Source organism: Vanessa atalanta, chromosome 24 (genome assembly GCF_905147765.1).
Source record: "Vanessa atalanta chromosome 24, ilVanAtal1.2, whole genome shotgun sequence".
NCBI lineage: Eukaryota > Metazoa > Arthropoda > Insecta > Lepidoptera > Nymphalidae > Vanessa > Vanessa atalanta.
In genome coordinates this window covers 2,474,639-2,535,586 of record NC_061894.1, presented here as the reverse complement: position 1 = coordinate 2,535,586, position 60,948 = coordinate 2,474,639, and the positions used below count along the sequence as shown (strand labels likewise).

Below are 60,948 nucleotides of genomic sequence, written 5' to 3'. Positions count from 1 at the left end.
TTGCAATAGTTCGCAATTGCTATATTTAAATGAACAAAACTTTATGTTCGTCTTTTCAAATCATTGTTACCCGGTTGTGAGATACGGTTTTGTTTAGTTCTAAAACAGGAACTAAAAGTCGATTTCCTAGCCCATAAATTACAACATCGTGCGTATATAATGGACAATAATCAACACGCTATTATAAATACCTATGTATAAGCGCCTTTAATTCCACTCTATATTATAGAATTTATAAAATTAAGTGCTTAAATATATATACAAATATGAATTAAAAATAGTAGCATAAGTATTAGTAGGAAACTTTATTTACATAGGAATTATTAACATTGAGGCCTCGATTATATACAAAAAAAATAAAAATAGTTACTGCATAAATCTTGACCGCGTGGAATGGTGGCAAGAATGCTAGCAGCATTTCCCCGTTTGAATCGCAATTCTAATCCTCTAGGCAAAAAATGAACAGATCCTCTTGTCATCAGTGGAGGCAAAGCGAGGTTATACTTTATTAATATACATGTATGTCATATTTTAGTTTTATTTTTTTCATAAAAATGTCGACGACTAAATACATTTTTATTTGTATTTTCTGTTAAATAATGTTTAATCATTACAGGTCTCATTACGTCAGTAAACAGTACAGGGGGAAGGTTTTTATGCAGTCTAAGAGCACAGCGAACCACAGAAGAATAAATTCGAAAATTCCAATATGGGAAGAACGCGGTTATCGCATAATTGTTAAATTGTTTTGTTAATTGATATATTATATAATTTATACTGAAAATAGTTTTAGTTTAATATTGGGACTAGCTCAAGCTTAAATTTTGCGTATACGTATTACGTATGTATTATTAATGAGTTGTTGTTTTGTAATTAATGAAATTAAATGATGAAATAAAATAAGTTTTATTCTTTTTGATGTGGCCAGACCACAAAGTTTGGTAAGTTTAATACGGACATAATGCTTTTTCGTTACGTGACGATTTTTGCCAGTTTACTCATTGTAAACCGCGTAAAAGAACATCGTTCCAAAATTAAATAATCTTCTAATGAACTAAAATAGTCAATAATGCACAAACATTATTTAAGTTAACGAAAAGTTAAATTTTAATGAGTATTTTATTTCTTACGTTAGAAATAATTGATTCCTCATAAAAACTTCCTACCCTTAATTATACCTATATATCTTATATAAGGGATAATTTTCGTGATAAAACTAAGCTATGTCCTTCCCGGGGACGCAACTATCCCCATACTAAATTTCATTTAAATCGGCTCAGCGGTTTAAGCGTGAAGATGTTTCTTTCTTATTTATAATATTAGTAAGAATAACTTTATTCAGAACATAAGTACAAAATGTTAATAAATATTGGCCAGTAACTTTGAATAAATTAAACAATAAGTTCGGTAAAATCAATTTATTTCATGCAATAGTCAGCAGGGGCATTAGCCACGATCCAGGCAAGGAGCGAGGTGACGCGCGTGTTGACGCCGGGATCTCGAGAGGCGCAGAATCTGCCGTAGCTTATGATACCCGCGTTGTACATCAATCCGCTCTGAGGGTCGGTGTAGAGCACGGGGCCGCCTGAGTCGTCCTGGGTACAAATATTTAGGTTACGTTAAGCATATATTCTAGCGAACAAGGAATAAAATACTCTACAGTCTCTTTTTTTACAAGTAATTTGCTAAACAACGAGGTTATGTTTGGGAAATACGCCTAAGATGTCCAAAACTAGATTAAGAGTAGTTGTGGCGAAAAGTAGCTACCGTACTATGTATGTTTATGGCGAAATTAATGACATATTTGTTGTTAAAATTATGCTTCTATGCAACTTTGCTTCACTTAGGTGAGGAAAAAACTACGAAGAATAAGTGCAGAAAGCTAAAATGTGTGAAAAACTTTACATTTTATTGTACTCCCAATGAAAACAAAATAAATAAACATAACGATAAAAGCCTATCAGTATGTATTTTCAATAGTTTTATGGTATTCATTATGTAAATTAAAATTTTGTAGCATAAAGAACTATACCCATATACCATATATAACCACCCATTAACCCGTTTTCTTTTGTAAATAATGATGTAACTACAGGTACAATACGAACATCTCAATTAACCTGGCTCTTCATCAACACGTATGCAACTTTATTTCCTGAATATCAGAAAAATATTTGATTACCTGGCAAGCGTCCTTCCCTGCGGTATACGTGCACATCTGACGTGGTGTTAGATCAGGGAAACTTCGCCTACAAGTTGCCTGACTGATGACATCCAGATTCACTTTCCTCAGCACATTGGATGTTTGGCCTCCAACGAATAGTGTGCCCCAACCTGTTTGGTTACATAGAAATTTAAGAAATTAAATACGAAGGAGAATATTTTAATTTTGTTAAATTTCTAAATAGCCCAAGGCTTAGAACATGTCGTCAGGGTAGCATGCAAAAGCAATCCCATAACGACCCCGAAGAGACGGAGTCGGTGCCGCTGACTTTTTAAGTGGATATTCTTATTATCGTCCTGGGTACCGGCGAGTTGATCATACCCCTACTTGATGTTCGAAAAACGGATAATGCATTTTTACAGTAATAACAAAAAACTTTACTTCTAGAAGTTTTTTAACTCGTGTACGTACCTGCCATGGTAACCTTAGCCCCGTTGAAGTCGTCGTTGCTGTATTTAAATGGCAGACAGACTGGAGCGACGTAGTCAGTGTACCTCATCACCCCGTCGATTTTAACAATCGCAATATCGTAGTCGTAATTTGATCTGAAAAAATATATATTGTCAAAATAAAAAATATACTTTATTCAAGTATATTTTTTTACAAGCACTTTTGCATCGTCATTTTACAGAACCGTAGTAAACGTAAGCGTTCGGAATGTAGATTCTACCTGCAAGCAAGCTGCAAGAAACTCTGTACATTACATACACTAGCAGCCCGTAAATGTCCCACTGCTGGGATAAAGGCCTCCTCTCCCTTTGAGGAGAAGGTTTGGAGCATATTCCACCACGCAGCTCCAATGCGGGTTGGCGGAATACACATGTGGCTGAATTTCGTTGAAATTGGACACATGCAGGTTTCCTCACGATGTTTTCCTTCACCGCCGAGCACGAGATGAATTATAAACACAAATTAAGCACATGAAATTTCAGTGGTGCCTGCCTGGGTTTGAACCCGAAATCATCGGTTAAGATGCACGCGTTCTAACCACTGGGCCATCTCTTTCATCTCATCTGTACTTAATCTTTTTGCAACATTTGCAGCAACGCTTAAATAATTACAATTATTTACAATATGTCCCGCCTGAAAGTCAACGCTATTGTTGACTTTCGCTCGTTTTCATCATCATCCATATAATCTTGAGTTAAATAATATGCTTTATTTTCTAATATTTTTTAACAAACGATTTGAATTTATGAATCGTCAAAGTTAAAAATATCTGCGGATTTTTTTTATGGAAACGAATACTTTGCAGAAAGAAGGACTAATTGACTTTGCGGAGTCGAAACCTGACGTTATAAGCTTATCCTTTCTCTCGTGTTCATAAAACGACCATAAGCCTGATTCTATCAAAGTGATTAATGTTGCTGGGAAAATAAATAGTAAATGTGCGGAATATCTAATGATACAAAAAATATGGTATGTAGGTATGGAAATAATGACAATAGCATTTTCTATGTTATTAATAAATCTATATAGATGGCAAAATAATTTTAAAATGAAAATTATTACAATATTCACACTAACTATGTGAAAATTTAGTGTATGACGGATTGATTCGACGGAAACCGAATATCATTGGAATTACAAAGGTTACTTGAATGGATATAACTTACGCTGTGTATTGAGGATGAACTATTACTGAGGCGACTCTGAAGCCTTGCGTCTCCGATTCACCTGAAGAAAGAAAACGGATAGTTACCGAGGGTGCGTGTATGGACACACCAAGTGTTATAATTGTACGCGTAAGTAATGCTTGACTACTCGGAAATGTCATGTGACGTGCATCTATAAACGGGACTAATACCTAATTCTACAAACTTAAAAGTAGTATTAAAAAAGTATTAACCTATTGGCAAAGGATTACTAATATTTCTATTTTCTATCGCTAATTATAAACCCACGCCGTTTCGATGGTATATTGTACAGTTACTAACAATTATAAAATTCTAACTGGCTATTCCATTTTGGAACATAATTAAACTCGATTACAGCCCAAACGACAACCTTAAACAAAAATGATACCATACGAAAATTATAACAAAGTAAAGTTATTATGTATCAAATAATTACATTTATATTACTTACTTACTGACTTATGTATTAGGGATGACGGATACTGAATTTAATACAAAACTTAAATAATTATTATGGACAATGTCGATATACTATAAATAAAAGTATTGTCATTAAGTTACGGATGAAGACAAAACAAAATGCTCATCACTTACTTCCAGTACTTGTATCCACTTCGCCAACAATCACCGCCAAATTCGAGATCGCCTCATTGACCACGCAATGAGCCGCAGTGAGGACGTACTTCTTGTCGATGATAACAGCTCCACATTTAATCGCACCTTGGTCAGCATACACGATACCAGCCATCATTGGAAACTCTTTGGGTCTCGCTTCTTCGCCACCGACGATTCTGTCCTATAAGAAATGTTAAAAATCTGCATCGCAACATAAATATCGCAATACTTGGCAAAATGTTCGTTTCCTGTTAAGGATAAAAGATTTGGGTTCGATCCATTACGAATTGTTGAAATTACAAGTGACATAACTCCATCCTACATACGCACGACACGTCACGTAACTAATAGTACACATGTAAGCGCCAAATTTAAAAATTATATATTGTTATTGTATGCTTAACTATTATATTGAATATTATTTTATATTGTCACAGCCCGTCACAACCACATAGGGTATCATTGAAAATCAGCGTTGGGTTCTTGAACCCAACTTGGAAGCTGAAGGGTACACCTTTAGACACGTTAACGGTCATTGTTTTGTTTTGTTGTTGATTTTTTTTTATAGATTAAGTTAGTAGTTATAATTAGTTAATATGTTTTCTATTTTTGTTGTTTTTCTTTTTTTTTTAATTTTTATACTTTTTATAATTGTGTCGTGTCCTGATTAACAATAAACATTTAAACAAAGACCTGTGTGGAGAGTGGAGCTGTCCAGGTTGGACTATCCAGATCTTCGGTTGAGATCCACTATTTTCATAATAGAAGTAGGCAGTCAAGTCAAAGGCAATATGTGCATATTTAGTTATAATGTTAATAATCAATTTATATAGGGGCCATAAAACATCCCTGACCCAAATGTATCTGGGAATTCCAGCTAATTATTTGCGATTTACAATATTTCCCACATTATTAATAATTTCTTATCATCTTCCGAATGTCAGTCAGCTTGGTGACCTCATATTTAATTATCTGCCGTCTACATACGAAACTATTCCAGTATTTAATAAGTTACATGATAATAAAACGGAAATAAATTGTCCTCTCTTAAAAAAATCTGCCACGGCCGCCATTCTTGACTAGCCAGTAAGCCAAAGCAATCTATATAAATCAGTGCACAAGTGTGTGCATTGGTGCACTCTTTATATCTTTATTCTCATAATCCTGTGGTATTGAAATCCGTCGCAACGCGTAAAGGTAAAGACGCAAGACCAGATTTCCGAGACACAGGAGTTTACACACTTCTAACTTCCAGACTATATACTATATTGGCAAATATCCAAAAACTATTTATGGGTTCGACCTAATGTTTAAACCTAGAACCTCGGGATATGCCGCCTTACATCTTATCTTATACCAACGACGCAGTCAGCCATTCAGTCAGTCACTTTAAAAATGATGACCGTAATTTCGCAAGTTTAATCGTAAATCTGTAAGAGTAATGCTCGTGCCGTTTGAAATTTAGTACAGTTTTATTCCTCATTACAGTTTGGTGAATAATAGGACTGAGTTATTGCTTTAGAATGTTACTTACCAATCTTCGATATCCACAAGAGCAAGTTGTGATACGCTGTGCTCTTAGTTCGCACATAAACCTTCCTCCAGTAGTACGTGTTGAGGTTATGAGAGCTGTAAGAATTACACAATTTAATAGAAAATGTAAATGCCAAAAAGTATATCTTCTTTTTCTTTAAACATATATATTCGATTCGAATATTTTTTGTTTTGTTTTAAAAGCTAATAATACAGCGGTGGTTAAAATTAAAAAAAAAAAGTGAATACCCTAAAGAACAATTAAAAACTCGAAAAATTGAAGTGGTAATCACATTAATATTGAATACTACTCCGTCAAATCGAACGAGGACATAGTAAACATGTAAATAATCGCAGCGATATATTCAAATCAAATCAAATCAAGTTTATTCAAGTAAACTTCACAACGAAGCGTTTTTGCGTATTGTAGCTCAGATGGGTCTTTAGTCAGCTGTAACGAGATGATTTGGCGCATTTATTTACGATTCACGAAATATACCTTACAGTAGTTTATTACAACTGGAAAAACTCAAACAAACGAGAGAGCGCATTGGAAAGAGCGCAACATTAGTGTCTAGTAGTTTATTTGGCAGCCCATTTGGTAAACTTCAAACAAACGAGAGAACGCAGTGAAAAGAGCGGAACGACTACCATCGAAAACAAGCTTCTTCTCATAGTCAAATAGATGCTTTTACTCGAACTTTGCTGTATGCTGAATTAATACACGTATCATCAATATGTTCACCGTCTCGTTTAGTTACACATATAGGTCTTCTCACTCTCGAAGACGAGTCCGTCCAATAGTTGATACTATCAATGTTCAGAATAGTTTTGTTCCGGTTTGTAAGGGTTAGCCTCACCTATCTTCATACCTATCACCTAATTTCGGTGTTCCTGCCCAGAGGTGTGAGAAGCGCCATGCAAGGCCGAATATGCGTTGTCTTTTTAAGGCGAAGGGTCGATATGAGATACCGTCTCGTCTTGCTTGTCTCGTATTGCTTTATAAATGCAAATGACTTTATAGCTTTACTAAACAATCGAGGGCGGAACTGAACGAGGCTCCAAACATCGGCGCAAAAATATTCCGATAGTAGCTGTGGCAGCAAGAGTTATGTTCTCAAAATGTATAAATACGAAATGGTGACTGTTTAACGGTTAACGCGCAAACTTGTATCTTTTTAGGATTGAATTTGATACTACAATATACTAGATTTCAATTTCAGAGATTCAATTTCAGTTTGCTAATGCTGCTGGTCGACGTTTTCCCGAGAAATATTAGGATGACCGGTGTGGTAAGCGTGAGCTTACCCGCATGATCGATGGTGAGTAAACAATTCGACGTAGCATAGGTTATATAAAGATTACTAAACAGTAATCTTGGTGTAACCGATGCTACGCCGAATCTTCGCATCCGTTGTCGAGCGACCTATCATAAAACCAATCCACAGCTATTCTTGAAACAAGTTTATCTACCATTACAACTATTTTATGTGTATATTTTTAAGAATATTTACCATTCCAATTGTAAGGAATTATTACTAATAGTCGTATTAACCTCTTCAATTAAGATTTGTGCTAGGAAATAATAATAACCCAAGGAAATCAGGATCAGTCAGGATCGAACCTGTGCCTTTTTAAATACGACTATCAATGTTTCAAATATTTACATGATGTTTCATTTCCGCCAACATGGCCAATGAAATTTGACTTGAAAAACGGACAGTTCTTATTTTTGCTCAATACTTTTACACGACCTTAAAATAGAATAGTGAGTAAGTAAGTATGTAGGAAGCACATTGTGTAGAAGCCTTACCTACGCTAATCCTTTGACCAGTGGACACCGCACTAACTGTTCCGCGTCCACAATAATACTCAGCATTCGTTAATTGAGGGTCTCCAGACTTCGATATGAGGAGACGGTCCATGGAACATGATGGAGTCTGAAAGATTAATGTATTCATGTACTGCTTGTGAAACTACTCGTAAAAATTTAATAACGTTTATTTAAACAAAAATACATTGTAATATTTTTTAAGAGTAAATTTTTAATAGAAGTCCTTCATCGTACCACAAGGAGATTTACGCTCATTTTACCCAATACCACACAAAGTATTGATGTTATCGGTACAGTACTATGGAAAGACCACCACGACTAAATATATTATATTCAATTTTAAATTGTTATATCACTAATACATATGAATATGTTACATTACCTGTGGTATATTAACGTCATTACAATCCAGCCTACAATTGTACCCGGCCGGGCACCGAGCCTGCCACCTGCACTGAATGCCTGGGCGATAGAATTGCGGGTAGTTTGGACTGTATACATAATACGTGGTCCCAACTGCGACCTAAAAAATAGACAAATCTATATAAAAAACATAAAGTGTTCGTCAATGTTTGACAATACACCGCGCATACGGAAATTTCGCTTACGAAAAAGCCTAATAATATCTTTATTAAAGTTATAAGCCCCATACGAAATATAAGAAGTAATACAATTAAAAACACTTAAGAGTAACTCCACTATGTCAAAAGATAAAATAAAACAAGAAAATAAAATTATCAATAAAATGATTGGCAAGTGTAGTCACCCTTAAAACCTACCCGAGCGTAGGTTTAAAGGGTGACTACCTTCTATTTTAGTCCTGAACCACAGTTAGGCAATGTTTTAATAAGGATCAGTCCAGACTTTAAACTTGTTACTAGGTTACGCACTGGGTGACATTTTGTTTATGGCACTCGTGATGCACCAGGTAGACCTTACCGGGATTCCGGATATTGATGAAAAAATACTAGGTAAGTTTTATTTTTAGGTAAAACTCTCTATTATTTGTTTTGTATCAATATCCGGAATCATCTTGAGTGATGTGTTTGTTATCACCTGATGTCATTGTCACAATATCGTCGTTTTTTCACGCCGTCATAAGTCAGCTATTTAAAATTTATATATAATATACTTTACTATATTAAATTAAGTATTTAAGCTGTGAAAAGCCTCTCCGTTAAAATGGAAAATGAAAATATGAAAATGAAATAATAGCCGTCGAAGATTATACAAACCAAAACATAGTTGTGTTCTATAAAGAGTTCAGACAGCGAAAAGAATTGTACATACATATATTGTCAGTGATGTCATCCCGTAAAAAAGACGTAGATCGAGAAAGAATTCAGTAACCGTGAGCAATGCACATTTCGAATTTTTTATCCCAACAGGTTCCTTATTTGATAAACCTTATCATAAATAACAGTAATAATATAAAAGTTACTAACGAAAACTTAACCCATAAGTCCGATGAAATGATCTAAGTTTACGCTGACCAAAAGAAAGCAACATAAAAAAAAGTAACCAATAATCTGAAAAGTACTGTCAAATATACTATATATTCGAAATCTAATCATAAATGTACAAGAATTTGATTGTGATGATTTATTAATTTTTAACAGCCCTCGGTTTTGTGGAATTAAAGATACTACGTAAAATTTTTAGTTTATAGAAAAACTGATTATACTGTTATATCTGTAAGATTAGTGCCTGTCTCATTTGAAAGATTTCTTGATTCTCTGAAACCAGACATTAGATATTTTTGGACAAAACCCTATGACGAGAGAGAAAAACGTCCTCCTCGACTGTCCTATCATAACTGAAATAGACATGTCAACTATAGTATTAAACAAAAATAACGATTACACAATTGTTTTAATAATAAGTCTCAGGAATGTTTTTTGTATAATTTACGGGAGTTGTCTAAATATTGATAGTTTGGAACAATATGGATCCACTAAGACAAATATGCAAATTATTGAATGATACACGCATTCCATTCATTCTAAAACTGTTAATACTTATTCCTAATTTCAAATTTATGTAAAAATATTGAACGAAAACTTCAGTCAATGTGTAAAATAATACAAAATATTGAAAACTCTGTAATCGAAAAGACAAAACGGAGTCCCACTTTCATTTCTACCTTCTTTTTGATGTCAAATATAGACGACTCTTTCTAACTAGACTAATATTTAATTGAAACAACTGAACAGATTCGTAGACTAAATCATTTCTTCTATTCAGTTTCTGGGCTACCACTATTTTAGGTCTAGAATGGATGACAAAACTGGTCTTAACTCAAACCTACATTCATGTATCTGTCGCTAGCACCATTACAGATTCCTAATGTTCATTTCTTATCACAATTTTCATTAGTATCAGCTTTTTCAGATGACTTGCCTACCATTCGGCACATCGTCAGAACCAAAAAACGTTTGCTTCATAACCAACCGGGTTACAAAACTGCTGTGACAGTATCAGGTGCATAGTTCATCCAGATTTTCTCATAGCAAGCCAGTCCAAATACTAATTGCAAGAAAATATATAGCGTAAACGATAATAGTCATACAACTACAAGACTAGTCAATGAATTACAGTAAATCAGTGGTGATACCAACGCAATGCATTGGGTTTTGCGACAATGTAAAAAAAATAAATAACGCTAAGTCCTCGTCGATGCTGAAGTGTCTAACGCTACGCAATGCACTTCAAAAAATTATTTTTTATTTGGTTATTCAATTACAGCAAATAAGTGCTGATATCGATATCATGCCTCGTTTTCCTCGACAAAATGTGACGACGACGGCAGCTTCTAAAATGCAAGGGGTCCCTCAAACAGTATCAAACGCTAATGACATTGAACTTTTTGCAACATTCGTGATGAGGTCAGCTTCACTGTCGAGTACTGCAATTTTTCACTCGACAGCTGCCACAGAATGATCTTAACTGTCAAGTAAATATTCTCCTGTCTGTTCAAGAGACAATAAAATGGTGGTAAGTGAATGAAAGGAATTCGATATTATTTACATGATGATTACCAAGATATACAGGCTCGCCATTAACGGAGAGGAAGTAGGAAAGGCTGATTTAAGGCAGAAAGATCGGTGCTTGATTCAAGATGGATTCCGGATATTGATGAAAAATAATAGGTAAGTTTTATTTTTAGGTAAAACTCTCTATTTTATATAGGTTACTAATATTTTCTTCTAACGGTTCTTTCACTTATAATATTGTATTAAGTTTCATATAAAACAAACTTACATTTGTCGAGAAGTCGCAGTTAGCGTCTCTCGCAGCCGCATATCCGATCAGCAATGCTGAGACTATTGCGGCTAAACACATCTGAAAATTATATAAAATAATAATAATAAAAATAAAAAAATAAAACTCTTTATTTTACACCAGTAAACACATAGTTTAGTCACGTTTAAGAAAAGATGCGCAAGACGCGGCCTTATCGCTAAAACAGCGATCTCTTCCATACAACCTTAAAGTAGAGGAAAGAAACAGAGATAAAAAGAGGTAGGAGTGTACAAAGCAGATACAAACATAATATATAAATAAATTACAGTGAAGTAATAATATTTTTAAATAAAGTAGTATACCGTACAGTACAGTACTTGATATCTAACATACATACACATATGTGTCTAATTAGATATAAATCATATATAACATTAAATTAAATCCTTTACACAGAATCAAACAGCATTAAAGTGCAAGATGGTATTGTATCAAGGTGGTTTTAAATGAAACAAGTGATCGTGCACGTCTAACTTCAATAGGAAGAGAGCTCCATCGACGAACAGCCTGTACAGTAAATTTGTATAGAATGAAGTCGAATGAGAAGGAATTGCTAAAAGTAAATTATCTTCAGAACGAAGAGTTCGGCCATGAGTGGAACATAAAAAATTAAAACGCTCCTTTAAATAAAGCGGAGTTGAAGGATGAAAAGTATTGAGTAATGTTGATGGATAATATGAGTATTCCTGCGATAGCGAATTGGGAGCCACTTGAGCTTTTTGCGAAAATCGGAGATGTGATCATATTTACGAAGACCAAATATAAAACAAATGCATAGATTTTGAAGACGCTCAAGCTTGTTTAGTTGCTTTCCTTTTAAGTCAACATAGCATCGAGAATTGGTAATAGGAGGCTTTGTGCAAGCAAGCTGGGGCGATCCTACAGCAGAAAACATTTTTACTTATGTTACTTATCTGTGGTTCCCACGATAAATTTTGATCAAAAATAACCCCCAAATTTCATACAATTTGTAAAACATATCGAAAGAGGAAATGTCTCTTTGTTGACGTATGAACTTGATGTTTGCGGTTTCACCACGCTCCTTCAATGCGGGTCGATGAAAAAACATATCTTCACAATGTTATCCTTTGACGAGTGACCTATACACGAAATGAATTATAAACAATAATTAAGCATTTGATTCTCTGTTATTGAACCCGTCATATTTGTTATGATTCATGTGTTCTAACTACGAGGCAACACTAAGCTTCATTTGTATAACCTTTAGTGCCTTATTTAAAAGTAAATAGATAAAAAAATAGGACAACAACCGAAATATTTTGAAACATTTATAAATAAATTATTTTATAACTTGTAATCTTAATTTTCACATACTAGAAATATATTTTTATTTAGTTTTAGATTTTTAGCAATAGCATTAGCAGCCCGTAAATGTCCCACTGCTGGGATAAAGGCCTCCTCTCCCTTTGAGGAGAAGGTTTGGAGCATATTCCACCACGCTGCTCTAATGCGGGTTGGCGGAATACACATGTGGCAGAATTTCGTTGAAATTAGACACATGCAGGTTTCCTCACGATGTTTTCCTTCACCGCCAAGCACGAGATGAATTATAAACACAAATTAAGCACATGAAATTTCAGTGGTGCCTGCCTGGGTTTGAACCCGAAATCATCGGTTAAGATGCACGCGTTCTAACCACTGGGCCATCTCGGCTCAGTTTTAGATAATAATTTTAAATTCTTGCATTCAATATAATCGAGGTCTTCGTGTTATGTTTTCCTTTCTACCTTTCTCTCAATCTCATTTTATTCTTTCTTACTTCTTCTTCTTTCCACTTACCGTACAGACACCTAGACACGAATATACTTAAGACTCTTCTTTGAATATGTCACTCATGCCATTACATGTCCATCTCGATAAGTGGTTTCCTTTATTTCAAATAGGCAGCCATACTATCAAGTGAGGTTTATGGTTTATGGTTATCATCGCTCTTAGACATTGAAAGAAATATTGATTAACCCTTACAGTCAATGCGTCTGGGCTAAGGCCTCCTCTCCCTTTGAGGAGAAGGTTTGGAGCATATTCCACCACGCTGCTCCAATGCGGGATGAATACACATGTGGCAGAATTTCGTTGTAATTAGACACAAGCTGGTTTCCTCACGATGTTCTCTTTCACGAGATGAATTATAAACACAAATTGATGAATTATAAAAGCACATGAAAATTCAATGGAGGCACCATGCACCGCCTGGGCTTGAATCCGAAATCATCGGTTAACATGCACGTGCTCTAACCACTGGGCCATCTCGGCTCTTAGTTACACTAGCAGTTGGCTATTGATCTTAATAATAAATTATTTGAGTTTAATAAATTTTTTTCGATTACAAATTTATCGCCGGTAACAGTTATTGATCAATGAGTATTTATTCTGTGAATTATTGATACCGTTTGATAATATTATCTCATATCTTTTAATACTTATATTGTATCGACTCAATTAATATAGATATATAAATTACTCGTACCAATCTGATAGTTTTATCTGAAAATTAGTAAAAAACTATTGTTGATTTTTTAATGAGCTGTGATTTCCGGTCTTATCATTTATATTATAAATAATTTAAAAAAAAAAAATCAGCACTTCATTTTTTATTTTTTGGCATTGGCACTGTAAGAAATATTAACCACTCCTTCAATCGTCGGCGAACCAGCAACCTTGGAATCTAAGATGTTATGTCCCTTGTGCCTATTGTTACTCCCGGTCACTCACCATATCCGGAATACCTCAATACTAAACTCAACTCAAACTTAAATTGAGAAAAGGACACACCCTGACCTGAGCCGGCGAAAGAAACTCAGCCGGTCTTTTTTCGGATCCTGTTGTTAAACCGTATACATTGCCCCACAAGAGTTTCTGACTCTATGCAGTCGAGTAACAGGAGTAACATGTTTATGTTTGTTCCTTGTACCGATGCTATGAGAATCACATTTTCTCATAAAATCATTAATATTTTTCGTGATCGTGAATAAAATGTGTAAAGCCTGAAATAACTTAATAAATTCAATTTCAAAGGGTATTAAAATACTAAGACTGTAGAGGATTTTAAATGGTATATGAAATAAGGAGACCGATAAAGTGTCGGCAAATCACAGAAATATTTTTCCGTCTTCGTTATTGAAAATGGATAAATTAACGTTACAACTCAAGACTGAGAATTTAACCATAATAAAAATGTCAGCTGACTTCGTTTCCGAATATATATATATTTTTTTATTACATTGGTTGGCGGACGAGCATATGGGCCACCTGATGGTAAGTGGTCACCACCGCCCATAGACAAAGGCGCTGTAAGAAATATTAACCATTCCTTACATTACCTATGCGCCACCAACCTTGGGAACTAAAGTTATGTCCCTTGTGCCTGTGATTACACTGGCTAACTCACCCTTCTAACCGGAACACAACAATACAGTGTACTGTTATTTGGCGGTAGAATATCTGATGAGTGGGTGGTACCTACCCAGACGGGCTTGCACAAAACCCTACCACCAAGTAAATTATTAAGTAAATATTTATTGGTCTGGTGTCTTTTCTTAAAAATATTTTAATATAAATTTAAGGTGAGACTATAAAATACAATTGCAATATCATGAAATTTTCTAATACTGTTGAGTATCGTTCAAATGACGAACACAGCGTGCTTATAATATTTAAATTAATATTTACTCTTCTACTAAAAATGAACATTATTAATAAAATTAGTAATGGTGTATAACGTTTAAATTATTCAATAAATTGTGCTATAAAACGTTTTTGCATTGCGCACTATGATTTCACAAAAGCAAATTCATTCAAAATAGTTATACTACTATTTTATCATACATTTTGAATATTCAATATTTTAATCTGTCTGCAATAAAATTTATTACAATCACTTAAATATAAAATAAGCAGAATATAATTATAATGTCAATAAATCATAAAACGAATTAATAATTTTCATCGTAGCCTAATTCTTACTTAAATAAAAAAAGACATTACATTAATTACGCAAAGACAAATATGATATGGGTACTCAGATTCATTTATAGATTAAAAATTATACTTACGATTTTCAGAGCCAATTACACACTGGCTGATTTTCAGAGACACTTTTGAATATAATAATTATCGACAACAAGTATTATACATAGGTATGTATATATAAAGAATGAAATGTTATCTACGTAAATTATTAACATGACAATATAAAAGGATCTCTTTCACACCTCTGTAGACAGTTAATACTGAACATATATAATTATACTCACCCTGGAATTTAAATACCGTTTTTATTCTTCCTAAATTTCTTCAGACATATCCTGAGACAATTTTCGTTTATTCAAATTCACGTCACAACTTAAATCGTAATTTTTTCAACGATTAATATTTTCATTAAATACTTTATTCACGAAGTAATTGTGAAACGAAGGCTTAAAAATAAACCTTTTGTAAAAAAAAAAAAAGTAAAAAGTAAATTAAAAAATCAAAACGTCACATTTCCCGCCACCGTTGACAGGTTGAGAGGAGCGTAATAAATTATTATAAATGCATCATTAACACAACAACGGGTGATATAAAAGAGTTGAGTACAAATCGCTGTAATGGTTCGCATAGATAACAGGCACGATTTCAGTGTTGACATACTTGCGATAAGTTTTAGGCATTAATATCTTTATATATTGTTATGTTTCATTTTCCTGTAAAAAATTATGTCATAAATCAATGCAGTAAGACATCAAATTATTTTTTTACAAAATGTTACATATCACCTTTATCTACTCATACTTCAATTGTTTTGACTAAATGTAACCATTATAAATAAAAACGTCTTAAAAATTAGTAGTTGTTCGTGTTTTCTTTTAAGTACATTTTTATTTTTAATAAGGTCCCAAGGAAATGTGACAAGAATTCTAGCAGTATTACCCCGTTTAATCGCTGATCCTGATGATTCGATTTAAAAGAAAGGGTGGTCCTTCGAGCAGGATACGAAGATGAAAGGTGAACATAATATATGTCCCGCGGGTTGTTGGATAAAGACAACACATATTGAGCTCAAAGTTTACACAGTAAATACATTTATTAAATAAAAGTAATTTAAATTACAAATTATTTTTATAATTACAACCTTTATTGTATTTGATCACCTGACAAAATAATAAAAAAAATCGGTATTATTGAAGCTGAGGTAGTAAACATACTTACTTTACTTTTAATTTCATTACATTGTAATTTACTTGACAAATATTTTAGTAGCAACAATTACAGCAATAAAAACATAAATATGTTTTGATTCTAGAAATTTAAATCAGAGCATTATGAGCCTTATACGATAAAGGACATTGATGACATTAGGTCAAAGCAAAATGAAGGTGCAGCTTATTTTTCCTTTACCTTTAGATGCACGATTAACTTGGTGGTAGGGCTCTGTTTAGGCCCATCTGGATAGGTACCACCCACTGATCTGATTCTACCAAACAATAATAAAAATGTCAAACAGTAATGCTAATATTTTGTGTTCATATTTAAAGGTTAAGTGAGCCAGTGTAACTATAGAAACAAGAAATATCTTAGTTCCCATGGTCAGTGGCGCATTGGTAATAAGGTATGGTTAATATTTATTGTGCTTGTGATAGTCTATGGGCGGTGGTGACCACTTACCATCACGTGGTTTTTTTGGACGTCCGCCAACCTATATCATAAAAAAGTACTCTGTTGTATGGTCTCTCCGTCTCAATGAAAAAGTCTCTGATTTGTTTACATTTCAAAATTCATTATACTAGTACCAGTGGATACAAGTATTTAAGATTGTCTTTTGATATTAATGCCTATTATATTATAGTCATGATAAAGCTATTTGGTGACCTTGAAAACATTTATATATCTATTGATTACGTTTTAGTACACGGTAAAATAGTAAAAATACACAATAAACATCTGAGAAAATTATTAAAAGTACTATGTTTTTATATTACATAGTAGTTTTTAATGGCTTCCTTGTCTAGTAGTAATCATAATTCTAAGTTTGACCAATAATTTGTGTATTCTTTGAAGATTTATAAAAATGAACAAAGATTAAAAATGAAATTCTTTGTCTCAACGGGCACTGCGTATTATTTATTTATTTATTTATTTAGAACTACCAACAAAAGATACAATATTTCGTGTACAGCAGTAATTTTTAATAATACATTTCAATTGTTCTTTTACTTACAGGTAATTACAGCATGCAATTTGTTATAGGTAATCATCGACTAACAGTGTTACATTAATAAAAATAACAGATATTCAATTGCGTAAAAAAAAAAAAAACATGTTTACAAAATACAGGATTTTTCTAAATTTATGTAAAAAATAAAAATTGTATTTTTAAAGGAGTAGATACTATCATGCAAGATGTCTAGTTCATTGATACCAGTCGATAACTCGTTATACGTCCTAGCTAGTCTGTTTATTGGTGAATTTTTTCCTAGGTTGGTTTTTTGTTTAGTTGTTACAAATAACGGTGACTTGTATCTAGGTATTCTGAAAGGCACGTTAAAACCAATCATAGAGAGGATTTGTGGGCAATCAATTTTATTATTTAATAATTTGTGAAGAAACGTTAGATCTAAAAGTTTTCTTCGACAATTCAAGGACAGTAAGTGGTAGTTATTAAGTTGGTCCTGGTACTGTTCGCTCCGCAAACTATTAAATCTATAATATAAAAATTTTAAAAACTTCTTTTGCACTCTCTCGATTGTATTAATATGAATTTTATATTGAGGGCTCCAGACAACAGAACAATATTCCAGTTTACTTCTAACCAAGGAGTTGTAAAGAGTTATGATTGTATTTGACCTATGTAGCTCCTTAGAATTTCTCAAAATGAATCCCAAAGACTTGAATGCGGATGTTGTAATGTGTTCGACGTGAGTATTAAATTGAAGCTTCGAGTCCAAAATAACTCCTAAATCTCGAATAGTTTGCACCTTGTTTATAGTAATACCAGATATATTGTACGCACTTTCTATAGTATTTCTTTTTCGTGTAAACTGAATATGGTAGCACTTCTTGATGTTTAATTTCATTTTATGTAATTTGCACCAGTTTTCAAGGCGATTAATATCTTCCTGTACTATTGTCACGTCATTGTGCGTTTGAATAGTCTTTGTTATTTTTAAATCATCAGCATACAAGTAGGCTCTAACGTGTTTAAATATTAAGGGTAACTCGTTTATAAATATATTAAAAAATATTGGACCTAGATTTGATCCCTGTGGTACTCCTGAATGTGCAATGTATGGAACTGACTGATATCCATCAATAGCTACTGTAGATGGGCGTGCATTAATATAAGAGGTGCACCACTTTAGTAAGGTGTCAGTTATACCGAACGATCTCAATCTCTCCAATAATATAGAGTGATTAACCGTATCAAAAGCCTTCGAAAAATCTGTATAAATTGCATCAATTTGTTCACCCTCATCTACAGCTCTAACTGTTTCTGTAACAAAGGTGACAAGGTTGGTATTAGTAGATCTTCCTGATACGAATCCGTGCTGATTACTATTTATATGGGATTTAAGATAATCTGCTAAATCATAATGTACAAGACTTTCGAAGACCTTTGCCACAGCTGACAAGATTGATATCGGACGATAATTTTCGACGGAAGCGGGATCATTGCTTTTAAACACAGGTACAATTCTCGCCTCCTTCCAAACTTGTGGAAATATTCCTGTATTTAAAGATGTATTAAAAATGAGATACAATGGAAAAGATAAAGTAGACGCACACACACTTATTAAAAACTTAAAACCAATTACTGGTTACAGCGATGTGATATTAACTTAAAATCTATTTGATTATATGATTTTTTTCCCTGAATCGGGCTTACTTCTATTAGTAATTGTATTAAAGTAAAAATTAAGATAAATTGTCGATATGTAAGTTCTGTAATAAATGTACGTTCATTTATTAGTGAATAAACTTTTACGAAGACTACGCACAACGTTCAATGGCCCTAGACGCCTGAAAATGAAAAAAAGAAAAAAACAATCACTTATTATTTTATGAATATCATTTTTAACAAACAACATAAAAAACGACCATAAATCCATAAACACACATCAGCAAGGACTCTAGACATAAGCCGTAAAACACGACATTCGATAGTTATATTTTACTCTGTTTACATGGAATTTAGAATGAATTCATTATAATAATTGTAGGAAATAGGCATCAATAAAGCTTATCGACAAATTCTTACAATGCACATCTTTATTCCGTTCGAAGTTTTAAGTTTGACTCCAAAAAAATATACATTTAAAATGTAGCTACGTAAAACTGTTTTCTTGTTTAAATTTTCAATTCGCAAGAAAGAACTGTATTAAAAGTTTGATCGTGTTGATATTACGTATAGTGTAGGATGTCAAAAGAGGCCAGCCAACGACCATGAACCTCTTTTGTTTTTCTCTTTGCTACTATTTTTACTGTGTTATCCATCGTCATGTATGATGTAATTTATGTATGTCAGTTTGATATATCGGTGTGATCTGTAAATATATTTTTTTTTATTTTTATCTATACAAGTAAAATAGAGTCAGAAAAATGGATTGTTAAATAAAATTTATTTCATTTTAGTATACGACGACAATGAAATATTTTAATTGTTAATAAATTCAAAACCTATTTATTGAATCATTCATCATTGCTTGAATCACAGTCGCGAACCATCTTACATGATCATTTTTTAAAGGATGACGCACAGGTAACGATAAAAAAAATTAGAGTAACTGCCTGTAAACGTCTCACTACTGAGTCTATTCTCCCATTGAGGAGAAGATTTGGAACTAATTCCATGACGCTGCCCCAATGCGAGTTATTGGATACACATTTAGCATAATTACATTGAAATTAGACACATGCGTGACACTGTGATATAAAATCGAATGTCCCTATTTTTGTGAACTGGATTGATGTGAATCCGTTCTTAGAAATGATTATTGAAAACATAATGTATCGCAAAATAATGACAAAAAGTCTGTCCCTGCATTCCAGATAACAAATTAAAAAAAATAACGTGCGGGCGAAGGGCGTCTTTATACACTCTCTGCAGTACAGTATGCAAATTGCATTCTACTATTTAAATAATAATCTCATAGCAATTGTTCGTCTAAGGCTGAAACGTCAAATACACTAATGTTGACAGTAATTAAGTTCAATAATTAATTTGCTTGGAATTCAGGGTAATTTAAAACGAACGTGTATTTTATTTTACTGAGAATTCGTCGTTTAGATTAAATTATGAGTGCATTCATCTCCCTTGTCAATAAGTCAACTTTTATAGTGATCATTGTAGCTTATTTCGTGAATAAATGCAAATTTATTAAGGACTAGGCATAATCATAATTAATTTGAAACCATAAATTGACAATTTCTACAAGACCTAACGTGACACGGACTCCTTTAACAAAGTTTGTAATGTAAAAAAATCACTTGGTCTGCGTGTTTGTTGCACTAAACTATTTACAGATCATACGGTTCTGAGTTAAGTTTGATATGACTAATTACTAATTGACTTCTTTATCTCAATAAGATTCTAAAAAAAAGTAAGGTAGAATTTTGACAGTGATTAGGAAAACCGTGTATGAGCCGTGAGTTCAGCACCTCGTTTAACTTACGTCGTATCAGATTATCATTTCAAAACCCAATAGGTTCCCTCGACGCTCGAGTAAATCCCTGTTTATGACTTGTATATGTATACTGTAGACTTATATTATTATTTTTTTTTGTTGCTTCATTTAGCCGTTACAATTTAATAAGGTATAATTTAAAAATTATATATATTATATAATTAACTATAGTATCAATAACCCTGCAATATATTAAATTATAGACATTAATTGATTTTTCCTTTTAAAATCACCATGTATATATTCTTATTTAACATGACAAAGTACGTTCACAAAACTCGCTCATCATTAGTACGTAAGACCGTCACGATCAACTATCCTTTATCTCAACGATTTAACTACAAATACATTTTATTTGTTCCTACATAGTGGTGCCCTTGACTCATTTAAATATAAAACCTTCATAAAGGTTACTTTGTGTATATTTATATTCAACTGATAACAATTAAATAAAACAAACAAATTAGTTCGAAAGTTTAATTTCAACTACTTATAAAATACATTTATTTACTAAATTTTATAACGGAAAAAACATGGTCAACGATATTATAATTTGTTGAACGTATAATAAAAAGAAATAACATTCTAATTTCAAAATGCATAGTATTTAAATAGTAGATAATATATTTATCGACGAAAACAAATTAAAGCCCTTGCAACACATAGGTACATGTTGCTTGAATATACTTAATAGAAACGGTTCTCTCAAATTCGACTCTGGTATTGTAAAAAGTGGCTGGGATGGCTCAGTAGCTTGAACAATTTATTGCGGACTCAAACCTGGTCAAGGATCACTTAATTACTCAGCAGCAAAGGAAATCATCGTGAGGAAAACAACATACGTCGGTTAAAATTCTGCCAAATATCTATCTACTAAACCGCATTAAAGTATGTTATGTTATCTAGTCCAAATCTTCTACATCAATACAGGCACATTCATTTAAATATTTACATGTTTTTTTATAGTTTGCAGAATAAAAGATCGATTAGCCTGGAGTATTTTTATAAAAAAATATTAATATGTATAGATAGTACCAACATAAGAATTTAACGTGACCAAAGACATACGAAAAAACAACGATAGAAATGGCTTCGACTAGAATCGAATGCATTTGCCCAAGCCGTAACAGGAAGCTTATCTAGTAAACGCTGCTGAGAAATATAAAAGAAAAAAACTGTTATACAGTATACATACTCAAAAAAAAAAACATCACAAATACTCATTCTAATCGCTGAAAGCAATTTCTACCAGATACATAAAAGGAGAAAAGATTGCTACATTAATAAATAAAATACATTTGACATACATTTCTATAACATGAAATATTAATTTGTCTATATATTAACACATATACTTACCATTTCGGCAGACAATCTTTTTATATAAATTCCTTACAATATTCAATTAAATTATAGACTACGATAATACATACGTATACAGATATCTGTATACGTATGTATATTATATACATTATATATATATACATATATATTATATTATATATATATATATATATATATATATTATATACATATATATGTATATATCTACTTCATCAAGCGAGAAGATAAAAGTTTATGATGAATTACTTTTAATAAGTATAAGTGAATGTTACAAGTTTTCAAGTAGTAGGAAAAAACATGATTAAAATCAAAATATAATATTTAATCTTTTTGAATTGATCAGAACGAAGTTGCAAATCATTATACAATTTATCTGATTATTGATATAATTCATTCGATCAAAAATAATAAAAAGAAACAGCAAACTCGATAAAAAAGTTTCAAGGGTTTCAAGTTGACGCGTAATGGAAATTATATATATATATATAGTCGCGTCTACATTACGAAATCGGACCTAAAGTTAACGGATATCTCATGATGAGTCCGTCGTATTCTACCTTTATAATAAAGATTATGATTATATAAAATACTATGTATATAGTAACTTGTAGTTACTATAAGCAATTGAAACGGGATATTTACCATGTTTTTTTATTTTAATTTAGTGGAGCTCCACCAAATAAAAATAAAAAACATGGTAAATATCCCGTTTCAATTGCTTATAGTAATAAAAATAACCATGTTAATTTAAAATCATGTAGTTACTAGTTGTATCGAGTAATTTTGACCATGTTGAATTTTATTATTTCTGTTACAGATAGCTTAAGAAACAATGCCATTCAAAACAGACAATTGAAAAGCAAATTCATGGAATTAATAATATTTTTATTTTACTCTCCAGTTAAGGTGAATTGTTTTTAGAAGATCGTGATCTCGTCCAAAGTGTAAATCTACAAATGGGAACGAGTAACTCAAAGGGTCATCAAATCTGTGACTTATACATCGATAGAAAAATTCGCGCTTTTCAAGATTATTTGACATCTTTGGAATATGCCCAATTAGTTAATAAATATAATAATTGTCCATGGTATAATGAAAGTATTTCGTCTCATAGTTACTTATCAAATTTTCTATCTTTTTAAATAATATTCTATAACGTATGAACTGACAATTCACTCATATCGAAGTGCCGCCATAAGAATACAATTTCAATTTAATTGTACGGAATCCGAAATATCGTCGACAAAGATTTTTTTTTTGTAAATAAACATTTATATGTATATCTAATAATCAAAATGGAAATTCACAATTCGATAATAAGATAGTATAATTGATTACATTTTTTAAGACTAGTATTTTGGAATTATTTTTAGAGGAATTTGTTTTTTTTTTTTTATGTAATAGGTAGGTTATGTGGTCATTACTACCCATAGACATTGGCGCTGTCAGAAATATTAACCATCCCTTACTTCGCCAATACGCCACCAACATTAGGAACTAAGATGTTATGTTCCTTTTGCCTAAGATGTTATGCGAGTGTACACCGTACCTACCTAGACGGGTTTGCACAAAGCCCTACCACCAAGAATGTCATTTTTCCTCATTGACTTAAATGTACACTATTAGACGCGCTGTCCGGTACTGAGACTTTACGCACTAAGTTACGGTCAATTCACCACAACTCATTTAGTGGAATGCGAGAAAGCAAGAGAAACAGACGGTTGTTGAAAGCAGCGATTTATTTTTATTCTAATAAATTAGGACATTTTTAACTGTGCTGCGCTGTTAACCAAATTTAATAATTTTTAATTATTTATTTTTCTTCATTTCGCTCACTCTTTACTAGATTTATATAGAGGGAGCAGTACAACGGATATCATGAGTTGGTAAATGTAAATATTTCTTATAAAGGGACGACTTTTTCGGACTTTTACCATTCCAACTTAACCTAGCCTAACATGTAAATTCTAAGATTTACCAAGTGAATGATGGCAAAAGTTCGAATCCCAAAGTTTTATGGACATTTACCATTCATAATCGGTAAATCTTAGGTTTTATTTTAAAATCTTCAGATTTACCGTAGTTCGAGCTTTTACAGTAACATATATATATATTTAAGTCAATGTTTTTCCTATATAACTTCTTCTACTTAAAAAAAATCTAACAATGATTGAAATAGCAAATATTGTCTTATATAACGTAAGACTAAATGATGATATGAAAGAAGTTTAGTCTTTTTTTAGTTAGAAGTATAAAAAAATGTGTTTGGGTTTTAAGTTTATAAATAGTTGTAGCAGCGTTTTATAAAGAAATAATCCCAAACAGTTTAATCGAGGATGAAAATGTATATGGAAGTTCATCTTAATTCGAAACGCGAAAGCTAAGTGTCCTTTTTGTCGTTTCAGAGAGCTAAATTGTTGTTAAATCAGTAAGAGTCTTAAAGATCTAGTTGTGGCCTATAATATAACACCTGTGAACTGCTATACCTTAAAATTGGCCACTTAGATCATAATATATTATTAAATACTTTGTATCGTAATTCGTAAAAAAAAACATATCTTAACAATGAACAACGCGCATCTCCCTCACTATTCTACAGCCAAAAGTAGTACGCAATATTTTTTGGAAGAAACTCCGTGTTTGGACTCTAAGGTCTGTCTGAAGAGATTGTAATACCTACGAAGTATGTAGCACCAAGATACAAATACTCAGTATTGTTTACCGGTTTTTATGATTAATTGTACCTAGTAGGCTATTTGACTGGTTTTTAAAATCCATTTTATATTATTTAGTAGATGTTAAGGAACCCAGTAAAAGTTGTTTTTTTTTTAATTCTAGTACATATTTGCTGAAAAATATCAAATTAAAAATTCCATATTCAAAAAGCGCGCGAAAACGCTACTTTGACAATATGACGCTGCAATGGGGTCGGTGACGTCACTTGCCTGTATTATAATCTGTGGAACATATAATCCACATACAGTAGGCAAACGAGGTTAACAAGCAAGTGACGTCATCAGAAGCGTTGTGTCACGTGATAAATGTTTAAAAAAAATGCATTTTTATTTATGGATTATGGAAAAATGCATTTTTGAATAAATTAATTAAGTTTTACAACTTTCGTTAATAAATAACCATTTTTAAACTCATCATATATATTGATTACAATAATTGACAGTATATTTGCATTGTCTAATAGCCTTTTTTCTCTTTGCAATATCAGACCTAAGGGACAATACTTCTCAGCTCTTCAAGACAGCTCAGCACGAATTCCAACCAAGGAGTAAACAAATAGCTGTATGATAACGAAGGCAATGTTACATAAGAAAGTATTCTATAAACTAAGGTTTCAAAACGTATGACGTACACATGACGTATGTCAGAAAACTATTTCTTTTGTTTAAAGTTCAGACTTTGTAATATCTGATATAATGTATCTTTTATCTGGACACGGTATATTACTTTCTAGTTATCTTATCTCTATTTTTATTTGATTTTGTTTATAAAGTAGTTTGGAAGAAAAATTCACAACGTTACATAGTAGTAAATTATGAGTAATGAAATTTTATTAGTAAAAAGTTGTAAAATTGTCTATGTCTTAATCTTGTTGTCTTTGACTGGAATATACAGTGTTCAACAGTACGCCAGAAGGCTAAGTTGGAGAAGGGTCTATGACGGAGGATTCTGTAGTCATAATTAGTACATCTAAAATTAACAACCAAGCAAGTCAATAGTTAGAATTATACAAAAATGTCGCACAGAATATTATTAATTTACTTCTTCTTTTTCCCATCTTTTTCCTGATAGTAACCCCCAGGACCGGGGACCAGCTTCACGTTGGGTCTTTCTCTCTTATCTTGGGTCTTCGGAGAACGATCAGACGAGTCAGAGATTATACCTTGAAGACGACTTGTATTGGTTTGACTTAATCTGAAATCAGAATTTTATTTTAATAACATTTTGACCATGACCAACTAATGTTCTGATTGAAATATTTGCCTTTAATAGCGTGAGCTTTTGATTTCAGCCATCACTTAAGTGGGTATAAAGTAAATAGGTAGAAGATTTCAAAGCTTCTCAACTATTATTATTAAGTACAGTAAAATGAATATAAATGATGACGTTCAAAATACCTTTATTAGAACTCGAACAATTATACTTAACAATGCAATCATCGAGATCAGTCATTAGTCATTCAGGGCGTCATATTCAAACCCACCTAACTTTACGAAACTTACTACAAATGTATACGTATGTGTGTGACCGGCATGTATTTGTGTGAAGTCATAAGCTACCTACAATTATTATTTTAACAAAACTGTAGGCGTAAAGAATTAATGCGAGTCTCACCGGACCTCCTCGACGTCAGCCACCTTATCGATGAGGCTCCGGATGACGGCCTCCTTGTGCCGCAGCGCGAGCGCGGCGCGCTCGAGGTCGCGGCGGTGCTCGTCGTGCGCGTGCGACATGCGGCGCTCCAGCTCCGACAGCGACGCTTGCGCGCGGGACTTCACCGTCTGCTTATACATGGGTAACATTTGCATATCGACAACTTCTCGCTAACATTTTGTAGATGAATAACCACAGAATTACAACAGACGCTGTTAATATAAATATGTATATATACGTAGGGTATGCCATATATAGCTTTTTTATTTCAAAATTCATAGTCTCTCTATTATTATTACTAGAACATACTATAAATATGAAATTTCATATTTCTAAGATGATTTCAAAACGTGCCTTACGTGCCGACCGAGAATTTTATTAAATATCATGTTTTTTTCTAATATTTTGGTCTGTGAAAAAAAGGTAAAATAAGATAATCTTATTATATAGGCCATAAGTCTCAGTTAATTTTTGTGTGTTTTGGTTCGATTCAAATAGTCTGACGAATTGTTAATATGATATAATATTTTCAGAGTAACACCCAAAAAATCTAGGATTCTGCCTAATTTTCGCGCTGTCTTGCTGTTACAAAGCTTCTACTTCCCCTGCGAGCAAAAATCTGTTAGAATTAATAGTAATCTATTATTTTTAATGGAAAATTAGCAAATCAAACTTGCAGTTTTCGTGAGACATTGCCACAATTAACACAACTTGTCTATACGCAACCACAATAATGGGCAGTACCACACGGACCTTAACTTCCGCCTTGATCTTGTCGAGCGCGAGCAGCGCCCGGCGCAGCGGCTCCCCGTGTTGCGCGCGGTGCGAGCGGCGGGCGCGCGCCGCCGCCGAGCGCGCGCGCCGCCGGAACACCACCGCCGCCTTGCGGTACAGTCTGCGGGCGTTGCACTCTTCCGAACCAGTCTCGTATAAGCGACCACTTTTAGAGGAGCCGAGACTAGTCCGTCTAGATCATGGGTTTAGAGGATGCAAAGAATCCGGACGCCATGCGTTAGGACTGCACTACGCCGATCACAACCAAGACATTCTTCATTCAAGTACGCTCATAAAAGCAATTTTGAATCGTCATGTAACAGTGTTGAATTAAATGACAAGCTACCACCGGAAGTGTATAGTAGTCGGAAATTAGATTCTACCGAGAAGAACCGGTTAGAAACTCAGTATAGTAAGACATAATTTAGAAAAAACAAACCGATTATTGCTGATTTAAGCAACCAATAGAAATAGCTCCCTATAACGCCATTCAACGCTATTCGACGCTATAGATTTTCGCTTCAGTTCAACCAGAGATAACAACGGGAATGTACGTGAGTGAATCATTCCATACACTACGTGACAATTTAATGGTAAAGGGAATATTATATATTTTTTGGTATATTTTTAAATATGAATCATTGAAACTGGGTAGACCGTATAATAGGAAAAGTCGTGAAATAATTTTCTTTCATTTATCAATTTATGAGACGAGACAAAAATATAGATTTTTCCTTTCAAAACATTAAAAATTATATACGTATATAAGCGCTGTTTTAAAGGACAATTAACCCACTTAAGAAACTCAAAAAACAATAAGAACGACGAGCTAATTAAGATTAAGTTTTGATTATGATGTTATTAGAAGGGAGATATATGGCTTTCATCTCACCGAAAAAAGGTAGCCTGTGACAAAATATTTGTTAACAAAATAAAACATTTTCAATGACAGTCGAGAAACTGCGGAGAATATTACATGAACTGGGTTTTAAATAAATAAAAAAGTAAAATAACAGATCTTTCTTCTGAAAAAGACATAGCCAGATACAAAGGTTTAGGAGTGAAGGTACCTTACAGGTACATGGTTTGTAGATGGCGTTCTCTTAGCTTATATATATTCCCAAAGAACTGGCGTTTATCATCACGAAATGAGTAAAGAAAATTACGAAAAATAGTCACAACAACATCTCGACCTGAATCTACGACCTAAAGCAGTCGTAGTCATAAATACCGCTAAAAATATACCCCTTGCATTAAACCTACTGAAACCAGAATTGTATTAAATCATTGCACGCCACAAAGCAGAACATATTAAATACTCAAACAATCAAATAATGGCGGAACATGGTCATTCTATTTTACGGTTACCTCCATTATTACATCTAGATTTCAACCCAATCGAGAGTATTTAAAAATGTTTCGATTAATTTAACGGAAGTTATTACAGGAGACGTCATCAGATAGCGATGAATCGTTCGATGACTTGTGGAGCTATTGAGAGTGTAACCGTAAGAATAAATGTTTTTATAATATCAGGTGTTTTATTGTAAAAGCCGTACAGTATTTACTTAGTATTTTATCCTTCAAACCAAATCTAAATAACTCCACTTTTTAAGTCAGTTAAAAACAAATAAAATTAATTTAAAAGATTTATGTGACCATTTATTTTGCTATCAAGTTCATGTAAATCTACGCGTCAATTTGACGAATATTTTATGGTTATGTGATATTGTAAGTTAATACGTTTGCGTAACGATCGTTTTCACATAAGAAATACAAAAATATTGATGATTTTGAAGGCGTACTTAATTCGGATGTGATCGGTTTTACGAATTTTGCCGATGGTACATCTAAGTTGTGTCGTACTATATTCTATTACGTCTTATAACCTGGTGCCTTCAAACGAGGCGCTTTGCGGGCCGGCATGGCGAGGGCGACCTTCTATTGACTAAAATGCCTTATCAATATTTTCTTGACATGTGATTTAATTTTTTTAATAGGCCTCGTTGATTGTCAACCCTTGGACCATTGGTAAGGGTGCCTGCCTTACTTTAGGAGGAAGGAAGCGCAATGGTTTATTCTCCCCTTAAGTAATTGTTGTCCTGACTAGTGCAAGCCTCGTCTTAGTGGGTATAACTCATAACATTTTATATCACTAAAAATAATAGCCTGTGAAAATACAGTCACAATTGACATAATGTATAAGATGCCATAATTGTCCAATACAGAAGATGTCTCACACTTGTTATCGGCATGTGTCCGTAACCACAGTTTGAGAGAAACACTAAAATATAAACTAAATTTAAATTTGTTTAATATTGGTGCTTTTAATTCTATCCTTAGTACGAGTATTTCAGCAATTAAAATCTATGAATTTGTTAGTGATTCTCTCAAACTGATTTAGTCATACTTGTTGAACTAATTTTGACTTATTTAGCGTTAACGATGGGGCCGACATATAGGCTGCCTTTAAAGACCCCTTAAAAATAATAGAATAAAAAAAAAAAAAATTGTCCAATACATAGAACAATGTTTGTAGTATGTCGAGTGCTAGTGTTTCTAAGGAAGTCGCTTGCTATTTTGACCTTACTGGTAGAAACTAGAGCAAGTGGAATTTCTTTTGTGGCTTAGTCAACACCTTGGCAAATCAAGGCCCATTTAAATACACTACATCTATAGAACAGGATATCTACTGAGTTTTCTGCGGTTCTTCTCGGTAGAATCTACTTTCCGAACCAATGGTAGCTTTTCATTTAATTCAACACCGTACATGACATCAAAATAGCTTTTATAGGCTACTGGAATAAAGAATATTTTGATTTTAGTTCATAAGTCTTAAATTTACTTTTAAACAAATCACAACAACCTTCACAACATCGTCGGTTACCAATAAGAACGAAGAGAGCATTCAATCTTTTTTTTATAGCATTGGTTGGCGGACGAGCATATGGGCCACCTGATGGTAAGTGGTCACCACCGCCCATAGACAAAGGCGCTGTAAGAAATATTAACCATTCCTTACATCACCTATGCGCCAACAACCTTGGGAACTAAGATGTTATGTCCCTTGTGCCTGTGATTACACTGGCTCACTCACCCTTCTAACCGGAACACAATAATACAGTGTACTGTTATTTGGCGGTAGAATATCTGATGAGTGGGTGGTACCTACCCAGACGGGCTTGCACAAAGCCCTACCACCAAGTAAAAATCTAATTTCGATCTAATAAGTTTAGTAACCTTTGAGCCTAAAAATATTAGTTTTATCTAAAGTTATACCCCAAAAAACGTAAACAAGTTTTCATAACTAGAACTTCCCAACACCTATTTGGGACATACCTGACATTCTTTAACGCAGCCTTTAATTCCTCCTTAACCGCTTCATGTTCCTGACAAATCTTGTTGTATTTATCTTCTGTTTTTCGTAAATCCTCTTCCAACTTTTTAATTTGTTCGCTTTTTCGTTCCGACTCCATGGCATATTGATGTTTTAATTCTTCCAGTAACCTAAAACGATTTATAGCTCATGCCACTTATTGCAATGATAGCCTCGACTCCCTCAGATTTACATACGAAAGAGGCATTTTTAAAATAAACTGGATAAAAATGTGAGCAGGATTAAACGAATAAATTAATGTAAAGTGTAAGTGACCGCCTGTAAATATCTCGTTGAGGTTTTGGAGTTTGCTCGTTGTTTGTTCGCTCTGTTATGCGATGTTTGAAAAATCGGTTTTTAAAAAAAAAGAGAAATTATTTTCACTCACGAACTTTTATTTAATAACATTAATTACGGATATGGATAATTTTAAGTACGCGAGGAAATAAATCCTTAGGCAACCGCTCGAGTCAGAGGATAAAGACGAACTGAACTCTGGACTACAATTCGAAACTAGACTTATTGGCAAACCGCTGTACAAGCTAGTCAGAGTAGACCTGTCAGCAATAAGCCTAGCAGAGCCAGGGTATAACACCTCCCCCTTTAAGAGGAGACTTTGGGGTTGATGCAAAGTCTCTGCTAAATTTTAGTCCTAAGTGGAGCGATAGGGCAAGTCATTTCTATTTCAGAGTCTTGTCCGTCTGCTATGTTTATTGTTTTGGGAGCAGGTGAAGGTGATGATCTTTTGGGGTTGAATTTAATTTGAAAAGGTAGGTTGCTGCCAGATTTATTTATTTTCTTATATGTTAAATAACCTAAAAATAGAAGGATAAAAACTAATACTACGATTATAGAAACGGAGTAATGTGTCCCATACCTAATTATATGAGGGCTTAATGTCTTTTCCATAGAATTTAAATCATTTAAAAGAGTTTTAATTTTATTTTTATTTTCAGAATTAAAATCGTCTAAATCTATATTTTGTAAATGGATAGGAGACACACTACTTGCTATATTATTTAACTTATCTAAGTTACAGCAAGTGTCGTTGATTAAGTTAAAGTCAGGAATATGATTTACAGGTGAGGTAATATTTAAAACAATATATTTTGGTATTAGTGTAGTACTTTTACAATATCCGATACAATTCTTAGGGATGCTAATAATGCCTGTACCTAAAATATTTGTTTCATACAATTTAGAATTCAGACAGTCAATAGAAATTTTGTTAGGTTCCGATTGTATGAAGAGCCACTTATTGTTCGTCAACGATTTCCAAATGTCCAGTTTTCCCACTATGATTTTTGTTTCGCACTGTAATGGTTTTTCACTTATCACTTTTGCTAATAATTCACTTTCACAGGTAGGTTTCGCGTCAGTGGAATACACATTTTCGATGTCGCATAGGAAGTTTCCTGGGCTTACTGATTTGCAAATTTCCAGAGTGTCGAATATACAGTAAAAGGATTTGTCTTTGGTCATTGCTATATATTTATTATTGGGTATGATTAAGCTAAATGAACTAGGTTCTTCCGGTCTATAAGGTGTAGGCATTGCAATACTATGGAATAATACGTATTCCCTGGTTTGGACCAGTGGCACTTGTAGAACAAAAACAATCTTATTATTAACATAGTAACAAACTAACTTAGATATATTTAAAATAAGATGGATAGAACTTATATCTAAAGCAACAGGCAATTCGAGGTCGTTTGGTAAACGTCTGTAGTTATCGGCGAGCTCTTTGTATAATTGACTTGGTGTGATTATTGCAGGATGCAGAATATTTTGACTACTAAATAAAATTGCGTTAGTTATATCTTCTAATTGGAATGATAAAGTAAGTATTGATGTTTCTAGGATGTCAAGTAGTTCGTTTATATTAGCAAGTATTTGTAATCCGTTAGTTATTTCAGAAATATTCTTGACACTAAGAGAGAGCTTGTCGATAGCTTCACCAAGATTGGCTTCATTATTTTTAATTTTATGCAAGGTATCATTATAATAAGTCAATATTGAAGTAGTAACTAAGATATTTTCTTTCATCAGTGAAGTCAACTGCTTTTCATTATTTTGCAAGGATATTATCGCCTCATCGTATTTCAAACCATCGTTTTCATCTAGATTACCAAAAATCTGTTTTAGGATTGTTCCTATACCTCCAATCCATGCATTACGTTTGATTCTATTATCTATTAGGTGCGAAATGGATGCAAACTCTCTACTCATGTCTTGAAAGCGCGTTGATAATGGTTGTAACAGACTTTTACATTCTGCATCAGCTTGAATAATATAAGTTTGAAAACACAAACGCCTTGTAGTTCCTAAAGCTGTTTCGATATTTTGTATGTGAGGGCCAAAATGTGAAATATCTACAGGTATTACAATTTTTAATTGGACATTATTAATTTTGAGTTTTCCTAAGTAGTCAAAGTAAAGACCCGAACTTGAAGTAATCGGCTGGATGAAATCTTGAAAAGATTGACCTCGAACCGAACTGCAAATAATAATCTTAATTAACAGTAAGCTAATATACGTAGGTTTATATAGGTATAGGTATATAATATATAAATATACTCTCTTTTACTTTATTTAAATTTTAAAACTTTATTATATTTTAATTTTACCCATTACAAGTTATTATTATACGAGTTTGTTCCGATTTCGGCAGGTTTCACTTGGTCGAAGTGATGCGTGACGTGACGTCGGTTAATAAGTAAAGTAAGTGTACTGTTACCATTAATTCTAATTATTTTGTAGGGCCCTTTCCAAAGGGGTGAGAGTGCTTTACGCATTCTTAAATGATTTTTGAGATATACGTAATCGCCTGCCTTGTATTTAATTGGGCGTGTGCGAGTGTCATAATAAGTCTTTGAGGAGTCTTTTGATTTCCTTATAAAATCTAAGGCTTTCTCTCGTGAATATTTTAATCGGTTCTGAAGCATGCGGACATAATCAGGGTATGTTGCTCCTGATGATTCTTCATAGATGGAATTTGGAATGATTGGCTTACTCCCGAACATCAGTTCGTAGGGAGTGAAGTGGGTTGTTGTATGAACGGTTGTGTTATAAGTGAGCATAGCTGTATAAACATAACGAGGCCAATTTGACTGCTCTGCGTCAGTGAAAGATCTGAGATACTCCTTAAGAGTCGAATGGCTTCGCTCTAGAGCTCCTTGGGTTTGTGGATGATACGGGGAGGACCAAAGGTTCTTTATTTTGAGAAATTCGCAAGTCTTTTTGAAAAGGTCGGATGTAAAATTTGTTCCTTGATCTGTGAGGATTGTCTTAGGGATACCGAAGATAGATATGTAGTGAAGTAAACATTCACTCGTTTCCTCCGCTGTGGTACTGCGGATTGGATATGCGGAAGAGAATTTCGTAAGGTCGTCCTGTATTGTTAGAATGTATTTTAATTTGGCTGGTCCTGCTTCAGGCAGTGGTCCAACGATATCAAGAGATATTCGTTGACAAGGTTCTGTTGACGTGCTAGTGATTTGCATCGGGGCACGATTTATTTGCCTGAGAGCCTTATTAGTCTGGCATTGCGGACACTTTTTAACAAAAGTTTCAATATCGCTACGCATGTTTTTCCAATAGAAGGTTTCCCGTATTCGGTTGTACATGCGACTGCTACCAAGATGTCCAGCGATAGGGATATCGTGGTTTTCCCTAAGAATTTTCGGAACTTCAGAGAGTGACGGGTATATTATTTTATTTTTATATATATGGATATTGATGTTCATATTATCGAATAAATACAGAAACATGTTATAAATTTTAATAAATTGATGAACTTCAAATGGGTTTTTAAATTCGGTTATTGCTATATCTGAAACAACATCGTTATCGAGATTGTTAACCAATTCGTTTCTGAGTGACTTAAGACTTTCATAAATGTCTTCGTAAGTGGATTTGTCGAAATGATGGACTTTAAAGAAGAGGAAGTAATACGTTTTGTCTTCGTGTGTAAAAGACAAGAATGAATTAAGAGTTCTTTCTTTACTTAGAATATCGGAGCTATCGGGTATGATGTCAAGAATATTTTGTACAAAGGGATTCGATTCGTCGAGGTCAATAGAAGTGGGTATAATAACGATTTTTTGTTTTGACTTTGTTATGTCTTCGTTATGTTCTTGAATGTCTGTGGTGAAAGTTTTATCTTTATTATTCATTACTCTTAGGAAAGTAGAATAATTATCATCAGGTAAGTCTAGAGGGGCATTTGCAGGTGACGTTGGAATAATGATTTGAGCATCAGTGGTTGGCGATTGTTCGGGAGCGGGCGAGAGTTCAGGCGGAATCGTCATTTCATTTTCAATTTCCTTTCTAAGGATATCAGGAATATTAGGAGGTAAGTTTATTTCAGGAGGTGGTACGATGTCCTCACTGGGATCAAGAAGATTCGGAAAAGGTGAGTTTATAGGTACTTCAGGTAACGATAAGGTATTTCTACCAAGGTCAAGAGGGTCAGATAAAGGTTGGTTTAATTCATCTGAATTAAATGATGGTGGTGATATTAGTAGGTCCATTAGATCCTTGTCTAATTCATGAGAGGGTTCTTCCTCTATATTAGGATTAGTTTTAGGGACATTTACAGGCTGGACTGGATTGACAGGGAATCGAGATAAAGCGTCAGCATTTGTGTTAATTTTCCCTTTCTTGTATTGAATTTTATATTCGAACTCCTCTAATTTCAGACGCCAACGGATTAGCCGTGATCCCGGATCTTTACAATTAAATAACCATTCTAGTGGTTTGTGGTCCGTCAGGACTGTGAAATTATGACCATATAGATATGGTCGGAATACTTTCGTTCCGAAAATGACGGCTAGACATTCCTTTTCAGTGACACTATAATTGCACTCAGCTTTATTTAGGGTGCGTGACGCATATGCAATCGGGCGATCTTTTCCAATTGGTCCCTGTGACAATATTGCAGATATTGCGAAGTTGGAAGCGTCACATGTCAATAGAAAGGGTTGTGTGAAATCTGGGTATGCCAGAATTGGTGCAGAGACGAGTTTATTTTTCAGGGTATCGAAAGCAAGTTGTTGTTCATTGTGCCATTTAAATGGGGTATCTTTCTTTAAAAGAGATGTTAGAGGTTTAGCCAGCTTGGCGAAATCTGGTATAAACCTTCTGTAATACGATGTCAAACCCAAAAAGGATTTGATATCTTTTGGAGATTGGGGAACTGGAAATTCGGTTACGGCTTTGGTTTTGTCTGGATTTGGTTGGACACCATCTTCACTGATAATATGCCCTAGATAGGCAACTTCCTTCCTTAGGAACTCACATTTTTCCGGTTGAAGTTTTAGATTAAAATCACGGATTCTATCGAAGACAGCTCTCAGATTTTCGATGTGAGAACTTAGGTCATGAGAGTAGATGACGATGTCGTCTAAATAGACGAAACATCGCGAACCTTGAAGGCCAGAAAGACAGTTGTTCATAAGTTTTTGAAAAGTAGATGGGGCGTTTTTAAGCCCAAAAGGCATTCTATTGAATTGGAAGTGGCCTTGGGGTACGGAGAAAGCTGTTTTAGGAGCATCTTCGGGAGCAATGAGAATTTGATGGAAGCCGGAAGTGAGATCCAATGTTGAGAAATATTTACTATGTCCTAACTGGTCAAGAATTTCGGTTATTTGTGGAATAGGGTAAGTTTCTCCAATAGTTATGTCATTCAATTTTCTATAGTCAATTACGATTCGCCATTTACGTTGGCCCTGAGGGTTTAACTTTTTGGGCACTATCCAAATTGGCGAACTCCAAGGTGATGATGAAGGCTCTATGATGTCTTGTTCAAGCATCTTATTAATTTGAGTTTCAACCTCTTTCTTGTGGCATTCTGGAAACCTATACGATTTGGTGTGGACAGGGATATCACTACTCGTCTTAATTTGATGATTAAGGGCTGAAGTATAGGTTAGCTGATCGTTCGGCAAATAGAAAATATCGGAATATTGGGAACAGAGTTCTATAAGGGTATCTTTCTCTTCCTGATTTAGGTGATCCTTTCTGAGTGAATTAATTACCTCGTCAGTTCGGTTGACCACTTCTTGGGTGTTCGTATTGATTGGATACGCAGTAGAATGGAAAGGTTCGATATTGAGATTTAAATTTGTTTTGACATTTACAAAAATTTCTGATATATTGGCGACAGTTAAATTAACGCGGTTATTTTCTTTTATTTTTACCATGCAATTAGATATGAGTAAATTATCAGAAATATGTTGATCCATAATGATACCTTCTTTAAGATCAGTTTTTTGAATCGAGCATTCGATAACAGCTTCTGTACGAGGTGGAATGACGAAGAAAGGTTCAGAAAAATGTAGTTTAAGATCTAACTTTCCTATTCTCAAAATATCATGTGTATAATCTATTTTGCATCCAAAGGCGGTTAGGAAGTCGGTGCCTATGATGCCGTCATAAGGCAGATTGATGTTTTGGACTACATGGAATTTGAATGGTATGGATTTACTATCTTTCAATTTTAGTTTGAGTTGGAAATGACCTTCAGTCTGGGTCGATTCATCATTGGGGTCTATGCCTTTAAGTTTAATCGATTCTTTGACTAACTTCTGGGTTTTTTAGATGCTGGATTTCTTTAATAAACATATAGCAGAACCTGAGTCGACCAACAATGAAAGGGGTATGTCTGATGCTTGTGTATCAAGTAACACGTGAGGTAGTAATCTTTTGGTAGTATCTATGTTCACTTCATAGATTTTTTTATGGATATTATCGTTAGACGAGGGAGAAATACTTGGATTGTTAACATCATGTAGGGTTGATTTGAATTTTTCCTGACCGTCAGTTTGGGGCTGGTTACCCTGTTGATTGGCCTTATTTGGTTTCTGAATTAGGACTCTTGTTTGGGGCTGATTACCCGAGTGGTCCTTAGGATTAGAGAACTGGACGCTTGTTTGGGGCTGGATACCCGAGTGGTCCTTAGGATTTGAGGATAGGGCGCTTATTCGGGGCTGGTTACCCATGTGGTCCCTGGAATTAGAGGATAGGGCGCTTATTCGGGGCTGGTTACCCATGTGGTCCCTGGAATTTGAGGATAGGGCGCTTATTCGGGGCTGGTTACCCAAGTGGTCCCTGGAGTTTGAAGATTTTATTGGTGTGTCGACTTTTGGACTTTGTCTCGGGCGACACCGTGACGAGACTTCTATTCGTTTAAATTATCGGCGGGCGAGTCTACTTCGTCATAGCCGATATTTTCCTCAGATTGTTCGAGGAAGTTTACACGAGGGGAAGGCCTGAAAGGGTTTGGATTAATCACTTGGTTTTGTTGAACCCTGAAACGATTGTTATTATATTCGCGTTTCTTACACACAGAGATATCGTGTCCAGCGGTTTTGCAGTAACGGCAAAATACATTGCTAGGACCTTGTGGCGAAGGGCTTGGTCTCTGAGGAGAAGAATACGTATTAAAATTTTGTTTAGAAGGACCGGCTTTGAATTTATTGTTATTATTATTGGGTCTTTGGTCCACCTGTGGGCGTCTGTACAGCGTCTGCTGTATGCGTTCTTCGGAAATAGCGAAATTGATCGCCTCATTTAGTGATTTAGGAGATTTACATCTTACAATGTTCGAGATTCGGGGATGAAGTCCCATGACAAAGTGATGGAGAGCGAGGTCTTCCATGGCTGCAGTACGACCAGCTAGTTCTTTGGATTTAGTGTTGGATAAAGATATTTCCGTCAATAATTGAGAGAGACATGTCTCTGTGCGTAACGCGTATTGACTCACACTATCTTGTGGGTTTTGTTTATTTTCTTGGAGATCGGTAAGAAGGTGCGAATAGTGTTTACGCTCACTAAATTGCGTTTTTAGGAACTCTTTCAGCTGATCCCAGGATGCAAATTCTTTTATAGAGCAGGCAACTTCTGCTTTACCATTTAACTGGCTGAGAATAAATTTAAACAAAATAGGCTTTTGAGTTTCGGATGCAAGAGCGAAAGCATTATCGCAGTTTACAAGAAATGAGTTAATAGTTTCCCTACTACCATCGTATGGTTTAATGAATTTGAACAAAATATTTAATTCGAGCTCAGCCATTGCGTGAGCTGCTGCAGTTCTCCTGGTAACTCGAGGAGAAAGAGCAGGTGACTTCACTTCAGTATCACTTTCACCCTGATGTGGTTCAGGAATTTCAACAGTTAATTTACTTTCCTCAGTTTTGGGAACTTTTGGCATAATTGTATTTACGAAACGAAATTAAAAGTTCCAGGTATGAATACCAAACATCAAATTGTTTTAGCGATAAATAAAAAATAGCTTAAATTTAGTCTAGACAATGACCAAAGACTCACAGTAAGAGTAGCGCGAAGGCGGCCGATAAGAAAGCGCCGGTGACCGGGAGCATACCGCTGAGATAAGGCACGTTCTTGTGACTTGATCCAGACGCCTTTCTCCAGTTACCGATTCTCGGATAATTTCGAGTGACGAATATGGTTCTCGGTCGTATTACAGATGCAGGATATATGTACGCCGAATGTATGTATGTATGTTTCAGATTTGGAGTTTAGAACACCTTTCACGTAGCCGAAGATTAGAAATTTTGGTTCACCCCACAATAGTTTTCTTTACAGGATATAGTAGATTGATGCCGACAGTAACAGCTCAGTTATTGCAATGGTTTATTTCTCACTGAATAAGTAGACCTCTCACAGGATCTAGCAGGATTTCGTAACGAAACGTTAAGGATAACACCATAAGTATTATTTATTACACTTATGTTTATGCACTAACACAGGATATGGTTTAGAACACTTTGTCTTTGTTTTATTTTAATTTCGAGATACGGAACGAGTTCGCGGAGCGGTGCCTGGCAACTGGAAATTTCCGTATCCCACCGCTGCCACCAAAATTGTTATGCGATGTTTGAAAAATCGGTTTTTAAAAAAAAAGAGAAATTATTTTCACTCACGAACTTTTATTTAATAACATTAATTACGGATATGGATAATTTTAAGTACGCGAGGAAATAAATCCTTAGGCAACCGCTCGAGTCAGAGGATAAAGACGAACTGAACTCTGGACTACAATTCGAAACTAGACTTATTGGCAAACCGCTGTACAAGCTAGTCAGAGTAGACCTGTCAGCAATAAGCCTAGCAGAGCCAGGGTATAACAGCTCGAATACACGTGTGGCAGAATTTCTTTGATATTAGACATAAGCAGGTTTCCTCACAATAATTTCCTTCACCACCGAGCACGAGATGAATTATAAACATAATTTAGGGTGCCCACTCAACACACACGCCCACTCAAAAACGCGATGCATAGGGAAACGACGCCGGTAATCAGGAACTTGCGAAGCGAATTGCTGGAATATCGACTCAGATCGGATATTCTTGCAGTACATTCGTGCGATCTCGCGGATATTTGGGATGCATTGTGCATTCGCATTTAATTCTTGGAACCCCTAAGCATATGAAAACTCAGTGGTGCTTTCCTGGGTGGAGCTGCAATAATCGGTTACGGCGCTCGCGTTCTAACCTAAAAATCAAATCTAAAAATTATATGTAGAGAGAAAGAGACAGATACATACCGCTTACAATCATCTAGTCTCCTCTCGTGCAAGTCAGCAGGTACGGTCTTACTTCTCATGGCATCTAATTGCGCCATCTTACCCGCAGAAGCTTCTAGAGCCGTCTTAACCGAGAAGTATTCTCTATGTACTGTTTCATAATCACGGAACATGGCTGCCACTTAAAAAAACAAAATATCATAAAAAACCATTTGATACGTGATTCGAGAATATAGTAACGAAAGAGAGATTATTTTTTGGTTCTACGTGCGAATTAAAATTTATGATTTTGACAAATTTTGACAAAGACTAAATAAGACTTTCGGGAGTGTATAAGTGTGTGTGTGACAGAATAAATATACTGAGTATAGTTTACATTAACTAAACTGGTTAACTTTTAAGAAAGCCAAATGGCCATAACGCTTTATAAAATCGGTAATATAATATTGTATTCATAGATAATAATTAAATAATAAAACACAGAATCGAAGAGGTCTTACAAAAATCGCATACGTACTCTTCCCTTCATACAGTTCATAAACTTCCTTCAATTTAGACTCCGCCCGCTCCGCTCTTTCTAACAGCGTAGCTTTCTCTACATCATTTGTCTCTTTCTCGACTACCACCTTCTTATAGCTCTGCCTCGTTCGCGCAACTTCTTCTTCCAATGAGTTAACTTTTTCCACCAATAACTTATTTTCTTCGACAATTTGTTTCGATTTCTTGTTAATGATTTCAAATTGTTTTTCGTAGTCCAAGATAAGATTGTCTTTCTCTTGTAGATTTTCTTGATATGCGTCAAACAACGGTGCTGTAATATACAATATAATCGAATTATGGTATGATTCTGATGCATTCAAATTTATTCTGGCAAACCGATCAAATTTTCCAAAAAGACCCAGGACAATCCGAAATTTGTCATCAAGGAATGTTATGGCCGGAATGGATCGACTTGAGACAAACGCAAGACCAAAAAACAAAGAAGTACAGTGCTTGCATTCATATTGATGAACGACGGTCGTGCTTACAAGATGTTTTAGTATGAGCTTAGAGGCTGAAGGTAAATAATACAATACAAATTAGATTATATTTATTAAGGTTTATAACTCTTAAGGACATTAATAGAAATAGTGATGAACGCCCGAAAACGGTGAATAACTCTGTGATGAGTTACAAATCTTAGTTGATAAGGACCAACAAAAACTAATGGCACAATACATACCAGTGTAACAACAGTGCACAAACACCCCATACCTATGTGAACCCTCAAACAATAAGTTTTGTTTTTAGATTTGACATACCCAGAGCTTGCGCGCTTAAGAGTCCGGATAAATCGACTAATCTTTCGGATTGTGTCGTACCGTCTTCAGACATATTTTTGGTGTGACCATCTTCATGCGTTTCTGTAATATTGAAAAATAGCTTTGTTTACATAAACAATTACTTTGCTATGAACAAAATCTCAGGAAAATCTACCAATTTTTTTGGTATCGTTAGCGGCTTCTCTAGCCTCCTCCGGCCTCTAGCACAAGCAGTTATTGCATATAAATATCCATAAATTAGGGTTAGGCAAACATTTTGTGAATACAATTAGAGGCGGTTTGTGATCTGAGGACGTTCATATGTGTTAAATTAGTACATTTAAAGAAATGTCAAAGAACTAACCATGCCTCTGGCCCAAGCTGGCTGTTATCAATGAATCAAGGCCGTCGTATTTTTCACACGGTTTGAAAATATTACCATCTGCATTCAGTGGGTTCACACTCCTCAATCGCTCTTGGTATCTGGACAGCTGGACGTTTAATCTGAAAAATCATTTGCATTGTGAATTGAAACAAACAAAGAACATTACGACATTATGAGCAAACGCCTTCTCTCCCCTTTGGGATGGTGTTCAAGTGCAGGTTTTCTCAAAATATTTACCTTTACAACTAAACATAAATTTAATAATAGGATATCAAGTCCAAATCAAGATACTCTAAGTAGGTTCACAGAAGCAGTTTTGAATCGTTATATTAAAGTGTTAAATTAAATGTAAAGCTAGATGTAATTGATATAATTATTTTATTTAACATCAAAATAATTCGAAATATAATGTATAAACTTCATTCTCCTAAGTCTTTTATTGGTTTACGTACAAGCTCGGATCTCGTTAATGGTTATCTTATAAGGATACAGAAACCAGATAACAGAGACCGGAGAGAAATAAATATTAATGCCATTTAAATTTCAGTAAGCATCCGCAGTTTAGAAAGTGGCAATATTTACACTAACGTCCCTCGAAATACACGTAAAACTAATCTATCAGCTGAACTGTCCAATCGTGACAAATTTCTACCTCATTCTATTTTAAAAGAAATAAAGAGTGTACCTACCTGTGTTTGCACACACACTGGTGGAGAATGGATGCCTTAGGAAAATTTGTCATTAGGACATAGTATATTATTTTAATTAAAGTATTAACTATGTAAATAAATACCTATATAAAACATCCTTCAATGCCTGCATGTCTTTCTGCAACCTTGAATTCTGTTCACGTGCCTGGTTAAGAACGATTTGACGGCTGCTGCAGCTCATACACACCTCCACTAGGGGTATTGCTGTAGAATGTTCTAGAAATAAGCGCAAAACTTAACACCGTATATAAAACATTTATAATATTAATTCAATATGAAAAAATTGTAAAATTTGGAGATCACGGTACTTAAATTCCTCAATTAACACATATTATCCAAACGACCCAAATTAATTATTATTAATTTTTTTGGGCATAGATAGGAGGACTGCCGAATAAGACACCTGATAGTAAGTGGTCACCACTAGACGTTGGCGCCATATGTAACGCGTGGAACTGATATGTTATATCTCTGATGCTTGAGATATATTGGCTCACTCACCCTTCAAATCGGAAAACAAAAATACTCAATATTGTTGCTTGAATTTATGTTGAAAGGACGGTAGCTACGTAACCAAGTAATTTGATATTATTTTATGTTACTTTTTGTGTAATTGTGGAATGTAAAGCTGTTGTTGAACCAAATAAAGTTTTTTTTTTTATTTTGACTATAGGCTGATAACCTTAGTTAACATTGTTGTACAATAAAAAATAACATCATACCTTTATCCGGAATTTCATAATGTTTCACTTTCTCCTCAAACTTCTTCACCTTCTTCTCTAATTCGCCGTTTCTATCTCTCTCTTCTTTTATAACTCTCTTACACTCCTCCACGTAGCTTACTAATGTCGTATACTCACTTTTCACACGATCATTTTCATTCGCAAACAGTTTGTTATACTCTAATACAGTTTTGAGTTTATCTTTTAGTTTGTTGATTTGAGATTCTTTTTCTGTAATCTTTAAAAGAAATTCATGCATTAGAATTTATTTTCTACAATACTTTTTCTTCGCGACTGTACCAAATACAATCTAATTCCATTTTTTTCTTAAATTTAAAATTAAAAGACAAAAACATATACATTCTATTCTGTAAACTTGGTGGTAGGACTTTGTGCAATATACGTCTGGATAGGTACCACCCACTCATCAGATATTCTACCATCAAACAGCAATACTTAGTATTGTTGTGTTCCGGTTGGCAGGGTGAACGAGTCAGTATAACTATAGGCACAAGACAGATTGGTGACGCATTGGTGGCGTAAAGAATATTTCTTACAGCGTCAATGTACATGGGCAGTTGTGACCACTTACCACCAGGTGTCCCATTTGCCCATACGCTTACCTACAACATAAAAACAATAACAAAATAATTTGTCTAAGTATGAATTTTACAATAAACTAAGTAAGGGAGCACTTCATTTCAAATACTTACCTAGTTAAAAAAAATACTTGTTCATTGCAAAAAAAAAGTATTCATAGCATTGCATAGCATTAAGGACACAACCTATAAAGCACATCGCTGATCAAAAATTTAAACTAGCTTTTAGAAAGTGATGGAGGTACAACTATTTACCTTTAATTTAGTATTTAATTCTTGGCTCTGTTTTTTAATTTTGAAAAATCATAATTTATGGGCACCTAGATAAGAGAGTGTCTTTGTAACCCAAGCTGTCAGAAAATTCAAGCATTCAAGCAATCAACAACAATATACCATAATAACAGCACAACACACATACCACAACAACATTCTCCTCACATTTGTCCATGAGCGCAGTCACCAGACCTTCATATTTCTTAGTCAGTTTTCGCTTCTGTTCCTTGAGCAGAGACTTCCCCTCTTTACCTCGTGGCGATGTAACTGCAATCCCTTGCACATTCCTCTTTCTAGGTGGTTTCACAGGTTTTTCAACTGAAATTAATCAAATCAGAGAAAACACTTAATTACAAATATAAAGGGTTTTATGGAATTGTACATTTATAGACATTGTGTTTTTTATAAATTCTTATAGAGTTGGGGGTATATCTCCAACGAAACTACCGCTACAGCGACCCCATATTACTATGCTTCTTTTCCCCTATTCCCATAGTTCGCTAAATCGGCATTTTAAGATGACCGGCAGAAGAGAGAAACAGAGGGGAGGAAGGCCAATGACTACATAATTTCCGAATTATATGATCATCATTGTTTATTCCTTTACTTCGGGCAGTTTTTTATGACACAGGACCGACGGCTCCCCCTGTTTTCGGAGGCGCGGGAACTTTATTTAACAAAAACATTAAAATCAAAGCTTCTTCTGACAGTTTCGTAACGGATTTTTTTTAACCCAACCCGAATCCGTAAAATGGATAACAGAATCGACAACGATACTTCATTTACCTTATAAGATATTGGCTAGACCAACTAGGTATGATGACAAAAACAGAAATGTCATGGGCTTTTTGTGAGATTTTATGTAGTTGACTAATAAATAAAAATTAAGCAGAAAAAGCTCAGTAGACAGGGTTGGTTTTGTAGGTTCTGTTCAAGACAAGCACCTTTGATGTTCATATGCTTAACAATTGTTTTTACGATTCATTTCATGCTAAGTCATGAAGGAAAACATTGGAGGAAATCTTCATAACGCATCAAATTACATTTTCTGCATTCCAATCCACCGACCTGCTATGGAGTAGCCTGATGGAATAAATTCCACACCATCCTCAAGATAAGAGTGGGAACTTTTTATATTCATTTTAATTTGAGCAACAATAATTTAGACGAGTATATAGTGTTACTTACCAACATCTCTCGGATCTTCATATGTTGGATTATTGAAATCACTGCTTCTTTGCTCCGTCATTACAGATTCTGTTTTCTTTAACACAGTGTTCAATATATCTTCACGCATACTACGCCTTCCTGAGGTAGTTATATCAAAGTGACGATGCCAAGGGGTGAAATTGCCAGTAAGTGTTAATTTGTGAGTAGGTTGGCATTTTTTGGAGATACTACAATAATTTGGCTGAAAATAAGACATAATAAAGTTAAATAAGCACTACCAGTAGTAAAAATCAAATGAATCATATTCAAATTAATGAAGTGATGATTACTGTAAAAAAAAAAAATACTATTGCTCATCTATATTTCTAAATAAATAACATTATATATATATATATATAAGACATTAAGGTTGAGTACTGAAAATATTGCTAATTAAAGTTTTGTTTGCTGAAAATGTAGCTAAATGAAGACCAAGAATATATTATATATGCTTGGTGGTGAAAAAATCATTGAGTGAAAACCTATATCTCCCACCAGCTCCAGCTCTGGAGCAGTTTAGTAAAATAAGCACCAAACCTTCTGCTTAAAATGGATTGAAGATTTTTATTTCTTTACCAAAAAACTAAATTATAATCTATATATTATTATTTATTAAGTTATATTTTATAGTCTATGTTATATATTATTCACTATCTATTTAAGATTGTACTAATATATTAACAATTCTGAACAGAATAATAATGGTTATTACAATTATTTTGTATTATTACTATTTCAGTGTTATATACTCACAATACATGAATTCCTCAGAAAATGTTCATCCATTGTCAACTAACATAACTGATACTACATTTTCGAAACATTTTAAAAAAAATTATCCTGATTTAAAATGTATCAGATTAAAAATATTTTAACATTTTTCTAATGAACATCGATTATAACGATTTGAAGACAAAAAATGCTTAATGTAGGTCACTTGTATCGTTCAAATTGTTTTATTGATAAAACTGCTTCGAATATATAGGCCACACGATACACCTGTAACTTAGTAGCTCGTAGTGCTCTTTTCAAAGCTGGTAATTTAATATCTATTTTTTTTAAATAAAGTTATTGACCATACCTAAATGACAATACTTTTCATCGAATTACTAGTTTTATATTAAAATCATCAAAAAATGTAAACAATCACAGTTTGACAATTACGTTGCTATGGTTACAGACATGATGAGTAATAACATTATAAAAGAAAACTTCTATAATAGTAATATTTTTTTAAAAGTCACCACCCGTTTTCATAATAGCAACGTGTAGTTTTTGTTAATTTATTAAATGAATAATAATAACGCTTATTTAATAGATGGACTCCAAGAAAGTTATATTTGAATGCGAAAAAAACAACCCACAAAAAACTAAGTGGTTTATATTTTAATAAAATGGTACTCTTTGATTAATGTACTGGTCACACAGACACCTGTGTGACTATTGTATAGTACGCCTATCGACATAGAGATGGCAGTAATAGTTCGGAGTAGCCGAATGAATCGATTATATGAAAAGATTTAAAATCGCGCACTGATGTGGTAATGATAAGGTGCTTTCACATTTATTCGGATAATACACAGCGTGAGCGTGCGCGGAAACAGCTGAGCGATGGTAGCGACAGCCGGTATCATTATGAACTAGACAGTCGCATCATGTCTGCCCGCCGGTTCGGTGTATGACGTTTGGTGGTTCTGATAACCTAAACCAGTTATTATTTGCTCCGTCCATTGGGATTTGGATGATTTTTAATTGATTTTACACATCGGTTTATTTTTTGTGTCAAGTTACAGTGCTAGTAGTGAATTATCAGAGTTTACAAATTCGAGATACGCAGTGCCGTATCTTTCGTAAGTTTTGTACAGCGTTTATCGATTTTCATTTTACAATGAGCGTAACGTTTTGTTTACTTTTTATTCGTGTGTAACGTCGTCTCTGAAGTTTTTTATAATGTGCGGTATTCGGCCCTAGTGTTGTTGTGGGATTCATTCAATTATGTGCGAGAGTTCGGGCGAGAATACGTGTTTTGGATGACAAAAACATGGAATTCGAGAACGATTTCAGCTTGAAAGAATGGGCGAAGGACAAACCTTTGTCCATTTTGCAGCTGGACCCGGCAGACCGTGCCGTATTAAGGATAGCAGGTTAGTTGCCCTTCATCTTCAAGTGTGCATCTTGTGTAAGAAGCTCCTATGTAGGTATGATACAACGTCCTCGCGGAAGTTCTAAATTCCGCGAAATATTTTAGTATTAATCATTCTCTTATCATGTATTATGAGACAGAATGTTTCAAATTAAGTACTCAGTAAATACGATAAAAGTAATAGTCTTTATTATAATAAAAAACACGCGTCCGGACTTAGTATTGTAGGTATTTTATTATCGTGATTAATTACTTGTGACCTCGCGAAGTTTTCGCTTTCAAGTGATAATATACATCCACTGATAGCGTCGCTAGACTCTATAAAGAACCTTTTTTAAAATATAAAATTACTATATAGATGTATGCAAATATATATATATATATATATTTATAATTATTTTGCGTCTACCTTTCATTCACATCTCAATAACTTTAATCCTATAACGGATTGATTTTAAATTTAGAACATCATTTAACTTGCTGTTTTAAATTACCTGAACCTTTTAGCGATTCTAAAACGAAAATGTTGGCTATGATGTGTGCATAGATTATCAATTATATATTTATAGTTAAATTAAAAAAAAAAATTACCTACTCTTTGTGTAAGCTAATATTGCACAAGTTTTGAAATTTATTACTGTCATTGTAAGAAAACTATTGTTACATTTTGTGTTTTTTTTTTAATTTGACTGAAAAGTATTGCTTTATTTTTATGCTCGTGTACTTAAAAATGGTGTCTCGTAACAATGTAACATAATTATTAATTGTATGTTGCTAAATATTCAATTACGAACTTATTTTAGGTATAATACCTTCATAACGTCTATATTGACTTATAGGTATATTTATTAATCAATAAACAGTAATACTGTAAATTGATTGGACCGTTATTTAAAAATAAAATTAGTATATATGTAATTAAGAATTTATGGAATTTTCAAATTATATTCAATGATTTTTAATATTACCGAATATCCAAATATGTACAAATTAAGGATTAAGTAGAAACATTATTTAAAAAAATCACATTTACTATTCTAGAATACCGTTGAAAAAGCCGACAATGCATATAAACCCCGTAGCTTATAACAATACAAATTACGAATTCAATGAAGGGTAACTTTTTTTTTTATAACGGCCAGGTACTCGTTTCGTTAATGTTTTTTAAAAAAAGAATACAGATTATGCAGATATTTTATTCTCATGGCTCAAATATGGCGGATTATTTTCTTTAAATAAGTATCATAATTCAATAATACCTATAATACCTGTTTAGATAACTTATTCCACGTATCACGTATTCCAATGAATCCGTGATGGGTGGGTGGTAACTACCCAGACGGCTTTGCACAAAGCACTACCACCAAGTAAACCTTCTATTATAACAAATTTCGTGTTATAAAATAGTACAAGTACCTATTATTTTATAACACGAACGTTGGAGACGTTTAATCTCATTACTAGTTATGGGCTGTTTATATAAAACTCGTTATTGAGGCAATTATATACTTTTTATGTCTCATTTTTGTGACAGTATAAAATGGAATAGTATGATAAGAATTTTGCGTAAGGTATAATTATAAACACTTTTTTTATTAATTATTTTCCAAAGTAATGATGGTCACAGAATATATTTTCTGCTATAAACAAAGACGAGTAAAAAAGAGAGGTCTTCTTAACAGTTTGTTTCGCACGGCATAAATAAAACTTTTTTTTTTTGTTGTTTAGTAAAAGGATGTGTTTGTTATTTATGAATTTAAAAAGTTATAATAAGTTCATCGATTCTAGAAATCAAATTAGAAAAGAAAAAAAAATAAAGACGTTGCTACACGCTGCAAGTTGCAATGCACCGACGCTCAACTTGAAAGTCTCTTTTGACGGTTCGAATCGCTTTCGATTAAACAGTTCGTCAACTCAACGCTTAATAATAAATCTAATGAAAAAATAGCATTGAAGTTATTTAGGCGTATAGCCTATTTAACAAAATGAGACAAGGAGGAATATGTAAATAATGAATAAGTATAATATAATACGAATCGTAACTATAAATAAATTCTAATTACATCGAATAAGTGATTAACATAATATTTATGTTTGTTATGTGATAGAATGGCTATCGTATTGGCCTTTCCGATTAAACTGCACCCTACGCCCTATACTTCAAAGGAAATCAATATCATGCCGGTTTTTCCTAGAATGCTTACTAACACATCTAAATGTCCGTCTATGCCTATGTCCATGTACGAGTTAATCGTGATATATATTATAATATTGCTGTAATAATATAAAAAAAATCGTTATTAAAATTTGAGAAATCGTTTTTTTTTTATAGCAACACTTATTAATAAGCGTGTGAAAGACGATATGGTTAGAAAGAATGTTACTTGTGAGATGACGTCCGACAGAGAAGTATGGAAGAAGAAGACATGCTGCGCCGACCCCAAGTAAAATTGGGATAAGGGCAGGAGGATGATGACTTATTAATAAGCGTATACTAAAAAGGTGATTAGGTTTATTAGATAAATACGTACTATGTACCTACTTAGTAAAATAATAAATTATTGTATACTGTTGATGTTACCAATATTTATGAAAAAAAATATCGTTACTTGACTACCAAAAGGGTGTTATACCGCTGAGCGAATGAAGTTACCATTACGGAAGATTTGTAGAAACCGTGCGTCATACCATCGATTTTACTCCTACACTCTACCTAGGAACACAGTTAGACTCTATTCCATTTATAATCTAGATTACAGCGGAGTCTATTGCAAATATTTTTAACGTAAGAAATAAAGAGAAAATGTTCTTGTTACTTCTAAAATAAAATTTCTTATGTTATGTGTTGTCTATAATTAGTAAGTATAATCTCCATAATAATTGTACAATTGGATACTCGACTTCGATAGACCTCCCTATCTATGTACCTCCATCTGTACGTAATTTTTTTAATATTACATAAACTAATTATTGTATGTATGCGCTGTATGTGCATGCCTCCTCGCTTTGCTATTGAACAAATTCTTGTAGTAAATCTAGCTTATGTCGATTTTATTTTGTAAATTTATTTTAATTTTATATTTGGGTCGCAAATATAAAATAAAATTTAAAATTATAATCCTCTATTTTCGATTGTGATGCTGCCTGGAAATAAAAAAAAACACGTTGATACATCAAACTACTAAACTCAATTAAAATAATAGATATACCAAAGGCACAGACAACATGTATGTGTGTAGATTTGTGATAGATCTATTTAGAAAACACTGGGAACCGAAGTTTACAGTGGATTGGACGCTGGGTAATTTTATAATTAATGAGACAGCTGATAAAATGTATGATTGAACGCGCTTATCACATGAACTATCAGCCCGATGTGAATAATTACTTTTATGTTAGATATTCCGTTGATTGAAGAAGGCTATATAACTTCACGCTACAATCCAAAGCATTCAAGAAGTGACTATAAAAAACTAAAATTTTAAATTCAGATCAAATATGTATATCGGCGTATCAGTTGTGTCAATAGACAATTCCATCATAAAGTTTTTTTTTTAAATTTATAATAAGATTCAAACGGAATCAAATTAATGGCGATCCGTGGATGATGTTCGACAACGAAAATTTGATTGTCCGTTTGACGTTCCGTCAGAGTGACATTGACAGCAAAGAGTATACAATCACTCAACTAAAAATTTATAGTCTCGATCGACGACAACGCCACAGTCCCGTCGTCATGTATACCAATATTACAAATGCGAAATGAAAGTAACTCTCTCTGTTACCTCTCCACGTTTAAAACGCTGAACTGATAAAATTTGGTATGAGGATAGTTGGAGTCTCGAGGAATGACATAGGTAAACTTTTCAATTCACCCCTTGGAAGGGTATAAGTAGGAGTGACGGTATATCTATAGGTAAAGTGTTATAAACTTCGCGCTGGTAAAGCCACAATTTCAGCTAGTTATATATAAAGATAGAAAGACAATTGATTAAAGATAAAATGGAATTGTAGATATGTAATCGAATTAGAAGATCAGCTTCAGACGATCTTATTTCAGATAACATGGCATGGCTAAGGGCCATACATTTGGATTCAATTTAGTTCGGTCTCCACAAGTCGTATAGCATAGGTTGTCTGTTTAATTAAACCAAGACTAACGGTTTGATAAACTTCGGATAAAAAAAAATAACAGCCTCTAAATTTTTTAGACAAAGGCTTCATCTATTGCGCTCTTCGGGTTTGGTTATACATTTGGTGGAATTCATCCAATGTGTAGGATTTGTCATACCGTTTTCCTTCACTGTCGATCACGAGAAAACACAAATTAAGCACATAAATACTCGGCTCAAATTTGGCCGTGATTGAACCCGCAATCTTTGGTTAAAAATTAAGTCTTCTAGCTACAGGCCATCTAACAATGTAAAATGTAGATTTCTTATTAAAATTTGTAAAAGTCTGGAAAAATCTCGAACTGATAACATTTTTATTTATTCGGATTGAAAACAAAACTCAGGCACTCGCTTCATTGACGCTATAAGAATATATCCAGAGAAATTCAGAGAGATGGCAACCCTACGTATAGCTTTCACCATTGTGACTCCCATTACAACCGTCAAGGTTCGCTGGCTATCAATAAGGCATTTGAGTTTTCCTCGAGATAATGATAATTACGGAATGCGGATGTAAAAAATTGTTGATTAAGTGTAATTGCTGATCTGTAAAGTTACAAAGTTAAAACGAGGTGACAATTGTTTAACATAAATTAGTGTTCTTAATTTAAAGGAAACTTTCTTTTGTTTAAAACCAATCAATTAAATAGGTGTTATACGACCCTTAAATGTAATCATCATAATGTCAGCGACACACTTTTAGTGATAAATATATAATCCAAATATAACAAAAGTACTGCGAAGAAAAGCTCATGACGGAAATCGTAATAGAGAACACATCAATTTGATTGTTAATAGCATTCTTTCTAACAACCGTAAGAAGCCCAGCATGATCATGTTTTATGTATCGGTGACCGATACCGTAAGACCCTTATCAGATATGGACGACGGAGGATATGTCCAGGCCATATCGAGAAAAAACTATTTAGTAGTCTAATGCGCTTGACATTGACTGTTTTATTGGATTACGGTAAATAGTCGCGACACGGTGGTTTTGCATCGATTTGACGAGAATACGCCATGAAATTCATACCAGATACTAAGTTATTCTGGACAGATTACATATGTAATTATTATTGAGCGATAGTTTAATTAATAAACAATATGGCAAGTGACGTCATATATGTGTAATATATACTGCAATGAGGTTTTTAATTCTTTTATTAGATATTGAAGCATTATACTTACTTATTGATTGTAAAATTAAACACTATGACCTGTTCGGAAAATAAAATACTGTCCTGAGGAGATCCATTGAAAGAAACTCGGCGGATTATTTTTTTCTTCTTATCAATTAGGTATTTGCTTCTTCGTGAATTGTTATCTTTCCGGTATCCTACATTGCATCTCAATTCGTAATAATAATATTACAAGTACAATAACATAACGATATAACTTTATCAACGGTTATAATAGAATTATGTTTTTTACCTACTATATAAATTAAATTTATTGAACATTTTAGAGCTTTGCATTATAATGTGAATAAAAAAAAAAAACTAGTTGAATAATAGGTTATTATTCTTATAAAACAAACTGAACCAATAGTAACAAGAAGCGATACTAATTTTGAATATAGAATCAAATAATTAGAAAACGGCTACAAATATATGTTAATTTCTCTAAGTATCACTGTTTTGCGTTACTCCTTTCATCCAGTTACTAATTATAGAACGTTTCACACAACATCCGTTGAACGAGTGGAATATTCTACAATAGAATTTAACCATTGGTTAAATTATTTTCGGTATAAAGGATATCCGAGAGCTTGGACTCCACAGTGCGTAAGAAACGGACCTGCCTTCGTTGAGTTGACGATTAGTTAAGTTTTATTTACATTACTCTATATTAATATTATAAATACGAAAGTACATTTGTCTGTTACGCTTTCAGGACTACACGAATCAATTAAATTTGATAAAGTTTGGTATGACGTAAGCTTAAACCCTAATGAAGGACATAATTAATTCTCATTCTTTTTATAATAAAATTATTTTGTAATCATAAAACCACTCTTGAGTGCGCTACACTACAACCTGTATCTGAAACCATTTTTGTCCAGATATTTTTTTTTTATTGTCGTCTCAATGAAGGACATAAACTACTATTTATACCTAAAAACTTACGACCCATTGACGCGTGGTTCACAATGCCAATCTGAAACAAATGTATTAAATAAAATAAAAACCCTTACTTTTTAAGTTCATATTCTAGTAAACATGACAATTTGTTTTGTATATTTGTTGATTTATATTCAATTATTAATATTATATGATTAAATGTATTAATATATAGTGACCAGGGATGGCGGTGTAATGGTGACATCAGTAGTATTACTTCTTGCATTGTCGATAACTTTGGGCGACTGTGACCATTCACCGTCTGGTAGCACATTTGCTTCGCCGGCCTACCTGAAAATTATAAAAAATACCGCTTCAATGAACATATGAAACTGTGTATCAGTATAGAGTACCGTTAATAGTATTCTTGTAATCTTCTCACTAACAATAGAGAGTCCATTGCCTACCGGTGTCACAATATTACGGGCAGTTCTTTATGTATTCAATATAACTGTCATTACAGGACAATCATAATGGTATAATGTAGTCTCAGTAGTCATAACAACACAAGATATACGATGTCATTTATCTTAATTCTCACAGAAGTACACAGAACACTATAGAAAATTTTTGGCGATCACATTAAAGATTTTCAATGCAAAATTTTGTTAATGGCATTTAGTTGAAATATGTACATACAATTTAGAAATAACTTTATAAACATTATCATTAAATATAAACCAGTGAAACTAATCTATAATTATATACTAATATTATAAATGTGAAAGTAACTCTGTCTGTCTGTCGCTCTTTCACGGCCAAACCAATGAACCGAATTTGACGAAATTGCTAAATGACGAAAATGCTACTTTCTTTGCCTAACACATGACAACCAACCCCTAAAACGCGAGCGAAGCCGCGGGCGACAACTAGTATATAATAAATCGATCAGTTATTTTTAAACTTCAAATACAAGGTCCTATCAAATTGACGAACATCACGTAGCTAACGTTTACAATATTTTATAAAGAAATTTACAAAAGGAATTATGTCGAAAATTTTTTTATTTTTTTATTTGACGTTCTAAGATTTCTATTATGCTCTAATATATTCCTGTAAGTAAGTAGGTACTGTATAATAATATCTCATACCGGGGACTTTACATAAAAAAAAAACTTTATGCCCGGAAATGACACGGAATAGTTATAAAAACAGATCGATGACCAAAGTGTACGCGAACGTTATTTACAACTCATCATAATAACAGTACGTCTACTTGATTTCAAAGTTTCATTATAATAAAAATAGACACAATTGACAATAGACGTTTGCGGTTTTCCCACAAGTGTGTGATAATGAACACATATCCGAGTGTCTCTAACGACCTTATTATTTTTCATGTGGCTGCTTTAATGCGTCGTAATTTTATGTTAATTTTTTTGTCATTATATTGTTACATTCCTAAAAACCTCTTTTATCTTGAACTCATTTCTTGTCAACACAAGAGTACGTTTTTGATTTTTTTTCTTTGTCTTAATTATTAAAAATAATGTGTTGATATTTGCAATGTTATAACATTTAAATGTCAATTTTGATAGAGCGAATGTTTTACCAATAGAAGATCGATAAACCGATACATGGTCTCGTAATGAATAAAAAAACAGAAATCAGAACGAAAGGCAACCCCTTGGACAATATACCTTTATTTTTCTGTAAATATAATATTTAAATTTAAAAATTGCTGCGCGTCTAGACTTTAATCTATCAATATATTTATCAAATTAAAATGTTAATTAAATTACCTTACGCCAAACAAATCGACAAATTTTGCACGCTATTGGTCAAGTACTTACATTTTGTGTTAATAAAATGCTTATTTTATTTAAATTTCAACATGAATAAAATTTGCATGTAATAGTTATGACACTATTAAATTTAATATTCATAGATACGACCCGTTTTTCCCTGATTTTAAGGACATTTCCTTTATTTAAGACTAGTGGACCGACCCGGCTTCGCATGGGTGCAAATATAGTAATAAAGAAAATTTATACCGTTTATGCGTTCAGAAATAATTCGAATAAAGTTGAATTCAAAACTTGAATTTAAAAATTTGAATTGTCTAAAGACATACAAACAAACAAATTTTGCCTCTTTATAATATTAGTCTAGAAAAACAATAGTCTAGGTAGAGCGAGAGCTTACCTCGTCTTCTAAAATATTTTTCTTAAAGGAAATCATTACAAACACCTTTAAATGTTCTACCAAGTAGAACAAGCAACGATCATTAGCGCGAAAATAAATTGGATTGAAATTTGTCAAAAATTTTCTACGAATATTTAACCATAGCTTAATGTAAAAGCTCTAAGCGACACGCGAGCTTTACATGCCTCGCCGGTTAAGCTCGTCAGTGGATCATACAAAGACTGCGATTGTGCGTATTGACAATAAAACCGCATACATGTTGCTTCGTGGCATAACAAATTAGTTGTAGGACTTTAAGCAAGCTCGTCTGGTTAGGTACCCACTCATCATATATGTATTCCACTGCCAAACAGAAATACTTAGTATTGTTGTGTTCCAGTTTGAAAGGAGAGGAAGTTCGCCTCTAATTACAAGGGACATAACTTCTTAGTTATCAAGATTTATAGCGCATTGGTGATGTTAGGAATGTCTATGGTTGGCGGTGACCACTTTCTAGAAGGCGGAAAATAATTTAATATTTTTTACAGAACTACGATTTGGCTCTATGTATCAGAACCGATAAGCAGCAAAGAAAACCATATTCTTTGCCGCAAGTTTATGCCTCGCTTGGAGATCAGGGCCTTTACAGCAATCATAGCCCCCTATTCGTCCCTATTTAAGTATGTTTATTGTGTTAGCAATAATTATTGAATTTGAACTAGTTTTAACTAGTTACTTTGAACGGGGATTTTTTTAATAATATGAGGTATCGCCATGGTTCCAGTCAATAATGTCAAACGAGTCGGATTCAACCGTTTGGAACAGCTTTCATATTCTTGCATTTCAAGACCTTGGTAATTTAATCTTCACTCAGAAGTAACAGTCGGTAAGAAGTGGTATGTATGAGTATTTTCGGCTAAAGAGAGAAATTAAAATTCAGTCGTAGGTTTTGGAAAACCTTAATCTTGTCTTAATTTTTTCTGTTATTTTATTTCTCACATATATAATAATTATGTTATTTTGTACGTGAATACTCACAAACGAGCCTTCGTATTCTTGCAATGAATTAAATTAAATCTGTATCTACTCTACGTTGCTTTATATTCCGTATGCATGTGATTATACCGGTTCATACCGGATCATGATGTTTGGCGGTAGAATAATTGATGAGCGAAACCCGGGTAGGCCTGCAAAGCCTAAAGACCAGCCACCAGGTAAATTTAATTTTATAATTGTATATAAAATATCGTACTGTATCAAAGTATTTAAAATTATATTCCAAATATTGTAATTCCGTATACAACCAAGCCAAAAGTTAATACCATTTCAATATAATTTTATTCTAAGGTAAGGTTACCTTACTATATTATTCCATTCATACGATCCACACGAGCAATTCGGTCAACTAAAGTTTAACGATCTAGAGAGGATGTTCTTAATAAGTTCGTTGACATTAATAAATGACTGACGAATCGTTTGCAAAATCGACTAATATGGTATATATAGCTATTCGTATCAACATAACGTTTTATATACGTAACGATCATCATACGTAAAAAGAGAAATTGCGAAACAAAATAATTAAATTCGTGATATGTTTGTATACATACATACGATTTTAAAAACTGTGTATTGTGATAGATTGTTGAGGTTTCCCACTAATCAAAATCCAAGCTCGAGGATTGAAATAAGGGGCTAAATTTTTTTTTTGCGCACTTGCCTCTTCATTTAAGGAAACCTGCATTTGTCCGATTCAGTTCAGTCACTAGAACGTCCACCAAACAATGAACTTCATTTCTTATAAGGGGATAATTTTATAAGTGGGTACTATGTATGATAACATTTAATAGATTAAAAATATGTAAAATTAAAAAAAAATCACTATTCATCCGATTTAGTTAATTATATACATTCGAAATAAATAAATTATCTATCCTGCAAGCCCCCCGGTGTTGCAGATGTCCATGGGCGGTGGTAGTCACTTTCCATCTGGTGAGCCTCCTGCTAGTTTGCCACCTTTTGACATAAAAAAAAAATAAAATATATTACATTTTCATCTACATTTATTGTCAAATACTTTAAACATATTGATATATTTGTAATATTAAATAAAACCGATTGTTCTGTTTTACTTGTATTCTAATTTTGCGTGTATTGTCTTATTGTATGCCTTAAATAAACTTAACAGTTTAATATCTTTAAATGATCGAAAACACCTGAGCGTGACCAAGTCAGATAACAATACCAGTGCAAATAACTCATGATTGCGAAGGTGTGGTCTTACCTTTATAAATGAATCCGCAGCCGCTTTTGCCCCGACTGCGCAGATGTGTTCGACGCTTAAACGTAAGTCATAATAGCACAGGTGAACGTTGCGCAGCTGCGTGATTCACACACCATGATATTTTTGTCGTCACTTCGAAACCTATTTCTGACGATGTCGAAATATGACTATAGTCTATTTTCAAAGACAACATTTATCTTATATTGTAGACATTATTTGCAAAGGTTTTGACTTTGAACATATTTGTATACTATTTACATTGAAATACAGAAAATAAGGTCGTTTTAATTTTTTTTTTCCATATTTGCAACCATTCCTCCTCGACGACCTCCCTGGTCGAGTAGTGTGTACACCGGTTTTCATGGGTACGCTACTCTGAGGTCTGAGGTCCCGGGTTCGATTCCCTGCCGAGTCGATGTAGAGAAAGTTCATAAATTTTCTATGTTGTCTTGGGTCTGGGTGTTTGTGGTACCGTCGTTACTTCTGATTTCCATAACACAAGTGCTTTAGCTACTTACATTGGGATCAGAGTAATGTATGTGATGTTGTCCAATATTATATTATTCCTTTTTAAATATTAGTCTCTGCGTTACAGATTCCTTTACACCATCCCGAAGAATTCCGATCCTAATCTGCTCCAAGAATGACTAGAAAAAGGCACTCAATCATTTCACGCCCACATTCCATACCTTTCTTACTCAGGAGCAACGGCATCTTATAATGGAACCATCTTGCTGAAACGTATCGAGTTTGCTTCGACGATAATGGATCAAGAAAATCGACGGAAAATAAAAAGGTGTGTTCAAAGCAAGGCTCCATATTTTACAAAGGTTAAGCGTATCATAATGCAAATTAAGTTTTGAAATTATGGAGTGGTATAGTGTTGTGTTAAAGTTTTTTTTTTTTTGTAAACTCGTCATTTCTCTTGTAATTAAATTAAGGTTGTTGTTTGCCAAACATTCTAGTAATTTTAAAGTTTCGTGTTATTCCCAAATATGCCAATAAAAAACTTGTTTTAGAAAAAAACAGAGCAATTTGCCAATCCGGTTTCTAGTGACAATAGCTAGGAGCAGACGAAATTGATCAACGATTCATCAAAGTAAACATTTTTTAGCTTTCAAACAGAAGACACTGATGTAGTTTCGGCGGACTTAATGGTATTTTTTTTGCTGGATCGCGATGTAAATTATGTACGTACTTATTACAGTTGAAATAAATTGATGTAAAAATCACAAACGAATTCGAAAAACGATATAAATATTTCTAAGTCTTGCAAATGTTACCTTTAATATAGCAAGAATCTAGATCAGATGTTAATTAACCCATTAATTTTATTCAATAGAAATATTCCGAAACGTAAATGCATTATTCAACAAAAGTGTTTATAACAAATCTAAGCACAAGACTCTTACCTCCTAATAAAATAGATAATACTAAACAGATGTATTTTGTTCAGTGAATTCATACACCACACAACGAGACGGACCTGTAATGTATTACGTGTCTTATTGAATTAGAAATAAGGTTCAACATTAATTAGCAATTTGTATATTTCGAGTAAGAGTTTAAATAAATACGACGGTCATTTTAAAAGGTGTCGATAGGAAAATAAAATGTGCATTAAAATAATATTCTGCTGTTGATTTATTTGAAAGCTTTTATTTTTACAGTGTGATGTTAAAAAGAAGACTTAATTCTCGTAACATGATCAGTATGGAGCGATTCCTGTTAATTTAAACTAATGTAAAATAATTTCAATTTAAAATAATTGTACCCCTTCTCACATTTATTTTTCAACCAGTCCTCTGCCTAAAGGCTGTCTAGAAGAGATCGTTGCTTTAGCGATAAGTCCGTCTGTTACCCATGCTACTTTTGTTAATTCAAATGTCAAATTTAGTTTTAAATATTGATGTGCATTAAAGAAATAATAAATAAAAATATTTATATAGTATTAACAAAGACAATTTACAATTAAAATCAAATAAGGCTTGTAGTAAAAATAGCTACCGTACAAATGACCGAAAAAATGGAATGGTAGCTAAAATGATAGCATCTGCATAGTAGTGATAGATCGCTATTTTGTCTATCTGTGCGAAACAATAAACCAGTCCTTCCGTCACTAGTATGGCAACAAGACAGGTTTTTTTAATATCTTGATTGTCAGATTATTTAAAATATGAACAAAGGTAAATAGAAAATAATGGATATTCAAAGGAATGCCAATCATGAATGTTTCCGAAGTGAGCCTCATTATAATATCGAATAATATTTTTAAAATTACAATTGGAAATGAATGGAAGAGAAATATGTTTTGTTTCATATAGCAAAGGTTGTAATTTACATACATAAACTCTTGTAGGCTCGTTTATTGTTATTTAACAAGATTTAATGACTTTAATTAACGCTTCTGCCGGCCGGGGATGTAGATTTAACCAAGAAAGAACCAGCAAGAAGCAAGTTTCTAATTACACACTAACGTTTTTTCGACACATCAGTTGTAATGATGATGATGGGAGAAAATATTTCGGAATGAAACAATTTAAACAAAAAAATAATTACAGTGTTGAACCACAAATTAATTCATAAAAAAAACAAAACACAAACAAGAATTGAAATGTTTTATTATTAGTATAGTAATTTTTATAATAC

The 60,948-nt window shown here is 33.5% G+C and overlaps 2 protein-coding genes across 3 annotated transcripts; both read right to left on the bottom strand.

The window, feature by feature from the left end:
• Positions 1–1,403: 1,403 nt before the first annotated feature.
• Positions 1,404–15,703, bottom strand: LOC125073504 (venom serine protease 34-like). 2 transcript variants are annotated; one of them, XM_047684364.1, is made up of 10 exons: positions 15,421–15,703; positions 11,105–11,185; positions 8,226–8,366; positions 7,823–7,949; positions 6,011–6,105; positions 4,456–4,657; positions 3,841–3,901; positions 2,636–2,769; positions 2,183–2,334; positions 1,404–1,595 (listed from the first exon to the last, which is right to left on the bottom strand). In XM_047684364.1, exons 2-10 carry the CDS (start codon positions 11,183–11,185, stop codon positions 1,419–1,421), a joined length of 1,170 nt encoding a protein of 389 aa, XP_047540320.1. In that variant the 5' UTR covers positions 15,421–15,703; the 3' UTR covers positions 1,404–1,418. The 2 variants fall into 2 exon arrangements, with proteins under 2 accessions (XP_047540320.1, XP_047540319.1); XM_047684363.1 differs by lacking the exon at positions 15,421–15,703 and adding an exon at positions 15,220–15,275.
• A 9,938-nt stretch (positions 15,704–25,641) lies between these two features.
• Positions 25,642–46,322, bottom strand: LOC125073594 (protein Cep89 homolog). Its single transcript, XM_047684477.1, has 13 exons — positions 46,210–46,322; positions 45,436–45,658; positions 44,393–44,565; positions 43,376–43,613; positions 42,737–42,869; positions 41,923–42,062; positions 41,559–41,660; positions 40,775–41,068; positions 40,279–40,438; positions 30,673–30,840; positions 27,313–27,454; positions 26,521–26,687; positions 25,642–26,100 (listed from the first exon to the last, which is right to left on the bottom strand). Exons 1-13 carry the CDS (start codon positions 46,240–46,242, stop codon positions 25,944–25,946), a joined length of 2,130 nt encoding a protein of 709 aa, XP_047540433.1. The 5' UTR covers positions 46,243–46,322; the 3' UTR covers positions 25,642–25,943.
• Between the last annotated feature and the right edge of the window lie 14,626 nt (positions 46,323–60,948).

What these genes read in the sequence shown, in the direction of transcription:
- LOC125073504 (XM_047684364.1), bottom strand. Translation starts at nt 11,185, where the DNA reads ATGTGTTTAGCCGCAATAGTCTCAGCATTGCTGATCGGATATGCGGCT. An exon ending in ATGACGTTAATATACCACAG is followed by an intron (nt 7,950 to 8,225) that starts GTAATGTAACAT and finishes TTAATCTTTCAG; the next exon opens with ACTCCATCATGTTCCATGGA. An exon ending in TGGTCAAAGGATTAGCGTAG is followed by an intron (nt 6,106 to 7,822) that starts GTAAGGCTTCTA and finishes TAATTCTTACAG; the next exon opens with CTCTCATAACCTCAACACGT.
- LOC125073594 (XM_047684477.1), bottom strand. Translation starts at nt 46,242, where the DNA reads ATGGATGAACATTTTCTGAGGAATTCATGTATT. An exon ending in TGAAGATCCGAGAGATGTTG is followed by an intron (nt 44,566 to 45,435) that starts GTAAGTAACACT and finishes GATTAATTTCAG; the next exon opens with TTGAAAAACCTGTGAAACCA. An exon ending in CTTAAGCGCGCAAGCTCTGG is followed by an intron (nt 41,069 to 41,558) that starts GTATGTCAAATC and finishes TGTATATTACAG; the next exon opens with CACCGTTGTTTGACGCATAT.